At 43.7% G+C, this 72,089-nt stretch overlaps 1 protein-coding gene across 1 annotated transcript; it reads left to right on the top strand.

Moving 5' to 3' along the window:
- The first annotated feature begins 1,205 nt into the window (after positions 1-1,205).
- LOC119176074 (23 kDa integral membrane protein) lies at positions 1,206-51,153 on the top strand. Its single transcript, XM_037427193.2, has 7 exons — positions 1,206-1,602; positions 6,322-6,507; positions 8,974-9,048; positions 13,309-13,404; positions 24,609-24,716; positions 31,901-31,984; positions 50,230-51,153. Exons 1-7 carry the CDS (start codon positions 1,537-1,539, stop codon positions 50,290-50,292), a joined length of 678 nt encoding a protein of 225 aa, XP_037283090.1. The 5' UTR covers positions 1,206-1,536; the 3' UTR covers positions 50,293-51,153.
- The last annotated feature ends 20,936 nt before the right edge of the window (positions 51,154-72,089 follow it).

Here is a 72,089-nt window from a genome sequence, read left to right on the forward strand (position 1 = left end):
TGCAACCTGCTATCGCGAGCACCTGCGGCTAACATACGCCAGGCATCTGCTGCGCGGTGCTCATTGCTGTATTATCGAGCTCAACAATAGAGACAGACTCGTCGGAACGTAGGCCCTGCATGTGATTCCCCGATGAAGCATCCGTCTACTGAAAGAAAGAAAAAAATGTGAAACGTACCATTATTAACAATGATAATGAAGTTGCGCAGTTTTACGCCTACGGGTCTTTATAACATACAGTGCATTCAGTACCCTTTCAGCGACATAAATAAATAGCTAGGGTCCCATCTGTTGAAGTGTGTTTCCTCTTCTATTGTTGTGTCCTGCCTGATCCAGAGTAGTTCGAAATTTTTGAGATGAAAACAAACGCTCCTGCTCATCCAGCTGGACTCGTATTTTTTTTATCTGTACCTTGCTTGCTGCGATAAATAGTCCGCCATGGTGGAGCAGCGAAAATGGTGCTCAGACGCTGACCGGAAGGTCACGGGTTCGATTCCGGTCGCGGCGGTCGCATTTCGATAGAGGCGTAATGCTAGAGGCCAGTGTACACTGGTCTAGTGGCTTGCTGACCCGCAGGTCACGTGATCAATCCCAGTTACGACGGCTGCATTTTCGATGGAGGCGAAAATGCTGTAGGCCCGTGTGCTCAGATTTGGGTTCACGCTAAAGAACCCCAGGTGGTCAAAAAAATTTCCGGAGCCGTCCACTACGGCGTCTCATAATCGTGCGTGTGGTGGTTTGGGGACGTTAAACCCCACATATCAATCAAATCAGTGTACTGTGCGATCTCAGTTGCACGTTAAAGAGCACCAGACAGTAGGAATTTTCAGACCCCCCCCACCCCCCACCCCACCCCCCACCAAGGCGTGCCTTATAACTACGCCGTGGTTTTGGAACGTAAAGCCCCAGTATTAATTATTCTATTATGACGCAAAGAAAAGATTGAACAGGTGCTTAGCCAACGGCATCGCGAAGATTGCCTTGTCTAAAAATCTAGTTTCACTTTGAGGCCGACGTCTCGCGGAAATGCTGCTGCCTCCGTTTGACGCTTCATACCCACGTGAATGAACAGTGATAAGTCCGCCGGCGTGATTCACCTCCCGCTGGCTTGAAAACTTTTCGCGCACAAACTACGTCACACCTCGTGAGGTGGGACTGGCGAGAGCGACCAGCGTCCCGGCAAGTCTAAAGAAATAGTTCTTAGTATCGTGGCGGTTTGTATATCTCAGCACAAGAATAAAAAGTTTATATACTTTTATTTACGCGTAGACAAGGCAACGAATATTTTACACAGTTCAATAGGTAAAGCAGAGAAGGTAATTTATTTGTGATGGTTTATCGATCATTGCGCCCCATTTTCCGCCCGCTGCAGCTGCGCGCGCCGGCTGCGCCGCGCGGATGAACACTACAGGAGCACGCGCGCGCGGAGGCGAAGGCCATTAACGCTCCGTCCGCAGTAGACACCGTGTTGGGTGGCAACTTTGTTCTCCTGTTTTTTGTTTTCTCTGCAGCATAGATTAACCGCTTCTCTTCACAATGGTGAATTCGTCAAAGATGGGATTTGTGAAGTATCTGCTGTTTGCTTTTAATGCCATATTTGTTGTAAGTACTGATTTCTACTTATTTTCTGGGACTGATTCTCTGGCAGGGCGCGTCGCACGGATAGGATAGGAAAGCAGGTTTTTATCAATATGCATCGGACTGGTGACAAGAAAGCGCGTATATGCGACATTTGTACAATTAATTGTTTTCGAGTGTTTGTGATTTTCGCTAGGTGCTTAGGTTTGTTGCATCATGAGTGACTTTTCGTCGGTTTCGAGTTGGTACGCACTACGGCCTTACGTTTTGGTCAATCCGGTTTCCGCAAGACTACGTGCTTTTTGCGTCTAATCCCCTGTTTAAGCAGTGTGTCATGCAGTCGTTAATGCTTCTACGAACGTGAAGCCCGCAAACCTTGCGTAAATATTGGTGGCTGCTCCGCTAAAAGGAAAGTGACATGTTCGAAAACCTCGTTAAATGGCTTCCACTCCACACGGCTGTTGTGCACATGCAAACGACCCGTTTATCGTGTTAATGTAGAAACCTAAGTTTCGGGTGCTTTGTCGGAAAGGGCACTCAAAGGCGCCATTGTAGGGGCGTTTTTAGTGCCGGCGTTACGGTACGTCCGTCGCATGATGTGGGAAATGTCGCAATAAGTGGAAATAACGCCGGGCGCCGGCCTTGCCTTGCTTGCTACACAGATCAGATTTGCTTAGTAGTACTAAATTGAAACCGCTCTTTATCTCGAAGGTGGTGGAATTCATGCGTGCTCGTTAAACGCGTATTAATTGTTCTTTATTTGGCTGTCGTGGTTTAGTTTCGCGTTTTTATATTTCAGTCTGCAGTCAGTAAGCGTGCTCCCAACGCTAGTATACCTGCAATGCCCACGTAAATTATCATGTAGACTTCAGCTGGCCGCCGTTTAATACAATTTTTTAAGGTTAGTGTTTTCTGTACTGCGCACGTCTGAATCACGTGTGTGGTGCAACCATTCGTAACCAACGCCGGTGCCCTGCAGCTTTGAAGTGGTGCGGCTGGTCGTAATAGTCTGGCGTTACGCTGCAACCGTACCGGCTCAAAGCTAGTTGGTTGGCGTGTGTAGTATCAGTACTAACCTCTGCTGTACTAGAATCCACTCAGTGTCTGATGAAATGATCTGACTTTCCGGAACCGCATACGGGTTCCTTGTTCAAGCCTGAGTACGTGGTTCCGAAACGTCTGATCATTTCATAAGACGCGGTCAGTGATAGTGTTCCATCTCATCCAATATTTGACCAGATGAACTTCCATCATCGAACTCTTGGCTATTAAGTTACTCAATCTAAGCCCGCTGTCTAGCTTTATGCTGCAACCGCACCACCTCGCATGTAGTCTCGATGCTAATTTCTTGTGTACTGGAATCCTCACTAAGTCACTTAATCCAAGTTCGCCAACTAGCCAATGTGGAACTGACATTCGTTCCGTAACACCCTTCGTTGAAGTCCTAGCAAACGCTAAAGATTAGCGAAGCCTCCGTGCTACGCAACACCCACTTAAATAATGTGTGATTCTCTGTGTAGTGAACTTCGTGCGTTTACTGCCATGGGTTTGCATGCAACTATATACTATATATTTGCGATCTTATTCTATTCAAACACATGCTTAAACTCAATTTCTCTTTTTTTTTACGAATGGTAGTTGGTTTGCACTCATACCTTCTGAAAGTTATGAAAAGGATAGTTAACTTCCCAAGTATGGTCAAAATGTGGATTAAATTGAATGTTTCAACTATGATATTCTGAGTGTCACATTTGGTTTTTTGTTGGTTCATAGCATTGTAGTAGCCTAATTAACCTTCAGCATTGGGCTACTTTGAGTGTATGCTACCAGTTTTTTCACCTTGCCTATTTTCAGTATTGTTTGACTACAAAGGAAGGCTGTTCTAGATGTGCTTTCATCTCGCAGTAGTTATTGCATATATGTGGTGACATGTAAAGTGTCACCTTATGTGTGTTGACTGTGTTGTGTTTGTAGGCTGAAATGAAATTCACTAGTGTCACAAACCACACTGAAATTGTCTCAGTGCATTTTAAGTACTTTAAGTCCATTAACGATTGAAATTTATAAATAGCTGTATCACTTTTAGTTAACAGTTTTTGCATTCTGGACTAGAGCGAGTGAGGGACAACTTTTATTCATGGAAAGGGTGAGGGATGAGAGAGGCTAAGCCTCTCAATCACATCTTGCGCTCGTTCCAGGATCAGTGTATGAATGTCCCTGTCGGTGCTGCGAAGAATTGCATGCAAATTAAAATAGGCCTAGACTTCACTTTTCCCGTAGTGTCGATGTTGTACGCCACTTCAGTAGTAACTAAAGATGCAATTAAGTTTTTGAATCAACTTTTTTTTAAGAAGTTCTGCTCACCTGAGTAAAAGTTAGTTTGGAAAGCATTGGCATGTAGCAATTAACTGTTAATGTTTGTAATTGTTGATAGCCTTTCAGAGTGTTTTCTAGCTTTGATTCACACAGTATGCAGAGCCTGTTTAAGCATCTTGTGCTAAAACAATAGCATAATTTCTCCAGTTAATGGCATTTTTAAGCTGTGTGTGTGCTCATGTGCTTATGGCATGCCCTCTGCTGTTTTTCCACGAGTTGTCTTGTCTGGATTTTATTCAATTTATTTTTGGGAATGTCTAACACAAAGCATGCAAACAAGTTTGTGGACCCATAGCCATATAGGTTCATTTGGGAAAAAGTAAGTGATATTGTGGGGATGAAATCGCAGCAAGAATATGTACTATCCGCGTCAAACGAAACCCGAACAGCGAAGCGCGTTTCAAGCATTAGAAACAGTATAGTGTTCGCCGTCCAGCCATCACCGTTGATAAGCGTGCACATCCGGTTTGGCAGCACTGCGCGATCCACCTAGAGTGTGTTATCTCCGTTTCTGCTCTAGTTTTCGTATGGTGACAATGGTGGAAATCGTGGGCGTGCCGAGCGCTTTCGATCGTATCACTCGCAATTCCTTGATTTTACTGCAGCGTCCCAGTGCAGTCGGTGTCTTGGCACGATGAAACAAAAAGAGAAATATAATTGGTTTGCGGGTTAATTTTCAAACGATTGTCGTATCTCGTTCGCCTGCACTGCTTCACCTGCACCCCTCTTTCAGAGAACAACCCGAAAAGGCTTCATTTTAACTGGAAATGCAGAGTGTTTCCTCAGATGAAAGCGCGCAAATTGTTTTGCTTTACAGGCGCGAAGTGAAACAACGTGAAATTGCCAGCATTTTTTACTGACCTTTGTCTACTATAAATACAATTTTCCAGGCATTCCGTGATGATTGCCTCCGTCATGACAAACCGTGCTACAGTACTCGCCTTCGACTGCAGTATTTTAACCTCTGTATTTTTTTTTAAATTCTATTCCTTTCAAATACCATACCTGGAACACAAGCAGAAATATTGCACTGTAGAGGGATCGTGCAGTGCTGCCACACTGGATGTGCGGGCCTCACTGTGTCAATGACTGGTAGACGGTGCGCACTGTGCCATTGATAAGGCTTGTGCCATGCGCTCTGCTGTTTGCGTTTCATTTGATGTCGATAGTACATTAGGAAAGCCTAATTCTCGAAAACAAAAGTTATATCAAGTTGGAAAATAAATCAGCATTCAGCATATTATGCATATGGCTTCATTACAAGGCCTGGATTGTAAATCATTGATAAATATTAGAGTAAATCCAATGATTTGAGGTCTATCAATTTCGCGTTCCAAACTCTATCTACATCAGATTCGATGTGATGCTTGCGCTATGGGTGGGAGGCAAAATAAAGTTAGTGCATCTTGTGCTTTAGATTGAACAAGAGAACACTTCGCTGTTGAAAGTTTCCGACAACTTTATTCAAAGCTGTCGCTGTTTTTGATTTGCATAAAGCTTGAAGTGGTTTAATCTACCTTTTATAGATGTGCGGTGTTCACAAAGCTTATATTAATGCCATGAAAAGACGGAGGTAAACATTCTTGTCTATATCACAATTCACATTCAGCTACTGCTGTTTGTAAAACAGTGCCGCAGCACGTGCACTGCTTGTGGTGCACCATATCAGTGACTGTCACGCCAATCTGTTTGACTGCATTGAAATTGCCTGCACTTTTCAAAACAGCTTTAGAAGCTGGTGCATCCTTGCTATACAGAGTCGCCAAATGTGGTGCAATGAGACTTGCAATAGCCACAAAGTGGATCAGAGCTTGACTATTGGTCAAATTTTATTGTGTGTATTGATTTTTGGTTGTGACGTCCTAGGTGGGTTATACATTACATTATATAAAATGCAATCCACTAAAACTAGAGATGTACACTAACTTTGATGCCTGTTGTTTGCAGCTGTCCCGAAATTTTTGTCTCCTTCCCTTCTGTCTCCCTCTCTCTTCTTTACACTCCACTTTTCCATTCCCCCAGGGATCGGTAGCCAACATGGAATGTGGCTGGTTAACCTTCCTGCCTCCTCTCTTGTAGTTCTTCCTCCTCCACTCTCAAATTTTGGCATGGATCATATAAACTTCATCAGTGTTCCTTTGTACTTGTATACATTTAAATTTCACCGGTGTGTTGCTGGAGCCTGTAAGGTAAAGGGAAATGTCTTTAAAAAAAGTGGCAACCACTTTTAGTTTCAATAACTGCTTTGTATATATGTGTTACTTCAGGTGGATAGCAGTTTTTACATGAGCTTTATATGAAAGAATTTTTACTTGTTTTTTTATCCAGCCTGCTTGTTCAATGTTTTTATGCTTCTTGCTCTGGCAGCTCTGCGGGATCGCCTTGATAGCTGTTGGCGCAGTGGTGCTTACAGCGCTAAGCCCACAAAAGCCTTTCTATGAGGGCTACTTGGGTGCTCCTGTGGCCATTGTGGTCTTGGGGGTCTTCATCTTCGTGCTTGCCTTCCTGGGATGCTGTGGTGCCATCCGGGAGAACTATCACATGATCATGGCGGTATGTACTCTGCATTTGTGTAGCCTTCTTGAGGTGTAAAACTGCTTGCGCATTAGGAAGGAGGCGTGTATGAAACTGTTTAGCACAGCAGACATAAGTGCGGTCATTTCGACCTCTTATCACAAAACAGTGTTGCATTGCTTTTTCTATTCCCACAATACTTGTAGAATTTACCTATTCACACAACCCAAGAGTGTTCACAGGGAGGAGGTAATTATTATACAATTCCCTAGTTCCTTTCGTATGTTATTCTACAAATGTTTAAGATACACTTGCTGTGGTTGTTAATTGGCTATTGTATTCTGCTGCTGGACACGAGGCTGTAGATTAGATTTCTGGCCAATGTGGTTGTATTTCAGTGGGGGCAAAGCGCAAGAATTAGTATAGGAGCCCTTTAAGAACCCAGGTAATCGAAAATTAACCTGGAGCTTTCCACTATTACATCTCGCCACCCGGTGGGCAGTGTCAGGACATTATACCCTTTGATTTGTTATCTACAAAAACTGGATGGAGTGCAGCAGCTTTTCTGAATTTACTTGTGCATATTGACCAGTACAATGTTTAAATGGGTGATGGTTTATAAGTGTGTGTGGGCAGCGAAAGAATCGGAATATTGTGACAACTCTTGCTGCTGCTAAATAATGTACTTGCCTGCTTTCAAGCATTTATACTATTTTTTTCAGATCTCAGTGTGGCAGCTTATGATTGCATGCTATTTTTTGTTTTTGTGCATACATACAGCTGATAACCAAGAACCATGTGACCAGTTTTTTAGGTCGGAAGCCAGCTTGTGGCAATAAATTGTTTTTTGAGTGATGTCGTTTTTATGGGCTAATGTATGTTCCTGGTTTACTTCAATCTCAGAGTGAACACTGCTTTGTATGTGTGTCTGACAGGGTGGTGTAGTGGCCATAATGCTTGGCTGCTAACTTGAAGGTAGTGGTTTCTATTCCAGGCATGGTCTGTGCATTTCAGTCAGGTCAAGTGCTAGTAGTCCATTAACTCTGCTATGTCAATACAGGTTCATGCGCACCAGATCAATTTTCGGAGCCCTCTACTACGGCGTGCCTAATCGTATCGTGGTGTTGGCACATAAAAGCCAGCTATTATTACCGCTTTGTCTGTACATAGAGCAATGTTACATCAAACACAAGATGTCAAAAAATTACGGACAGCATGACGTGCGGACAGCATGTTGTTTGCTTTTTGCAACATCAGCGCGTCATGATTCAATAATTTTTTTTTGAATTAAAAAAATAAAGGTCAGTCTGGAGAAATCCGCAATGTATGCGAACCTTCGAGTGCAGGTTGCTCCATCAATATGTGCACTTGCACTGTTGGTGGAGTTTTTGCCTGCAATGCCTACTTTGAAAACTCATGCCGGAAGCTTCAATAGTGATGTTTCCCAGCCAAAATACATGGCGAATTTGGTCGCACTGTCCCTTTATAAAACCTTTATTTTACCAAAAAGAATCGGCCTATGGTTGCATCATGACGTGCTGATGCAGCAAGAAGCAGGCGACATGCTTCCCGCGTGTCATTACTGTATTGCAGGGAAGATGTCTCATTTTTTGCAGGCACGCATTTTAGTTGATCACGTTTTTTTTTTTTTTTTTTTTGGGGTGACAGGGGTTAGGTTTGGAATTTCCCCTCTTTTGCAGCAGAATTGTGCCAGGTATTGCTGGAAAACATAACCCTTGGTGCCACAAACTAACCGGCCCAGCAAATGACCTGCCCTGATTAATTTGAATAATTTCAAGTTCCTTGCCTCTCGCTTTTTGTATGTTCTGTTAATTTGAAAACCTGCTTAATTAGAAGATTCCTCACGGTCCCAGTAACTTCGAATAATGAGGTTTTACTGTTTTTTGTAAGTGCGTTTTGGTGTTAATTCACATCTATCGGCTTCCAGTTATGATGATTCAGACGCGGTTGTCGTTTGAACCTGTTGAAGGAGACGATATGCTGCTCTTTGTCTTTGCTGCCCCACTTAGAAGAGAACTGCAATTATTATGTCAGAGTTTGCCAAAAGTTCAAAGGCAGACAGGTGTCCTTCTGCCTTTTTTTTTATCGAGCACAGCCATTGTCAGTACACTTCTGCACAGAGGACATAATTTTAGATTCAATTTGCTTGACTGGAATAGTTTTGTGACCTAAATAGTGTGTGCCTTGAATGCATTTATTTTTGCTGCGTCATCTGTTAAAGCCAAAAAAAACTGTGTAAACTGAATTGGGCGCAGCCTGTCTATGGTGCTGTGCAAGTACTTGTTTCAACATTTATGAATACAACTAGTCATTTATAGGAGCAGCACAAATTGTGTGCGCAAGCTCGACTTGTCTACTGTAGGCAATGGTGCAGCAGAATGTTGTTTTGTATTCCATGCAGTTTTTTTACATGCATATGTACTAATATTGAACAACTACTCTTGCTTGTACCATTTGCATAATATATATTATTCCGACTTTCAGTTCAGTGTGCTGCTGACCATTATTTTGATCTGTGAACTGGGAGCTGCCATTGCTGCATATGCCTACCGATCAAAGGTACAGTAATAGTATGTCTAGCAATTTTTATGTTGATAGTCTTTACTGGCTATATTGTTCATTTTATTCCTGTACGGACTCACTTTTGAGCAATATGTATAGTACTCCTGGATTTAGGTCACTTTTTACTCCCATATTTACTCGAATCTAGGCCGACACCAAAAGTCCGAAGCTCGGGGAAAAAAACACCTACCTTGACTGTCAGCCGAACGAAAGAGTGTTCAAAAAGAAAACTTTCAGTGAACATGAAGGTGAAACAAAGCCGTTGGTTCATCATCGGTTGTCGCCGTTTTTTTTTTCACGCTGCTTCTAGTTACTTGCATTATGAAGATACCGCACTTGCCAATGCCACGCTCATTAAGAGTCGTCGTCGCTGAATTTTTTGTGGCTGTTTTCAAACAGTGCGCAATCCTCGGTGCCATCAAGGTCATTGGATATGCCGCACTTTTTAAAAAAGCACACAAAGTTCCCGGTTCGTCGTCCCACGCTGCAGCTTTTCTAGCGATGCACAGTTTTTTGGTCCACTTCAAAGTCCCGCCCGGCTTGAACGTTAGAAAACGACTCCGCGGCAACCATAACTTGCAGACACTTTGGGAGGGGAAGGGGGTGATTGTTCCTGCTGCCCCCCCTCCCCTCTGGATCCACCACTGGTATGCACTGCAGCCCTATTGGGTTACAGCAGGACTGTGAAAAAAGTGCGAAAATGCAGTGTACAAGAATGACTAAGGAACATATAGAAGGCCAGAAAAACTTGGTGAGAATGACATGGCAGCCAAATGCCTCATTTAATTACAGGAAATGTCTGATGAATCTATTAAAAGCCTTGTACACACGCGCCTGGATTACGGTGCTATAACCTATCAGTCTGTCACACCATCACCTTTAAAGATGCTTGACCCTGTCCACGTCTAGGCATTCGCCTTTCTACGAGTTCTTTTTCAACTAGCCCTGTAGAAAGCCTGTACGTAAAATCAAATGAATGGTTGCGCCACCTGCAGAGATGTTGCATGTCCTTTGTGTACTATCTCAAGGTTAACTCAGACGAGGTACATGCCACTTATTCCAAAATTAATGATTCGTTCAATTCTGCCTTGTCCTTCGCTGCGACAGCCCTACTTACTTTGTGTGAAGAGCCTAGCTGAGGAAGCAGGCGTGACACTACTAGAAAACCGTCTGATGGCTCCCACAGTATATCTGCCATCGTGGCAGTGGCAGGTTATAGACTGTGATCTATCTTTCACGGAAGTCGTTAAACACACACCTACTGCACATATCTGTACGCACTTCCTCAAACTCTAACACAAGTACACTTGCCCAGAATTTTTCACAGATGCTTCAGTCTCACACTGGTGTGTCCTATGCAGCTGTTGGCCCATCCTTTCATAATTCCGGTATTCTGCACTCCCAAACAAGCATCTTCGCAGAAACTCATGCGATATATGTGGCCGTCAAGCATAACAAGGAACTACGACATGCGGTAATATACAGATTCTCTGAGTGTAGTAACAGCTTTAAAAACTCTGAGGAAACATAAAAATCCTGCCTTTGTGTTGCTTTACTCTCCATTATGCAATATCTGCACTCTTGAATGACATGTTGTAGTGTGTTGGGTGCCAGGGCACCGTGAGATAGCTGGAAACATGTTGGCGAATCAGCTAGCTGCATCCGTTCAAGACAACGCCGCCGCCAATACATCAATAGCTGTCCATGCATTTGATCTGAAGCCCTTCGACGGGAGCTCAGGCCATGCTGGCGGCACCTATGGGATAGGCAAACGCAAAAGAAATTACATGTAATCAGACTTGAAAATTGGCCGGCAGTATTCAGATCACAGTACACACAAGTGACAATTACAAGGCTACAGATAGGACACACATGCACTGCACATTCATACCTTTCGTCTGGTGGTGACCAACTCATCCGTGAGAGATGTGGAGATCAACTTACAGTTGTCTACATCCTCGTCCAGTGTAGCAATTTAGATGCTCTAAGAAAAAAGCACTTTTCATTGTCTTATCGACAGCAGCATCCACTACATCCTGTCATGCTCATCGTTAGTGATGTGCTTTTTAATCCGCAATCACTGTTAAAATTTTTTAAAAGATGTACATAGTTGCACGCCATATTCCGAGCTAATCCGTAGCGTGACCTCTGTACAAAGATGTGGCTGCAGCTGCCCTCACCACCAACACTGTCGTTCATTTCAGCTCCATGCGTTTCACGTCACACCCATGATATAATACTTTTCAGTTTTAACCCACCTCCTGGCACGAAGTTTTAGGTCCCATTACAGCCGCGCAACAGTGTCATCGTTCATATCTTGTTCATATCACTTCAATCGCAGACCATTGCTTTCCGAGCATCATTGTTCATGGCGCTCTTTGGCCAAGCATGGTCCTTGCGCCATAAAAGCTCGCATATCATCATCATAAATGCCTAATTGACGCGGTTACACAAAAGGTAGGACACCAGTGTGCTTAGATTTGTACTCTATCTCAGAAGTTCCCTTCAGCACTGGAAGGCTGAAGGCTGTAATGAGAATAGACGCCATCCCTGGGAAAAAAAAAAAAAAAGGCTACGTTCATAGCTGCTGGTCTCCTTTGTTTGAATTTCTGAAGGTATCGTGCGCTGTGTGACCCGCAAGTTACAAATTGATGCTTGTATCTGCTTTAGTTTAATATGCTGATGCTTTGACAACAACGTATTCGTGACAATATTGCACTTCTTTCAAGAACCATTACTGAATTCTCGGCGCATTAGGCTTAGCAGACATGGCAAAACGAACAGCATATCTTGTGAGTGACCAAATGTGCAGTTGCACTCGATATGACTTGCAACACGCTGCCGTGTGGTTAAATTCATCCCAAGCCTGAACAATGACACAGACAAACCTTAATTTGGTTCAGAAAGTACTGCTGAGATAGCCTAATCTACAAGTTTTTGCCATGTAGGGGGCGATTTGCAGTGTTGGCACCGTTTTGAGCCCAGAGAGCACGGTGCAAGGCATATTGAGCGCGACTGTAGCTTATACTTTGTCCTCTAAGAGTGAGATGGCGCAGATTGATGACTCATTTCACCGTTAGTTTGGTGCTACCACTGCAGTGGCTGAATAGCAAGCGTGTCTGCATGTGCGCTGCAATGCCGATTTCTAACTGCAATTAACGGCGATTACTGATGCAGCAATTAAAGGCACACAACATAAATGTGGAGAACAAAATTATCATCCATTGATGTCATGTAACACATCCCAAACAACTGCAAATGTCTCCTCCCTCCCAATTGTAATGTTATTGAATCTGTAGCTAGGTTTTGCTGCACAAGCGTGTACTTTGTTTACACTCTGTAGCCTTGGCAATGCTGAACGGCAGTGGTGAGATAGAGTATAGAGGCATGTTGAAGAGCGCCATATGGTTAGACGTAATCCAAAGCACCCCCCCCCCCCCCCCCCACTGCAGTTTGCTTTGTCATATTGTGGTTCTAACATAGTGACCTCTAGAATGTACAGTACCATTCACTGTTAAAGGGAACACTCTAATGAGCACCTGTCATTTTGCGGGCCTCATAACTGCAAGTAGACGAAGAGACATTGTTCGTCAATGACACTAGTCTATCAAAAGGAGTAAGAACAGTCACCCAGCGGTGGTCTTATGCAAATATAAGCCACTACGTTTTTGCCAGAGAGCAAAATCTGGACATGATGCACATGAAAGTGTTCCCTTTAACTGTGAACCCACGTGCACACTGTTAAGCAAAAATGCTTATGGCCCATGCTACCTCGTCTCATCCAACAAGTGCGGTTTTACGTGAATGTCGTTATGTGGGGTTACTGGGCCAGCAGCATTCATAAGAACGAAAATCCGGCCTTGCCACTCTTGGCACTCCCTGAAGCTAGGATTGACTGGTTGTTACAAAAACCTCTCCAAATAGTTATCCACGGTTTACTCAAGCAAACAGTTTTCACCTATAAGTGGGTCATTGGCTACTTATTGCATCAGAAAAAGAAAGCTGATGCAAATTTTTTCTTAGTGCTCCTTTTAAGTAAAATAAGCTGTTAGTGTGTCATCTCAACTGAGCCGCTTGCATAACGCAACCTATTTGGGTTGTGCCCTCCTTGCAATATTTAGTAGTCTGCTTGGCATATGTCCAAAAGAAGTGTGGATATGTACTGTTACTCCTTGTGCAATTTGTCCCGATCTTTTTGTAATGTTTTCTGCTTGCTACTATTCTTGAGCAATACATAAATAACTTCTTTAATTTCAGATTGAAGGTGCCATCAGGTCGGAAGCCACAAAGTCTATCGACCGCTACAACAATGACACTGATGTGCAGCGCCTGTGGGATGACATCCAAAGCAGTGTAAGGCTGAGTTGCTTGGCGTTTCTTAGTTTATACTTTGTCCATACACTTACAGTTAAACCTGGATATGACGAAATCTATGAATTCCCGAAAAATTAGTTACAAAGAGGATTTCGTTCTATGGAGTGTCAGTACAAAAATTCAGAAAATAAGCGCACAAATAAAACATAAAGGGGACTGAAGGCAGAGCTAACCTAAAACACTTATTCAGCAGTAAAAAACTGCGTTATTATTGCGATAGCAATTGTCAGCGGGTTTCTGCTGTCGCCGCCGTGTTCTGTAACGAGTCTAAATTGATAAGATGCCCCCACGCATCGTAACTTTCTCAAGTGGGTAAAAGCGCACGAGTGCTGCTGAAGCTCGGATCAAATGAACCGGCCCGCCAATCTCTATCGCCTGGAAGGTAACATCCCCGCCGTGTTAGAACCGCCATCGAATTTTCAAACAAAGGAAACCAACAGTCTTGAATGAACATGAAAAAATGTGTGGAGGGGTAGAGGCAAGGGTCGTATGAGTAGCAACAATGAACTTGGATTTTAAAGGCGGTCGCGATCGCTGGTGCACGCGCAATCTCTGCAAGTATCGGCTGTGCACTTTCAATGCAAAGGGACTGTGAAAAAATCTCTTCTCCCTGGAGCAGCCGTATTCGCTCACATCAGCGTATTGTAGGATTTTCGCGATAGAGAATCCAAAAAAGTTGGCTGCCAGCCTTACTTATAACATTATAATTTGTTGCTATCGCGTTCATTGCATTTCATTCAACGTGCCGTCCTCTTGTTGTCGGAACTAATCGACTAATCACCAAAGCTATGAGCCTGCGAACTCGCGGCGCGGCACAAGACGGTAGCACGGGACGAGTCAACCTCCGAATACTCGTCGTCACCATGGCCTCTGAGAGTTTCCATGAGCGCCTAATCTGACATCCCCTCGGTGCTCGGTGGTGACGACATGGTTTTCTGCATTCAAAAAAGAAAAAAAAAAAAGCTGGATGTTGTCGGGGGCCACACCATGTGTGCGCAGGGGGTCACACCATGCACACGTGCACGACGTTGAAACCGAAGAGCGAACGACACAGATACCATGGAAAACTATTCGGTGAAGCACTCTCCTTATCCAGTGCAGCTCCACATATGTGACACTAACTAAAAGTGTGGCCCTGCCAACGCAAAAGTAGTTTTTTTCTTTGTTTTTGATTTGGAGAGAGAGGGTACATCCACGCATGTGCCCGCGGTGGCACCAACGCCGGCTCATGGGGCACAGGCCCGCCTCGCGCTCACCCGCACGCAATAATGAGCGCTCGCTCTCGCATTCTGTGCCGCGCACACCGCTGCCGTTTCGTGGTTTGTCGGCCACAGGACACCCGCTATAGGTGCATGCTCGTACCAAAATGACGAAATCCAGGGCGAAATTCCTGGATTGTCCATGGGGAGAATTCGTTATATCAAGGCTGTCTCCCACTGCTACTTTGTTACATGGAAGTCGCAAATACCTGTGCTTCTATAGAGCAACGACAGGAATAGAAAAACTTTGTTACATCAAGGAATTCGTTGTATGAAGCTTCGTCATAAGCAGGGTTAACTTAGTTGGCCATTGACGCCGAAGTCCTTTTGTTATACAGTCAAGTTCAGATTTTGAAATTTTCAGGATTGCAAAAAGTCTGAAAAGGGGGCAGTCTAAAACACATTTGTGTTTTTTTTTTTTTTACTTAGCAAAGCCAAGTAAGATATGATTGAAGATATGTTTGTACACTCATCAGGCATTTTTGTGCTTGCACAGGCGCTCGTGACTACATTCGGTACTTGCGGGAAACCCCTGTTTTTGGCTACGTGCTAATTGCCAATTGCAAATTTGTGGCTTGGGACTAGTGTTACCTACATCAGGAAAATGAAGAAAAAGTTAGTTTCTTGCATGATCGGGCTGTGGTTCATGTTTACATTGCTTAGGAGTGTTTCAATAGAACACGGAACACAAAGGCTCTGTGGAGGAGGGGACTCCTACTTGATGCTTGTGCATGTGTATGGTGTGCTACTGTACAAAACTCTCCACAGCGTCATTAAAATGCCACATTTTCTGCGGCACGGAGCTGATTGGTTCTAGTTCGTTTTATGCAGCACGTCGCCTACTAAGCTCGTACTACTGTCACTTAGGGGATGCTAGCTGGACTGTACGCGTGCGTTTGCAGGGCGTGTTCGTCGTGCCTACTGTGTGCTACTGTACAATGATGTTTTACCATACAAAAATCGCCGCCCAAGCACTCCTTACAAATGGTTAACCAACAAAAGCTGAAAAGTGCGGCCCTGGTATTTAGCAGTGGGTTCAACCCAACGTGACACTGAAGCCCTTCACAATTATTGGTTACTTGTTCGTGCTTATTAATGAGGTTAGACACATCCTTTGGCTTGGGTTTACCACAGCATTTATTTCGCATGCAGCACATTATGCCCCTCATGATTGCAGTAATGGGTGAGTGTAATGAGCAGTCGAATGCGTTAATCATAGTAGTTATCGAACCACAGGCTGTCACAAATGTTGCAGCCAAAGCCAATATGCTGCTGGAGAAACTCTCTCCTGCACTCATCACATTGACGCAGCAACGACGTTGCAAGCATTTGACTTCACGGGTTAACTTGGCGGCGTGGTTTAGAGGATCCGTCCACCATTGGCGCTTGTATTCCTGTTAGCGATTTAGCGTGGCTTGGAAGGCTGCTGGATCATTGGTACGCCGTTGCGGCTGGAACTTGGCCTCTTGGGCCTGTTTTTGTGCCCGGACTGCGCCATCAGCCTGGCAAATACGGGCTCTCTCATGTTTCCACTTTCCACATTTTTCTACAGTTGTCCGTGGCATACCGATGTGGAAGGTTTCGGGAAAAACTTATGCGCGCACACTCGGCGCCACGGCTGCGATGGGATGGACGACGCCACTCACAACACAGCCAAGAGCTGCATCATGCTTAGGCATGATGCAGCTAACGTTGTAATTGATAACACAGCTAATGGAGACCGCTCGTGACACCGCTGCCAAAGGGATCTTAATTTCTCCTAGCCATATACAGCTTTTGCTGTAAACTCTCCTCAGCATCATTGGAATGCCCCATTCGCTGCTGCATGGAGCCGATTGTTCCTAGTTGTTTGTATGCAGCACGTCTCCCACTAAGATCGTACTGTCACTTAAGGGAGCCCCGACGCGGTGGTCTAGTGGCTAAGGTACTCCTCGGCTGCTGACCCACAGGTCGCGGGATCGAATCCCGGCTGCGGTGGCTGCATTTCCGATGGAGGCGCAAATGTTGTAGGCCCGTGTGCTCAGATTTGGGTGCACGTTAAAGAATCCCAGGTGGTCGAAATATCTGGAGCCCTCCACTACGGCGTCTCTCATAATCAAATAGTGGTTTTCGGATGTTAAACCACACATATCAATCAATGTCACTTAAGGGACGCTGGTGGACTGTACGCAAGCATTTGGAGTGACTGTTCTTCATGCCTATTGTTTCTGTCCACACACAAGTGTAACAATGATGAGCTACTATCGTTACTGCAAGCAGCATGTCTGTGTTGAGCCCGGAGTGATTTTGCCCAAAGAGGTGGCAGTGAACGACCGTGTGGCAGGTTTGGGTTGTCACATATTGAAAGCATGTAGAATGCTTATTGTGCGAGCTTACTTGTACTACCAAGAAGTTAGCTGTAGATGCTTATCATAATATGGCTGTCAGCGGTTAAACCATACTGGCACGTTTTCCATCTGCTGCAATCACTCCTTCATGCATTCTTGGTGTGGCATTGCTCCACTCATGCTGTTCAAGGTTGCGGGATGTAATCTCTATTGCAGTGATGGCATTTCAGTGAAAGCAGATTGTCAGAAGCTTGTGATCTTGCTCTTAGGTGCATGTTTAAGAACCCCTGGTGGTTACAATTCAGAGCCTTGCACTACAGTGTCTCTCATAATCATCTCGTTGCTTTGAAACGTCACCTTTAGGTTCCTTGATGGTTCACCACATAACATCAACGTATTGTGGCAAGGCTGACTTTTGGGAAACCTCTGCAGCTATAAAGAGATACTCGCGACAACGCTGGTTCAAGCTTGCAGGATGAAGTAATGCAATTTCTAACCTGTAATGTGAAAAGGAAGTCCAAAAAGTTAGATGCTAATGAGTTTTGAAATCAGATTACTAATTTCGGACATTCTTGTACATTGACCCTATGGGTGGTGATAGTGCTATTGAAACCTCTTAATCTTCAAGCATACACAAAATACTGGCAGCTGGTTATGACACTCATTATATCGTATTTACACGATTGTAAGTAGACTTGAATGTGGGTCAACCCCATTAAAAATCTTTAAAAAAATCAAGAGCATGAGCACACTTTATGAAAAAAATTTATTTCCATTGTTTCGGAACGAAACAATCGAATGCCAGTGTCCGAAGGTGGCTTCACGACAGTGGTTGAAAGCTGTGCAGGATAGCTCGCTTTATTGCAAACGAGTTCTGCGGAAACCTGCAAGGTGGCGGAAGGGAGTTATCAATGAATTCACCCTCATGCTGTCAATTGCTAGCTTGCTGGTTAGCTCAATTAGAACAACTCCCCTGGGAAGGCGTGTGTCCTGGGTTCAAACACCGGACCAGGATGCATTTTTCGGCAACTAAGAAGCTTTTCTTTCCGAGAAATCTGTACAGATTTCTTTATGGCGTCGTGCTACAAGGAAATCTTCCCCTTTGTTATCCCTTCTGCCACCTTGCAGGTTTCTGGAGAACTTATTTGTAGTACTTGTGTCCCTATGCTTTGAGTTCTCAATAGATTCGCCCTCACACAGTCAATTGCTGGCTTCCTGGTTAGCTCAGTCGGTAGAGCGATCGTCCCAGAAATGCGTTGATTCCTGGTTCGAACCCTCGACCATGACGAATTTTTCGGCAACTAAGAAGCTTTTCTTTCTGAGAAATCTGTAGGAGATTCCTTGTGGGTTTGTGCTACAAATGGGTGGGTGTCTTCTTCCCCTTTCTTAAAGCTAGCCTTGTGGGAATACGCAGGGTTTATTTCAAAGCGATAGTGTTGAAGAGCGCATTTCGCAGAAATTCCGGTGTCTGTGTGGGCACCATTGGTTGCAAGTGAAAAATTATTTCGTGCGTGACTGAAAAATCGAAAGATGCAAATAAAATAAATATTTGGGTCTGAGAGAGGATCGAATCCAGGCCGTTTGCTTGGAAAGCTGATGTTCTACCACACATTTACGTGTCAACTTCGAATTAGGGAAAATAACTTGCTCTGCTTGAAAATGCAGTGAAAATAACTTTCGTACTATACAAGCACACGCCTCCTGTGTACAGCCTTCACATCACAACCACTAATATCTCGATAATATTGCGTGGTACCAGGGAGCAATGCCATCCGGAATCGGAACATGGGGTTATCATAATGACTTCATGGTTTAAAGCTGGCTACTCATTACTAAAGGCAAACAGGTTACTGCACGTATTTCCTTTAAAGGGCCCATAAACCACCTCAGATATTTTTTCAAATTTCAAGTAAACACGCGCATTGTGTGCAGAATGCCGGCGCGATTGATTCTACACATGGCAGCGCTACGAGCCACTGGCACGCCACGATTTCAGTGAAACAATTCCTCATCCTTTCGGGGCCTTTTGGGACGTGCCATATCTCTAAAGCACAGAGCCAAATGTGCTGATTGGTCGAGCCTACGACTTCCGGTCAGTCTGCAAGCAGCTGTCTGCACTGCTTGTTGTTCGTCCTGTTGCCCGCGTGCGTGCACCCGCTCATGAGTCAGTTACTGCGGCCGGCATGTCTTTGTATGGGTCCATCGCGTTGGCAATCCTTTGGAGGCGTGCGCGCAACGCAGGTTCCATACCGGTACGATTACGGCAGCCACGGTTCGCCAACAAACATGCAGCTGCAACGCAACTGACGGAGTCGACGGCTGGAGTCGCGACAACCGGAAGTAGACAAGTGTTTCAAGCAGTGTGTCAGCGATGACGTATGCCACGGGAGATTGGAAGGGGAGCTCCGTGAGAGAGCAAAGCGGCTTAGGAGAGGATACCAGAGGAGGGAAGCACGGGAGAGAGTGAAATGAGTGATCGTCATGCATGGTTTTCATAATCAAACACGTCTGGCTCCGCTATTACTGCACCGTTTTAAAAAATTTTCAGTTTTGTGCTCGTCGTACACTCGTGCACAATTTCCTCACCACAATTTAATTTCGACGTCTGGGTGGTTTATGGGCTCTAAAAGATTCCCCATAGATTTCACACGCGTTATTGCTTGTCGTTAAAAGCATGCTACTCATTACACAGTATGCAGCCATATGCAAAAGCTTCACAGATTCAAGCCACATTCAACTTCATCTATTACATTGTAGTAATCCACAACTTAAACTATTCGAGGAACATCATTCATTAAATAGTACACACTAAATGGTTGAAGTGTGCACTACAGACAGGATATTTCTATCGCGTTCAACTCTTAATGGTGAAACTTAAGAGTCCCCCAGTTTTTTAGAAAGATTTTACTACTGAATCTAGTTTTCTGTTCTAGGTCGACCCCCGCCTACTTCGGATTTCGATCAAGCCATAATGGGTTGACCTATAATCATGTAAATACAGTAAATGGCCATAGTGATATCAATGAAACCATTTTGCAGTCGGGCCTATGCAAAATAACTGTGTGCTTGCTGGCCCCTTGGCAGATCGATAGGCGACACTTGGGTGTGCCATTAGAGGTTTGTGGTTCCGTGATATAATCAGTGAAAAAGGCTAAGACGTGCTTTGTGCTGCCAGATGGCACAATGCAATAGTGTTGCAAGTTATATCAGATTTATATGGTGACACACATCTTCCGTTTCATGATACCTGATAAAATATAAGTGTCTACTATCAATAGGAAAAGTTAGCGGGAAGCGAAATATTTGATAAAGCTCAATTCCCGCTTTGTCTGGCAATATAGTTTCGAAATAAATGTTCCATACTGCTCTCTGCATTTCGACCTATACAGTCACCAGCTTGATTACAAGCATTGAGCACTTATATAGCAGAAATTCACATTTGTTATGGATCCAACGTCCCGCAAACTTTTGCTGTTGATAGTACATCTAGAGTGTACTCTAATACATGCGATATCAGTAAATTATAGGATCTACTTTTATTACTCTAGCTTCTATAATATGTTATTTTGGTGGGGGTAAAATACAAACACACTGTGTACAAACTAAAAATGTCAGCTAATGTACCCATATGAAAAAAAGGGCTTTTGCTACTCTCGTACACAAGCTATTTCTGGGGAGCTATTCTCGATGTGTCCATCTTGTGACTGTCCACTTCTGCCACCTCTGCTTGGCTCGAGCTCGGTGAGCAGCGGGCCATACTTTTCATCTTATAATCTTCGGTATTGTCATTTTGATGTCATGAAGCTTTCACAATGATAAAAAAATATCTGGTGTTACATCTCAAAACCACGAGACGATTGAGACACCGTAGTGGAGGGCTCCCGAAGTTTCGACGATCTGGTGTTTTTTAACGTGCACCGACATTGCACAGTACATGAGCCTCTACCATTTCGCCTGCATTGAAGTGAGACTGCTGCGGCCGGGATCGAACTTTTTACCTTTGGGTCAGCAGCCGAGCACCGTATCCATGTTCTATGGAGGTGGACCGAAGCTTTCACAACTTTCCACACAAATGTGAGAAATACAATGCGATTCACCATAAAGAATGCAGCCCCCACAGATATGCTTTTTTGGTGCACATCTCCGAGTGCATGCATAAACTCTGATCACGTTAACCTTAGAATTAGGTTTAATACGGCTGCCCGCCTAATCCACCTTTAAAGTCGCTACACATTCCTTGCAATGTTATCAAACATCTGAACATGTTCATATGCAGGTTCACGCTTATGCTAGTTTTAACTCTCCTGTTCAAGTGACCATTTTGTCCACTTTATATCATTTTATGTTGGCAGTGTGCTGGTGTGTCAAGTGCGTCGACGTGCTCAAGAGCACTTCGTTGCCATGGCTCGCTGCTTTTTCTAGTGAAAATGTGCTCCGCCGAAGTAGACCTGTCTACAAGGTGGCAACATGGAGAACAGCTCCCGTGCAAGGGATACGGTGTAAAATTTTGAGAAATGTATAAATGCCAATCTCTAAAATGACTAAAACCTGGATTGCCATTCTGAAATAGTGTTTTTCTTCCACAATTATGTTTATATGCATGGTGACAATATGGTGATGAAGACTAACAAGTAAAGGCAGAGTCATTAGGGAAAAATTTGAGAGGCGGCATGTTTTAGACCCCTTTTTATGTAATTGGTACAAATTGCTCTAGGAGAGGTTGAAACATGGGAATGAGAGATAGCCATCTGTCATCTGCTTTTTCGGAATTTCAAATACAGGATAAAAGTTCGGCGTGCAGCTTTATAATACTGTGATGGCAGTTAACACATTAGATGAGGGTGTATAAAGATATCTCCTTATTTCTCTCTAACTTCAGTGGTTTTAATTAATGAACAATGATTGGGAAAATGTAATGAATGATAGGGCGACATGCACCCCAACCCAATTTTAGTCTTGGGCAAAGTTTTATTACCTGATTAGCGTACCTTGTCGCTAACTGGCTAGAAATCATAAATGTCGCAAAATCTCGAGCAAGTGCGTCCTCCCCCATTTTCAGTATACAGTATAATCCCGATGATACGATTACGGTTTATGCAAATTTTGCGATGATACAAATTTTAAGGTTGTTTTGGATGGACTACATTATATAAAATACGCTGGGATTCAGCACTATATGAATGGTTTTTCCAGTCACCCCAGATAATAAGAATTTGCGATTGACCGGTGCACGCAAGCAAAACAACGCGGCTTGTTTGTGGGAGAAAGGCCCGTGCACTCTTGGCACCCCTCAAAAAGAGTAAATGTGGCAAAACTCAGCAGAATGGTCCCCGCTTTTTTTTTTTTTTAATAGAAGCATGCCGCGAGACAGACAGGAAAAAAAAATCGGTGTGATCGTTTTTGGCTTTGGCTACACCGTCTGCTTTAGTTCTCTAACCGCATGATGTAAACAGCCAGCTGCAAATTCAACACGGCGGCAAAGGCGGCGGTGGCAGATCGCTTGGGTGCAATCGCGAACTACTCCTGCCGTATGTCAAAGCTCACGGCCTTGACTGGGACGCTTTTTCATAGCCAGCTTTGGATTACGGTTGCCAAGAACACTGGAAGTAGAAGGTTTTGAAGGCTTCACTTACAGGCTTGGAAGACTTCTTTTGGAGCTGTTCTCCCTGTCAGGGACTAAAACTTGTTCCATGGCGTCAGGTGTGTTACACTCTATGAAAAGGCAGAGTGAAAAAGAAAAGGCTTATTTTTATCCCACAACAATCGTCAGGCTTGCTTGCGATTGCTTTTCGGAAAACTCTGCGCTTCCCACTTTCCTGTCAAGAATGCTATGTTTTGCTGATAATGCACATGCCGTTTGTGACTTGCAAGTGCCGGGAACATAGCGATAATGCAAGAAAAGGTATATAGAATAGCTGACCATCAATGTTGTAAAGCAAAAAAAAAACCTTGTTACTTGCTGTTTTTGTTTGTGTGTGTGTGTGTGTGTGTGTGTGTGTGTGTGTGTGTGTGTGTGTGTGTGTGTGTGTGTGTGTGTGTGTGTGTGTGTGTGTGTGTGTGTGTGTGTGTGTGTGTGTGTGTGTGTGTGTGTGTGTGTGTGTGTGTGTGTGTGTGTGTGTGTGTGTGTGTGTGTGTGTGTGTGTGTGTGTGTGTGTGTGTGTGTGTGTGTGTGTGTGTGTGTGTGTTATATACACTGAATGCACTTCCATAAAAAGCTGCATCTGATAATACTCTACTAAAAGCTTGTTTGTGAGTAAGGTCTTGGTTACATATAGCTTATTACAAGAAAAATGTATATTAAAGTTGCTGTGGACCAAAACTGGCTAAGCACAATAGCTACATGGGCCATCTGTAATTTTGTTGTGTATTTGACTACTGTACCCCTATGAATTCTGCTCGGTATAAGAAACTCTGTTAGTGGAACATATTCTCCCAGTTCTTGCTGGTTACATTTAACAAGATTCTTGTCGAATTGAATTAGTGAGCAATATATAGTCTAAAAATAATTCATTATGCACACATCTGTTTTTATTTCTTGCATGTTAATCTTCAGACCTATTGTTACTTTCTCTGTTGGTAATCAGTTGTTTCAATTCATACCTAGCATTGCCGAACATGCGTCCAAACAAATGTAATACAGATTGCCTCAAGATTATTCATCTGTTGTGGTAAGATGGTGTTGATATGGATTGCAGGCATTGGGATCTGCAGGCTAGAGATCAAAGGGGTTTGAGTGCTGTTATTGTTTTTTGTTAAAGGTGCCTGTTGCACAAGTCTGTTATGTTTGTCTCTGAAATATTTTTAATGCATTACTCTAAATTTTATTATTTGTCCTTCTTAGCATGCATTCTTATTGTCTTGGCTCTCTATAGCTATTGTAGTCTTTGAATCGTTGAAGGGGTCATGAACCACCCCTTGGGCTTGGTGAGAAAACACATCCTGCAGGCAGTAGGTGCTGCTATGAAAATGTCGGCCAAATCTTGCTGCAATGTGCAGCTGAGTGATTTTGGATGAGGAGCCAAAGTTACCCTTTTCTCAAGCACGTTCTCTTCATATAGAGGCCTGTGCTATCTGTGGAGCCGATTGTGCTGTCTGTTTGGTGTTGAACAGCAGATAGTATGTTTACATTGGTTAAAATCCAGCATAAATCAAGAGCGGCATTAGAATGAGGTGCGCTTCTTGGCACTGTGCCGCCACATGCTGGCACCTAGCTCCATTGTCTGCAGACATTACGCAGTGAGCCTCACTCACCCACAGCAGTCACAATAGGAGAGAGCAATAGAGCAAACGCTGATTTAACTTTTCCATTCCTCCTCGCGTAACTTCATGTGTGCTCATCAGTACGAGAGAAAGGAGGAAGTGCTCTAAGTGCACGACAAAACCCATGTAACTCTACATTCTTCATTGATTAAAAAAATTTTTGCAGATTGGTTTGTAAGGCAATGGCTGAGAAATTGAGGTTATCTAATGATTACATGGCCCCTTTTTATACTACTAGTACTAGCACTAATCATCAATTAGTATTTCCTCCGCTGTACAGGTCCAAAATGTTCTGTCTGCTATAAATATTTTAAAATGTATCACTCTGTTTTTACAGCTGCATTGCTGTGGAGCCAACAGCACTGCTGACTATGGAGGCAAGATTCCATCATCCTGCTGCCAAGATAAGCCAGATAACTGCACACCAGAGAAGGCCTACACAAAGGTACAGTAAATGTTTTGATGCCAACAGTAGGCCAATTGTTAAATGCCGAGGTGTGTACTGTCAAACCTGCCGATCTTACTCGGTGCAAATCAAATTATCCTTTATATTCAACTATTTTCGAGCATGACAATGCTTTAATGTCAAATGCATAGGTAAATCTGCAGCTAAATTGAAGAAGAGCAGTGAGAACACTTGATACGGGGAACATCACGCTGTGCGAAATGCCCCAAGAATTTAGTTTCCCATCGTAGGAAGTTGGATTTTCGGCACACAATAGGGAGAGTAAGTGGTGTGTTAGAATGGTGCCAGATGGAGCAAGACTTGAGTATAAATAGGGCTCTGTGTTTTTGGACAAATTAAAAAAAAAATCTGATGAACTCTCACCTGTGGTTTTTTTTACAACTTAGGTTCCTCTGATAGTCGGATTGTGAAAGAGCATTGTTCAAGCTTTATAGAGATGTTAAAGGCTAGCAAAAAAATTATGCAAGAGTGAAAGGTTAGCGATTGAGAATGTCGAAAATGTGAATATGTGCAGTAGCACTTTAGTAATTTAGGAATTGAAGGAGCACTGACATCAAATTTACTCGTGCCAAGATTTTTGCGTCAGCGAGTAGCTATAGACCTCGTAGCAGCGATTCGTGACCTAAAACGCTACTGAGGGATGAACAACTATCACTTTTATTGATTTATATTACTGGGATCCAACACTATTTAAAAACGGCCGGCAATCCCGCCATTTTTAGCACTGGAAGCAGCAGCAGTGGTGATACCTCGCGATCACCTCCAGACCACGCCACAGCTGACCACTTCTCCACAGAAAATAGTGACGTCAGGCTCAGCTGCTCCGCAAACATTTCGTCTGCTAGGCGGACACATTCAGTCATGCCTTGTCACCTGCATTGCTGTCGTCGCCGTACAAAGTGCGAACTCGGGTTCAATACTATAGTCTGGAGCTTGGAATCCCCACGATTCACAATGTCGCGAATTATTTTTGCATCGATCGACCTTTTCCTGAACAGTGATTCCGAAATAGACTCCGTTTCAAGCAGCACTGCAGAGGTGCCCGAGGATGCACGCTTCAGCCATGTTCGCTTGTTTGTCTCAGTTAGCTATATTGGTGTGTTTTGGCGTGCAAGGCATTCAGGTATACGCAGAGGGGTCAATGCAATATAGCTATCGTGAATGAGAATAAGCAGAAAAATAGAATACGTTTCCTACTTGCTAAGTTCTTTTTTGCTCCTCCAGATGGCTTCACCTATCCAGCTTCTTGCGGTTGACACCGTATTACTACTTTTACGTGGACTCAGTCTACAAATGAACTAAAATTCAACGATACCTGCATGTTACTTGTTAGCGATGATATCCGACTACACGCTCTTTCACTTTTGATAGCTTGCGGTGTGTTGATCTGTAATACATACGTGATATGAAAGGACACCTTCATTGTGCTTTTTCCGTGCTTCGAACTAGAAGACTGCAGCTCACCTGCAACTCACAACGATCCCCGACATGCTGACCGACAAGCACACGTTTAATCATGCTCTTTTCTTTCGCCATTTTTTTAAAGGTGGTTTTTATCTTGATAACTTCAAGAAATCATTCAAACTGGTACGATGGAGATCAGACGCGACGAGCCATGGCCGAGCTGCACCTGCGCGCGCTAGCCAGGCCCTAGCCCGGCCGTAGACGAGCGAGTGCGTTTCTGCACTTCGGTGCCAATCGGCGCCACAATAAGAACACTCCGATCGTATACGTCATCGCTACTAGGGCATCGTCACTCAGGATGGTATTTGTGGCATGTATCACACCGAAGACGTAGCACTTGTGTCGATGTCGCAGGGCAGTCTATTTTTCGTTTTTCTCCTTTGCTTTTTTACGCTGTTTGACATCGAATTAAAATAACTTCCACGCGATCGATGCCATTCAGATTTGGCCAAGAAGACCTATGCATACCAAGCGATCGAATGATGGGCACATTTCCATCTTGAAATTTGATGTCAGTGCTCCTTTAAGGTACCGCATTTACTCGCATAATCCTCCGACTTTTTTTTGCCGGAAAACCGATGAAAAGTTGGAGGGTGCGAGAATTACGCAGGGAAAACTTTTTACGAAAACGTACACAGCGAAAAAGAAAACGAAGTGGCCGCAAATCAGGATTCTCACACCAGCAACTAACAGCAAGCTTTAAGAAGTACTAATTAAAACTTACCTCAACAATAAAAGCAGAGATTCAACACAAGACAAGTCGAGAATTGGAATACCATACGCAAGCTTGCGGACGCGTCGGGCGTAGCGGTAGCGTTCGTCGCTCAACAGGAGCCCTCAAAAGACAAGCGTGGGATGTCAGTATTAGGCTGATGGCTATTTAACAGAATCGTCTGCAGTTTCCTTCTGAAGAAATAAAGTTTATCATCAATCCCAGTTTTAGGCACACGGCAGGCCCAACGCGCCTTGGTGGCTTTAAGCTACTGTCACCAGTAGTGAACACAAAACTCGTAGACTCTGAAGGGCCTACCGGCAGCCCTGCTGCTGTTGTTTAGTGCATGATTTATCACTTGCAACTTGAAAGCAGCCGTACAGCTTCAGTATCGCCCTATAATGTGACAAGATTATCGACACAACATACAAAACATGCCGCAACGCGCACTAGCTACTTCGGCTTGGCTTGGATTGGATTGAATCTCTGTGCAATACTACTCTTGATGCTTAAGAGGTGGCGTGCGCTATCATCATCAGTGGCTATAAAGAGCAGACAACATTATTGCAGCAGTTTTCGGGGGTGCGCTAATTACACGAAGAAAAAAAAGAAATCGTATTTTTGTTGAGCGATGTGGGGGGTGCAAGAATTATGCGAGTGCGAGGATTAGGCGAGTAAATACGGTAAATGTAAAACGGTTTGCTCGACCAATGGGAATTCTAGTGCTAACCTGATAAGGTACAGTAGGTCTTTGGTATGTAATCACTAATACTGCTATAAAAAAAAATTCAGTGAATTAGACGATGGTATAACATGCTACTTGTGCATTACTGTTCGATTCATAGATAAAGAACTTCCTGGCATTACCCTTGACAACGTAGGTACTCAGGTTTTCGCCGAGATATGCTTGACTGGTTTAGTGGTGCCTTGAGAGTTGTTTCCTTATATCTGATTGCCATCAGTAAGTCCTAGATGTGCACTTCTTTGAAAGAATATCGAAGAAGAAGATGCAGAGACGAACAGAGCAAACGAGATGGAGTGTAACGATTCATGGGCGTAGCTGGCTGGCATAACTTGCTCTAACCACAATTTAAGGAAAATGCTGCTGCCATGTACTATCTATGGATGTCCCGATAAAGCACGTAGCTTGGCCAAGACTAGCTGCAGCAATCAAATACTCTTCAGTGGATGCGTTGAAGGGAACTCCTACGCTCAAGGTCTATGCCACACTTCTGTAGACTGTGGGATGAACAACAAAAATGTCTACTCGAGTGCTCGCTCCATGAAAATTCAGTGAGCACACAAGTAGTGACTACATGCGCAGCGAGCACACGATTACAAAACTGACCGCAACGTGAGCAAGTTGTGCAATAGGCATTGTTGCCCTGCTGTTTTGCTGGTTTTGTCAGCATGTTTCATACCAATGCAAGGGAAAAGGAAGAATAAAGAAATAGTTTTAAAGGTTTCAAAAAGTAAGACTAATAATAGGGTTACATGCCATTTTCATTGCTGCTTTCGTGGACACTCCTTCGTGTGTCGAAGCCAACTAAGTTTACATGTGTCGTTCACACGACTCCTTGAAGAAGAGATGAACATTAGTCCAATGTGGATCACACGAGTTGAGCTTGAGTTCACTGTATACATGGCTTGACCATGTTGCATTTTGGTTTAAAGATTTCAAGCTATTGTCCAGATGTGAAAGAAAACATTTCAGATCTGTGGAATTTTTCATGCTCTTAGCTTTGGCCTACTTTAGATACTTCATTTCTTTTTTTCTTGTGTGTGCTCCTGGCTGCAGCAACAATTCAATAGAGGCTCAAATGCAAGAGGCCAGTGTTCTCAGGTGCACCTTGAAGAACCGCTGAAGGTCGAAATTTCAGGGGCTTCCCTCTGCAGTGTCTCATAATCATATCGTGGTTTTCATATGTAAAACTCGAATAAATATAATAGGGCTTGTAGCAGCGAGGGTGGTTTGGTTTTCTTAGAAACTCTTAAATAATTTCAAGTAGTAAATGAGAAATATCGAGAAACCAAAACAGGTAGCTGATTACTTATATGCTAATTATCACATCACAATGTGCTTCACTGTAATATAAACCAGTACATATGGTGTACTCAGATTTGTACTCATATGGTGTACTCAGATTTGGATGCTCGTTAAATAACCCCAGGTGGTCGAAATTGCCGGAGCCTTCCACTACGTCGTCTCTCATAATCATATGGTGGTTTTGAGACGTTAAACCCTACAAATCAATCAAATCAATCAATATGGTGTTGTCAGAAAAGAGACTGGCGATGTCGTTCAACTATGCATTTAACTTTAAAAACATCTCCAGTTTTCAACTGTATTAGCCATCATGGTTGTCTTGTTCAAAAGACTGCTTTGTCATATCTTCAGGATGCTAGCAAGGTAGGATACGTTTTTGCAAGCACATTATGGCCTGTAGTCATCAGGGTTGCCACTGGTGGCTACTTTTCGCCAAATTGGCAAATTTGAGAGGCCCGTGGCAACAGAAAATGACGAATGGCGACATGGAGAGTTTTTGGCGATTTTCGACTTAGGTCTAGACTGAGTCATGCATTCTATACTCAGTGTCTTTAAAACGAATCGGCAACATATTTTTCTATTTTGTTTGTAGTTTTTGACCCACCGGGAAAAGGCACACTTTTTGCGCAATTAAGTCTGTCCTGTCTATAGTTCGTATCTCCTGAGTTCACCTAAATCCTTGACGCACTGGCGCACTGGTGCATTTACCAGCAACCTCCTACGAAACTTACGTAAGCGGACTGTTTTACATGCCATGCCGCGAGGCGGTGGTGTTATACTAAGTTTTTTTTATGTCCTTTAAACATTTCAAGCTTCTTTAGTTTTGATTCTGAAATGGCTATATGTAGGTGACAATTAGGAAACATGTTTTAACTAGCCTCACTTGTCCTGAATAGCTTGTTGACTTGTTCAGTGTTGTAGTTCCCTCTTATTTAGTATGTACTAAAGTCTAAATTTATTGTTAACATACTTTTTGGGCCTGTCAAGAAGTCGGCTTCTTGGACAGCTTTCAGAAACTGCGCTGAGGTGACTGTAGCATATGCATGTCCGCCTTGAAAGCATGGTGTGGGCATTGGGATGGTAATGCAGCACTTTCGAATTTATATTCGTTGTTTCGTAATTAAGTTGTTTTATTATTGGACACATGATTCCACTGCAATGAAATTCTCCAAGTTTGCAATAAGGCTATGCACGCAACCTCTCTTGTCGTTGCGACTGGTTCGTCCTGTATTCATACAACTGAAACCATTACAACCTTTTGTTATGAGGCGCGAGCATTCGGGGACGCTGCTGGTGTATGCGTGCTTTTTTTCAGTGGTTCCATGGTGAAGCAGGTGATGACTCCTACTCCACCAAACCCACCCGAGGTAAAGTGGGCGATGCGACTGGCATTGAAAAACACCAGTATAATTTAATGGTTAAGGAGGGTACTGTACTTTAGGAGGCTATACACAATTAGCAATTTTAACGTGATAGCGTTACAGAGCTAGTGTCGCAGGAATTCTGCCGTTGGCGTCTGCTCCGTTGGTTGTGAGCGAAAAATAGTCCGTGAGCGAAAAAGCTCGTTACAGAGATCGCCACGGGAGGCCGCTACTTCTCCACGTATGCACGCGTGATCAGACTGAAAAAGCCGCGCATTTGGATAAAAAAAGAAAAAAAAAGTGCTCAAAGTCATGAGGCACGAGGGATGTAGTTTCTTAGCCCCTGCCACCCCTGCCTGCTTAGCTTCTAGCGCTTTCGTCGGGACGAGAGAAGAGAGAATACAACTGCAGCATGCAACAAACCTTTGTAACTTTACTCGCACTGGACGAATTCTTAAATATTTTGCGGCGTTGAATTCGTGAGGCAATAAGCTCTTTTAGTGAACTCATTCCATGGTTACTTGAAAAAGTGTTTCAGGGCCCTATTAAAGCATTTTGTTCGGCAGGTGTCACGATGAAAACGAGCTCATTCGGCGATTTGTAGGCATATTTGGGAGGCCTCAAACTACGTCTAAAAAGACCAGGATAGTTCAGTCATCGCCACTAAAAACACACAGGAACTTTCAAACAGCTCTGAAAATGGACAACTATGTCCATCTAGCAGAAAACAAATCATGCCTTTCCAGGGGCGTTGATCAAGCAAACAGCGAATGCTAGATAATGTAATGCCATCTGTGAGGCATTGTCACTCTTTATGGCCTCTGAGATCAGCTCTTGAAGGGGAAGCTTAAGGGTCCCCCAATTTTTTGTTACTAGACATGTCGCTCATGTAGAGTTGTGATATTTTTGGCGAAATTTGAAGAAAAATGGTGACTTTTGGCGACCTTTCACCCGTAGTTTGGTGAATTCACTCGAAAGTCAGTAGCAACCCAGGCAGTCATACTTACCTATTATTTGGGAACTTGCGATCAATCTTCAAAGTTTTCAGGAAAACTAGTTTACTTGCAGTTATTTAGTTTCGCATAGAGTACCGAAGTGAGCTTATTTTGATTATGATCATGAACGTCAATATAACTTGAAGTTACTCTAAGTACATGGTTGCACCAACTTATCATTGCTAAAGCACAGCTGAAGTTTGGCCGTTACAGTAGCAGGAATTTAAGTGAAATTGTGGTTTACAGAAAAAGCCTACTAGATATAAGCCTCCATAGGATATGTTGAAATTAGAGTGTAAGTATTGCAAGAAGCTTGAAAAATAGTTTTTGATACCAGAGCTCTAATAGAAAGTCATTGCTCCTCATCCAAAGTGGCTGATTACTTGGAATGCTCAGCTTTCTAGCTGCTCTTGGTCAGCTGAAAGGTGAGGTGTCACTATCGTGGCATTAGTCATTACCAGCCTGCAATTTCGTTAAGATTGCTTCACTAGTATGCACTGTTATTTGTTAACCATTTCATTGCATTTAGCCTAGATGTACTGTAACTAAACCTTGTTTCTTATTTTGTTTTGCTGCTTTTTTAGAACTGTATCGATGTGCTTCTGGAAAAGTTCAATGAGAAGATTGTGTACGTTGGAGTGACTGGTATCATCATCTGCTTCATTGAGGTAAGAACTATTACACCGTAGCCAGTTAATCTCCCTGCCTTTCCGCATCACCTCTTTCTCTATTACACTATATCAATTAGAAAGCATGCTAAGAGTGTGCTAGGAGACCTCAGTAAAGCATCAGTGTATGTATCAGTATTCTATTTACTCACGTAATGAACACACTTGCATACTAAACGCACCCCCGACTTCAGTCATGAAATTTTTTCGCATCCTTTACATTCATCTCCTGCAGTTATGCAAACAGACACCTGGCGCCTCCTTGCCCGTTGGATTTTTACCGCTTTTTATTATGCCGACCCCACTCAGCCACCTCTGCTCGCACCCTCCCCCTCTTCGGCCACTGCCGCGTGCAGTTACGTTTTTCTTTCTGTCTGTGCACGGCCCATGCCATCTATTGTCTTTTTTAGTTATCCGTGCGCCATAGCGGGGTTCACGAACGGTGTGAATGTAGAGACATTGCACCTGACAAGCACACAGCAAAGAAGGTCTCGAAATTGCTCATGCCACCCAACGGTCACTTCCTCCAAATACAAAACGTAAAGGCCCAACCACATGCACACAATTTTGGAGCGACTACGACAGGATTTGTGGTCACCATGGCTGTTGCAAAAGGCCATTGATCGCCATCACGTGTCAGGTTTTTGGAAAACTAGAAAAAAATGCTTGTCTCCCAGAAAAGAGCGTGATAATATGCGCAATATGGTAGCACCCCTGATTCAAGCTTCGGTTGCAGTTAGCTCTGCATGCTTGTTATCCGCACATATTTCAAGTAATTGTAGTAAGAAGTCAGTGTAGATCTACTGTTATTTTTTGTGTGGACAGTGAGGTGGCAGCTCTATTTTGTCGTGAATCTTGTTATCGACGGTTAGTTGATGCTTCGGTGGTGGCTTGCAACAATGGGAGTTGCTTGCTACAATGCCAACAGCGTGGTTGCAGTCGTCATACGAGGTTGTCGCGGAGTGGGCAAAGGGCATCATAGCGTTGTAGCGCATGCTCTGGGCACCCATTTTAGATCACAGAAGTACCGCTTTTGTGGTTAAAAGATTTGCTTGTGTATAACACGCGGCTGCATTAAAATGGCACTTCAGACTGCAAACCGCGGGAGAGAAAAAAAAAGTACTCGCGTCTCATCGCTAGGCAGCCTTCCTTGCATTACGGTCAAGGTGTGCCGTGAAGCCAACTCGTGCACTGAAATTCTTGTATAAACTTGCATAGAGAGTTTAGCTACATATTTTCTAGATATTTCACGCATTTTATTTCCAAGAATATACATTCACTTGGTGTGCAACCAAGTACCTCCAAGTTAGTGACAGTTCAATGCATGCGGTCGATAGGTCCTAATAATCTAATTCATCTAATTTTACCGAATCTAGTTATTCAGGAAATCTAGTTTACATTTATGGGTGACTTCCGCGAATACTTTTTGTTTGTTCACATGGCTTTGCAGGCTGTCACTGTACAGGAGATTAAAATAAGTGTGGCGGCACTTGTTGGAGTAGATATCAACCACTCTGCTAGTGTCTCTGGTGGTCGCACTTATGAGTGCACTCGATGGAGCTCAACCCATTGAGTGCACTGCGATCACCAGCAATGTTGGGGGTTTTTCATGAGTTGAGGAGGCATTGAATCGGTGAGGAGAGTGTAGATAGCAATTCCTATTGCTGCCTTCGTACGCACTGTATTACTTAATGTGTGGTGGGAGTGGTTTGTTGATGTTCTAGCTTAAACGCTGACAAAATTTTGGAACACCGTTTTAGGGTCTCTTTAAGCCACTTTCGTCTCGGTTAAATAGTTTCGGACGAAAAAGCACTAATATTGGCAAGTGTGTACTCGCTGTACGAGACAGCCGATCATGCGCTTGAATCACGCATGCATGCAAGTGCTGTAACATTGAGTACCAGTATGATCGCTGACATTTGCAAACTTTGCTGGCAATCGTCTGTTGATGACATTGTTAGCAGCCCTGAGAAAGCACAAATTGCTACTTACGCTAGCCTTCTGTCACATATTGCAGCCCGCTGCATTACAAGTCTCTCAAATTTCGAGGTATGCTGAATTCAGTGCTTATAAATGTTCCTTTTTTGCTGCTATATATATTTAAACTTTTTTTTTACTGCACGCCATAAGTTGACCCACCTCACATTTTCACTCAATGTTATCTTGATTTTAGGAGAGCTCTCTCTCTCTCGGGATTTCATGCTATCGACAATATTTTAACTTTGGGCGTGACTAATCTCTTGCTTTATTTGTCTTTGAAAAAGGGAAACAGAGTGATGCAAACTACTTCATACATCACTAATACAGTGGTGGGAAACCTGTGCCAATTGTGCCAACCTGCGCTAGCTAGAAATTTTTGCGCCATACTGCTCCAAAAGGGTCTTTTTTGTCTGATTTGCACCATTGGCATGTCACAAGGTGGTTTTGCAAACGAAAGTAATGTTGACAGCAGGTGTGTGAGCAGGTATTACGTGATAGTCGCCATCTTGTACACTTGCGCTGCTGCATTTTCACACAGTTGCGCAGCTGCAAAAGCACAGAATCGGCCGCTCAATTATCAATTTTTTTTTCTGAAATTTGGCAAATAAAGAAATGGCTTTGTGGTGAACACTTTGGGCAATATTTACTGTAGCCCTGTATTTATTCCTTTTTTTGCGGCGATGGCATACGTCCAGAGATGCAAATTGGTTCTTGGTATTTAACGCATACTACGTTTAGTGAGCAGTTAGCCACGCTCTCTGCGCATATGTACGTATTAAGGAGGTTTTACTATAAAAAGCTTTGAATGTGAGGAGGGGGGGGGGGTGCATAGGCGTGCTCAGGGTTCCCCTTCAGGGAGGGGGGGAGCAAAGGTTAGCTGCATGCCCCCCTCCCTATCATGTCAATGCATTGGACTGACTTTGCCCCCCACCCCACTCGCCCCATTTTGTATTATGTCAATCAATGTATGGGGCTGGCTTTGCATCCCCCCCTTGCCTCCCTGTGCACACGCCAATGTGAGTGAGCGAGCGCGCGCTTCAAGGACATCATGTTACAGGTAGCTTAGTTGGTGCAATATCCTTTACTGTTTTATGTCACCACTTCTTTATATGATCCTGCTTTTGTTTGTTTTTTGCTTATTTATTAGGTTTGCTGCTTCTGCATAAGGGCTCATTTACTGAGGGAACATTAAACTAAATTAAAGCTAAATTTTATTCCTCTGTGTGTATCATGAAAAGGCCATGCATGTTCCAAACAGAGATGGCTGATTCAAAAGCAGATTTTGCCTGCTGCAATTGCTGCTTCAAAATGTTGCAAGGCATCCCCATCACTGCTAATTAGTATTACAAAATGGGCACCTCCATTCTATTCCAATTCCATTCAGGGGAATCAGGACTTGCTACAATTCCATTCCATTTAATTCCCTGGAATGAAAAAAACGTGGCCCATTCCCACTCCAGGAAGATTAATTCCATTCCTGCAATTCCTCAATGTAGAAAATGCATCTTCATAGTTTTATTAAGTTTATAAACACCCCCATAAAGATGGTGTCATGAGATGAATTGAGAACTGCAAAAGTATGTAAAACACATTAATTACCAAGGTCAAGCATTAGTAGCTTACTGGCATATCTCGTGCAGTAAAACCACCCTACAAATTTCCATAAGAGCAGTTCTCTCACTACATATAGTATTGCATGGTCAGCATGCTTGAATGATTGATGTTTCAATTGTATAAGCTGAAATTTGTAAATGATAAACTGAGGACATAGTGTATTTTTATTCCGACAAAAGTAATGTTCAAGAAGACTAAGCAATTCGGCTATGTGTCTGGAGTCGTAAATGTGGAGAAAACTAGGATTTGGTTAATGGGGAACAAAACTTTTTAAATCTGATGGTACTACAGTGGACTCCCAATAAGCGAAACTCCCTTAAGTGAAAATGCCTCATTAACAGAACTAAACGGGCTCATATGGCTGTATTTCTGTGTTGTGCAGTAAAATTCATCGGTCAATCGAAACAGTGCTTATTGGTCACCTATGGTTTAACGACACACTCTAAACACAGCATAGAATCGCTCATGCCAAAGGTAGTCTCACAACCATGGCAACACCTTAAGATCGAGATAAGCCAATCCAGTAGTCATTCTCATTTGTGGCTGTGGGAGCCAACTGTGCGTTAGGCCTATTTGTGCGGCGAAATGCGGTGGATCATGGTGTTGTTTCAGCCTGATGGAAAGGAAGCGGCCGCACCATACACTCTCGCTTGAAAAAAAAGCTGCAAATTCTTCAGGAGCTCGATTGAAGTGGCCTGCCCAAGATGGAAGGGGCGAAAAAATACATCCCGAAATCGATGCTGTGGCGGATCTGGAAAGACAGAGAAAAGATTGAAGGCACTGTTAAGAACGGGACCTTTACATCTAAATGGATGCAGACGACGCCTTATGAACAGCTATAAAAGATCTTTTTCTGTGGTTGAAGTGTCCATAAGCGGACCGATTCCCGAGCAGAAAGCTCGAGAGATCGCCATGCAAATGGGTGATAAGAACTTTGTCCTAAGCGACAGATGGCTCAGCCGCTTCAAAACACGCCATGGCCTAGTCTTCAAAGCAATCTCAGGTGAGAGTGGTGCAGTCAACAGGGTTATTTGCACCGACTGGCAACAGGGGCAGCTTAAGAAAATTTTGATGAGCTTTGAGCCACGAGACGTCTTTATCGTCGACGAGATGGGTCTTTTTTATAAGGCGCTTCCATCAAAGTATCTCACCTTCAAAGGCGAAGCTTGTAGTGGAGGAAAACGAAGCAAAGATCGCATCACTGCGCTGGTGGGTGCAAATATGGCAGGAGATGAGAAATTGAAGGTGTTGGTAATAGGAAAATCGAGGCTTGTTTCAAAGGTGTTCGATAAGTTAGTTGTAAAGGTTGTACTTTGGGGAGAGTGGCTAGGTTAGTTTTAAAGGTTGTAGTTCGAGGTGTGTAGTTAGGTCAGTTTTCAAGAGTTGTAGCTTTAGGAGTGTGGTTAGGTTAGGTTGGTTGGGTTAGGTTGGGTTCGACACTTTCCCATTGCGTACCATGGAAATGGAAGAGCGTAGATGGCCATGGCCATTTTCGAAAACTGGGAAGACTCAAGATTTACTAGGCAAGACAGGAAGGTTTGTTCATCGTGGATGATTGCCCAGCCCTCGGTCAGGTTCAAGTACTCCAAGCCATCACTCTGGAGTTCTCGCCAGCCAATGCCGCGGTAGTGATCTAGCCAATGAATGGATCAAGGGGCTATTCAGAACATTAAAGTTCATTACTGCAGACCATTGCTACATAAAATGCTGCGTACAGCAGGCAGGGGGAAATGCTACAGGATAGATTTATTGGCAGCCATCCACATTTTGCCACCAGGCCGGTCAGCTAAAGAGACTGTTCATCTTTTGCAGCGCTATTTTGAGCATGAGGCTTGTCCAGAATTTCTAGCTAGTTTGTCAGGCATCGGTGTGTACTTTGTGAAAAAAACAACTCATGCTTGCTAAACAAACCACTCTTCACTCCTTTTTTTTTTTCCTGCTCATCATCATGAGTAAGGTGAGGTTTTTTCAATTTGAATAAGGGTCTTGGTTCACTAAATAAGTGTGCTTGAATGAAACTTTCGATAAATGGAACAGTTTTATGGATCCCTTTTGAGTTCCGCTTAAGAGGAGTCGACTGTATATGGAACAGCGCACTGCTGCTCAGGCACCTTGTGCCTTGGCATCGAATACGGAACACTGGGCCGTGCTGCTTGTCAGCACTCACACTTGTCAAGTGCGCCTTGCAAGCATAGATGGGGGAGAAGAACTCTGTGTTCGCTTGTGCGCTGGTATGCAATGTCTTTGTCGCAAAGGTTATTTACATGTGTCAGGTACTAAACTGCTCGTGAGATAAAAATCAGACTGTGCATAGAGTATTCGCCACTTTTGTGTGGGAGTATATATGGGAACCAACGTGCAGGTATATGTTTCTACCGTAAGTATCTTTCGGGATAATTCGTTTGTTCTTAAGCTAATTTATGCCACGATTTCTATTTTGGAAATTGGCAGATTTTTCACACTTTTACACCACGCCTACCCTTGGCTATGGCTAAATAAAGATGGACCTAGAAAATGCATTGTGGCCTCAGACTTCGATAGAACATGTACTCAGGCCTACATGACTAGTTTGAGCGTGATATTACAGTAGTAGCTATTAATAGTGCAGCAAAGTATGTCCCTCCCCAATATCCTCTTTACTTGATGATGCGAATACAGATATGTGCAGAGTTGTAGGAACCAAGTAAATTTACAAAAATAACGATGGTTTCCCACCCTGGAGCACGAGACTCCGGGATGACCAGCTCTCACCTTGAAATTCAGGAACGCCTTATCTCCTGGGCTTGATCTCCTGAAGGCCTTATCATTCGAAGAAGTTCGGCAATTGCCCGCTATTGTTCTTCGGTAACTAGGCTGAAGTGATAAAAGCGCTTAAGCGTCCTCGTGATTTATAAACGCTACATTAAAGGTCGCAAGCAGTACAAGGTGCAAAAAGAAGCTTCTTTATTTTGATTTTATTCAACCAAATTCTGCAACTAAATGTTAAGAGCTAAATGGGCGTTTCGCCGTTTAGCGTTGAAACCCGAATCGTGAATTGCGGCTCTTTGAACGGTTAGTTCGAAAAAGTGAGAGAAAACTATTGCCCTATATTCGTGTTGCGCTTCACAAACATAAGCTGCTCGAGCGTGGACCACTGAATGCAATAGCCTGTGTTGTGGGGTAGTGCATTATGGTTGTGCTTCTCTAGTCTCCAACAGGTGCGGCAGCGGCGGAGGCGCCCAGGCCTCTAACAACCCTAGAACACACCGAACGTGGGTTTTCTTCGGCGTGCTGCCGTGGCCGTATAGTTACGTGGGCTTTCCTGCTTCAGGTGGCTTCCGCAATCAATGCTTTCGAAAGTTTCTTTCTCTTTGTCTGTACGGAGGGGGAGCCCACACAGTTGTGTACAACTCTCTGCTACGCTGACCTACAGACCTTCAACAGAGCTTCGGGTATTGCACTAAGTGGGAGGGGAGGGGGGGATTCTGAGGTGAACAGGAGTATCGCGCCAGTGTTAATACACATCACAACTCAAAGAATCGTTTTTTTTTTTTTTTTCCCCCCAAGTATTAGTTCGAGTCACCGGCGGTGACAGAACCTAGCTCAAAGAAGTGAAGAGTGGCGCAACAGCACGTGGATGGGGTCTGTAGTCGGGGTGCCAGTGAGGAAAAAAAAAAAATCTCAAGGCATAAAGGCGGAGGGGGGGAGAGACACTGCTGCCGTAGTTTTGCTCAAATGCGGTTAAGCGAAGAATAGACAAACCTCACAGGAACACAGCCAATATATGGACAGACTTATAGTAAGTGCATTAGTTATAAATGTACTGTGATGGTAATCGGCAAGCCATCTAAATAATGCTGCTTATTATTAAATTCCAGGCTCTAATTTTGTATGTTTGAAGTTCGAAACAAAGCAGGCAGACGAACACATGCTCTATTTTAGAAATACGTAATTCTATTCTCATTAAGAATAGACAAACCTCACAGGAACACAGCCGATATATGGACAGACTTGTAGTAAGTGCATTAGTTATAAATGTACTGTGATGGTAATCAGCCAAGCCATCTAAATAATGCTGCTTATTATTAAATTCCAGGCTCTAATTTTGTATGTTTGAAGTTCGAAACAAAGCAGGCAGACGAACACGTGCTCTATTTTAGAAATACGTAATTCTATTCTCATTACAGTGCGGGCGAAAGGTGATAAATTCTATTCCCATTACATTCCTCCAAATATTGTCCCCATTCCATTCAAGGGGTGCCCCGTCGCGGTGGTCTAGTGGCTAAGGTACTCGGCTGCTGACCCGCAGGTCGCGGGTTCGAATCCCGGCTGCGGCGGCTGCATTTTCGATAGAGGCAGAAATGTTGTAGGCCCGTGTGCTCAGATTTGGGTGCACGTTAAAGAACCCCAGGTGGTCGAAATTTCCGGAGCCCTTCACTACGGCGTCTCTCATAATCATATGGTGGTTTTGGGACGTTAAACCCCACATATCAATCAATCATTCAATGGGTCTCGAAAATGTGGAATGATTCCAGAATCGTTTTGATTTCGTTGTGGTAACTCCGCAACACTGCTGCTAATATCATCTGAAATGAAAGTTATTCATATCAACCTAAAAATTCGGCATCTAAAAAAGAAGTAGTCTCTCACGAAACAACTATGGCTTGCTATTGTCCATGTTAGTGATTAAGAGCCTGGCAAGTACATGACATCGCCATAAATTGCATGACTAACTGGCTATTTTGCAAACTGAATGCTTGTAGCTAACACATCCTCAAACTTTTTGGTCAGATGTGGCTAAATTCAAAGTGCAGCCAAACAATACTAATAATGAAAAATGTGGGGCATTTTTCAAGACATTCATCACTTGTGGGACGATGGTCAATAACCCCCAATGCAGGACAGTACAGGAGTCACTGTAAGGGTGGTTGTGCTTCCCTAAGAAAGAGCTTATGAACTTTGGAACGTAAGAAATTGCACGGAATTGATAATCTTATATATGTAATTGATAATCTTCTATATGTAATTGATAATCTTGTATATGTAATTGATAATCTTGTATATGTAAATGAAAATCAAGTATATACACGAGAGCTCTGCAAGTATTGGCTGATTTGTTGATTTCAAGGTCATTCTTGATAACATGCACTTTATAATTTTTTGAGTGATCAGCAGTCTTCAGCTTAATGTTACTTTCTACAGCACTTACGGAAAAGGGCACTGGGCCTACTGCATGAGTGCTCATTGAAGTGCCATGTGCCATAAATCCTGAAAAATCGCGACGGGACACACATATTGCGATAGCAGCCATTTTGTTTTTATGAAACTGTTTTAATATATCAAAATTAATATTGTACCTTAGACGAAATTTTTATAAAACATCATTTTCTAAGCGTAACTCTAGCATACGCATACTTCAAGCTGTCTCTTTCTCTCTACCTCTAATTTTGAACCTTCCCCCTCCCCAGTGTAGGGTAGCATACCAGTTTTCCTAATTTGGTCAACATCCATGCCTTTCCTCCCTCTCCTGTTCTTTCCTTCCCTCCTGCCGTGTCACTCAGGTTAAACCATAACAGACAAATGTGAGCATTTTTTTAGTGATAATATACAACTTTCCTTTCTCCATTCTTCATACTATAAACCTTTTAGAAACAACCTCCCACGATTTATCCCTCGAAACTTCTCTGTAAAGCAATCTACCGTATTTACTTGCGAAACAAACGCACTCGGATAAAAGCACTCCCAGCTCATTAATCAAAATCTGAAACTTTTTCCCTGCATAATAAACGCACTCCCTACATTCATCCACTGCACTCCCGCTAACCAACACCTGGCACCTCCTTGCCCATTGTGTCTTTGGTTTATTATTATACCGATCCACCTCTGCTCGCTCCCTCCCCCTTTTCGCCCGGTGCTCCGCACTGTATTGTTCTATCTGCGCACAGCACATCCCCTGTCTTTTTTTATTATCCCTGAGACATAGTGCAAGTGTAGAGACATCGCAGCAAATAAGCAAATGGAGAGTGAAGGTTTGGATCCAGCCTGCACCAACCGACAGTCGCTTCCTGCAAGCACAAAAAGGCCCAACCTTTGAGCGATGACAACAGGGTTTGTTGTCGCTATGGCTGTTGCGAAGGGCCATTCATTGCCATTGCGTCCCAGGTTTCTGGAAAACCAGATAAAATTGCTTGTCACCCAGAAAAGAAGGATACAATTTTTGTAACATGATAGCACCCCCGATTCTTGCTTCGGTGGCAATTTGGTTTTCATGTTTTTCTTTTCGATGGAGGTGAAAGTGATGTAGGCTCTTTTGCTCAGATTTGTGTGCACGTTAAAGAACCCCAGGTGGTCTAAATTTCCGGAGTCCTCCACTACGGCGTCTCTCATAATCGTATGGTGGTTTTGGGCTCTTAAACCCCACATATCAATCATCAAGCTTTTCATGTTTGTTATCTGCATGTTCTTTAAGGATTGCAAAATATAGGCTACCTATTCTACAGTAACTTCCCACGTGAACAGCAACATGGCAGCCGTATTTTGTTGTCAGTTTTGTTATCAACGGTTTGTTTGGGGGATGCTTCGGGGGTAGCTTGGTGCGATGTCAATGGCACACACATCTGGGCACCACTCGAGATCACAGCAGATACCACTGTTGAGGTTAAGCAATTGCGAGAAAAGAAAGTCTCGAAACGCTTTTATGGAGTGCGCGGGCGGCGCAGGGACAGCTTGCAGAAGATAGTACCTTCAACAACCGAAGATGAGTGAAGTGTCACAAAGAAGCCGTTTCCAAACAGTGTGCGCGTAACTTTTTTTTTTGCATTACATTTTTTGCTCATCCCGGCAAAGTTTTTATAAAATTTGCCCTGTATAATAATACATTCACCTCCAACTTTCCTCAAATTTTTGTGGGAAAAAAGTGCATTTATTACGTGAGTACATATGGTAATGTTTACTGGTATGCCAGAGGGGAGTTACTGGTTTAGTTCGCAGAATGTAATAATTTATGGCTCTTGAATACCTTCTACAGAAAACAGGCTAACTGTAAGTGTACATGGAGGAGTGTTAATGGCGAAACTAAAAATGAAGTGGACCTCATTCTGTATGCTTACCCGGGTATTGTACAGGATGAGAAAGTAGTTGGAAAGATCTGCCTAGACTTGAGAAAGGAATGGCAGAAACTGATATGCAAGAAGACAGTTAATGAGCTAGCATTAAGAGGGAAAGTACAGGAATTTGGAGTTTCACTTCGCAATAGATTTGCGGCTCTAACCGAGGAAACCGATCTTAGCGTTGATGCAATGAACGGCAATCTAACTAGTATCGTTAAGGAATGTGCAGTTGAAGTCAATGGTACAGTCATTAGAAAGGACACTGGCAAGCTATCCCAGGAGACGAAAAATATCGTTAAGACTTCAAAGCTTGAAAGCCTCAAATGCAACTGACAAAATAAAGCTGGCGGATCTTTTGAAGTTAATGGATAGGCGTAAAGTAGCCGACATAAGGTATAACATGAAGAGAATTTAGAATGCTGTGAAGAGCAGAAGCCTAAAATCTGTGAAGCTGTGCATTGGCGAAAATCGGATGTATACACTAAGGGACAGGGAAGGCAAAGTCACAACGAATATGGATAGGATAGTTGAAGTAGTGGAGGGTTTCTACAGAGTAGTGGAGGGTTTCTACGGAGATCCGCATGGCAGCTGAGTGAACTAAAATGATATTGTAAGAAGCAGTAATAGCCCAGAAAAATCTGGCATCCCACCACTAACGACAGGGTTAGTAAAGAAAGCCCTAGAGGGAATGCAAAGAGGCAAAGCTGCTGATTAGGATAAGGTAACATTAGACCTGTTGAGAGATGGAAAGATTGTATTAGAAAAGCTGGCCTCCCTGTATACGAGGTTTCTCTTAATGGTACGGTTTCAGAATCTTGGAAAATGCGATCATTTTAATCCATACTAAAGCGGATGTCGAGGGCCTGAAAAATTACAGGTTGATCCTCTTACTGTCCATTGTCTACAAGGTATTCACAAAAATAGGTAATAGAATTAAGACATTAGAGTTCCATCAATCAAAGGACCTAGCAGGATTTTGTTCAGGCTACTCGACAATAGACCATATTCAAACTACCAATCAGGTGATGAAGAAATGTGTGGAATACAATCAATTCCTGTAGATACCTTACGTATATTCCGAAAAGGCATTTGATTCGGTCGAGATATTAGTAGTCATGCAGGCACTGTAGTCTGGGTATTGACAAAGCCTATACTGTATAAACATACAAGAACAAATCTACAGCGGATCTACAGCCATTATAGTTCTCCATAAAGGAAGCGACTCAATCCCAATAAAGAAGGGTGTAAGGCAGGGACACACTATCTCTCCGATGCTATTCACCACGTGTTTGCAGGAGGATTTAGGGCTCTAGATTAGGAAGAGTTGGGGAAGAGTCAATGCAAAGTATCTTGGCAACATGCAGTTAACTGATGAGATTGCATTGATTATTAACTCGTGAGATGATTACTGAGCTTGACACTGAAAGCAGGAAAGTAGGTTTGAAAATTAAAATGCATAAAACTAAAGTAAAGTGTGACAGTCGCGACAGAGAGCAGCACTCTGCAATAAGTGGCAAGACATTGGAAGTTGTAAAGGAACAGGTCGATTTAGAACAGGTAATAACTGTGGAGCCAAATCATGAGAGTGAAATAACTAAAGTAAGAATGGGGTGGAGTACGTTCGGCAAGCATTCTCAGATCATGAAGAGTGGTCTACCACCATCCCTCAAGAGGAAGGTGTATAACAGCTGCGTCTTACCAGTACTTATGTACGGAGCAGAAACCTGGAAGCTTACAAAGAGAGTTCAACATAAATTGTGGATGCATGGCGTCTGGCTACGGAGACTAAGATCGCAAAAAGGTTCATATCTGCTCCGACAGGGGCTGCCACCCTACCAGCTGATCTTGCTTCCGCGCATTCTACAGCCTATGACCGCCACTCAGATCAGCAGTCTCAGTGTCGTGGCTGCTGGCGTGCTCTGGCTTATTCAAGTGGCCGGAGCATGTCGCTCGGAGAACGCGGTCAGAGCTCAAATCGGTGTCTAAACCCTTGGGAGTTGGTCTACTGGCCCAATGTGTTTGTACAAAATCTCCAAAACTGTTTCAGGGTCCATTTAAGAGACTGGAAGAAAGCGAGTGGGTCAGGGAACAAATGGGGGCTAAGGATATCATAGTTGAAAACAAGAAGAGGAAATGGACATGGGCTGGGCAGGTATCATATAGGCAGTACAACGGATTTTTTGAAATTTATTCGAAATTCGAAATTGTTTCGAAATTGAAGTACAAGTGATAAATTGCACGTGTTCATTACAAATACAGGAGGAGGTCTCAAAGTCGCAAGACTTCGAGACCTCCTTCGGTATTTGTAATCATTAAGAGTTTAAGGATTACGAATAAATTAAGGATTTGTAATCATTTAGTCATAAGGGTTACTTACTAGATTCTAAGAGAAAGCAAACACGTAAGAGGGAGAGAGAAAATTAGGTAGGCAGATGAGGTTTAGAAGTCTGCAGATATTTGCATTGCTCACGAACTATGAGTGGTGCGCTGTACAATTCATGGTAACTCCTGAAGAAGGGACTGTTTGCATAGGAACAGATAGGACGTGCGAACGTATGGCCCGTGCCACTTTCATTGGGTAAAGCCATGAGAAGCACGGACTGCTGGGCGAGTTAGTAATTCATCTTAACTGATGTGTAAAAAAAATTTTAAGTACAAAAGGAAGACACCTGGAATCAATTGAGAAGGTAGTCATGAGCTGCACTGAAATGTGTGAGACCAAAACACTTTCCAAAACCATGGAAGCTCGCCACCTACTTATTTACCATGGAGTGCAAGGTTATATTGCACCTCTGTTATCATGCATGAACAATGCTTTACGAAATCCAGCGCGTGCTACTGAAAACTGCATGAAATATAATTGGCATATGATATCAACAGCAACAGAGGTATGTACCGACTATGATTTGTCACAGTAGGTCACTGGCAAGTAGTGTTATCGCACCTGCATGGGACAGAATGTTCAATGTAGTGATGACTTGCAAACATACACAGTCGTCATTACTCGTGCAATCGGGAACAGGGAGTTACTTCAACAGAACACAAGTCTTTAACATCCCATCCTGTAGCAGTTGTAGCAGCCATGCCTGGACTCTAGCCATGCGCACTTCACTGCGCTCGCATGTTGCAGGTTCGATCAGCACGATCAAATCGTGAATATTGACGACAATACACATATATGCTTTTTGCAATGTCAAATTTTTCGGCGAACATTCTTTGACAAAATTTGTCGAATAACGTATAATGCTGTTTCAAGGGTACCAGTGAAGGGCAGGAGAAGATAGCAGATCAAGAGTTGTGGATTGTGGCCGTGACCGCGTTTCATCACTAACTTTTTCGCTCTGCTGTTCAAGCTCGAGCGTGTTCGTGGCATGCAGCATTCCATCCACAATATTAGTGCTACATGCAATGGGAAAAAGAAAACTGTGCTTGATTTTGATTAAGGATATTATACAGTAAATAACAAAGTGACTTAAGAGAGTGAAAAAAAAAATCATCTCATTAGAGTACATGAAGTGCAATTCTCTCCTCGCGAGTTAGCAGCTGATTGTTCATCGTTGCTGTCATTTTTGGCACTTTCACACAGCCTTCTACATTCAGTGAAACATCCTCGTCGTCAAGATGGTTTCTTTCAACATCTCTGATGAAAGCAATCAGAACAATTTCCTCTGCTGAATGACTTCGGGCACTTCACGTCACTACGTTAACTGGGTGCCAAGAACATTTTAGTTCTCAAGCCGGTCAATTAGCAAATTGCTTGCAGTGTGCTGCCACCTATCGACAAACGTACAATAACTAGTGGCACAGCACTGGCCAATTTGAGATTGCTCGGGAGCATGCTAAACTTCCCACAAACAATGTTATGGGATTCATGCACTACTAAAGCACTGACGAATGCTATATGCAAATAAAGAGAGGAGTGTTTAAACTGTAAAGGTCGATTGACAAAATTTAACTAACCTGCATGGCTACAAAAAACCTCGCAAAGCTGATATGTGTATGTTGTAGGCGATCATTGAAGGTGCAAGTTGCCACGTATTTACTTTGCGCCTCACCAGAACGAATCAGGTTAATCGTGTCACGGAAGGCCGTGTTTGTTCACTGCTGGAGGAAACATGCAAAGTCGTGTTCTTGCTAACACGTTAATGCCGAGGCTAGCATAGCCAAACAAGGGAGCTACTGCATAGAGCTGCCATTGTGTCGTCTATTAACCATCCTTGAGAGGACGCTCCTGAATTCTGCTTGGTTGAACGACGATCTATGGGCATCGTGAATAGCATGGCACCAGAAAGCGCAGAATTGGGTTGATTGGTGAAACATGGAAGAGGTCTTTGCCCTGCTGCGAGAGTAGTTGGGCCCACTGCAGGGCAATGGGATGATGATGGTAATATTTATGAAAAGGACACATAGTTGAGCAATCGCATTTATGCTTCATTGTGAACCGATTCTAATAGGTTTTTGACATGAATAAAGGTTGTTTATCGAGTATTATTTGATTGGTATTTAAAAGCTCAGGGTAATAAACATTTGCGGCCTGTCGGAAGTAACCCGTAGCCTTCCCAAAATCTCGTGCTCTACAGTACTTTATGAAGCGACGAGGTTTTACTTTTTTGTACTTCATTTCTGTTCATTGGAAGGCTTTCAGAGTCTGTGCTATGGAGCATGCACTATTATTATTTGTCAAAAAATTCAAATATGGCTTGAAATATAAATCTCTGGAGGGTTACACTTTCAAGGGGTGCCCCCCTCACAGCCTGAACACAACAGAAGTCAGGACCACCCATGGTCACTTGTATGGCAAAAGTTTTTTTTTTTTGTTAATTCAGATTTTTCTTGCCAATACTTCATAAATTTGATAGACAGTTATTGCCTTCACAAACTGTGTGTGGAGGCAGAAAGACCTCACCACAATGAAACTGGCATGAAATGGGTAATTCGTAGGGTGAGATAAATTATGGTGTGCCCATATTTCAAAAATGAAAAAAAAATTGCACAATACTTTGGATATTGACGGAATTTCGTTGATGATATTCAATCTAAACACACAGTGCGCAGGAAGTATAACTGCTCAGTTACGTCATCCAGGAGCTCTCTGTAGAAACCGAAGGTGCATCTCTGTACAATTCTGTAAAAAAAAAGTATATTAAAATACACCGGTGGACTGCTTATTTTTTGTGACATGTGCGGTGCTTATGTTTCTTTTGTAAAATGTAAATAGGTACTAAACACTCTTTTGCTTGTCGCTCTGTATGCAAGAATCACCTTAGTGACTGCCCCCAGGTTTTACACTGTACAGTGGTAGAAAAATATGGATTGAAGTAGATTGCCAGCTGCCTGCCCTAGCCCACCGCACTGTTGACCGAACTGCTAGAAATGTATTGCTTTGCGGAACATGCATGACTGGTATTGCAAAGGCACACTGGATACCAGCTGATGCAATATACAAACAGTGTGCGGTGTGGATGTATGCTCCTCTCACTTGATATATTTTTACCTGGCACCTGGTATGGAAGCTGCATATCCACACCTCATAGTAGTCTACTATGTCAGTTTTTCTGCGTGTTACTCTTACTGTTGAAGTGCCCTTTTCACTAGTTGGCACTTCCTTTTCTGTACTGAAATTCAGTGGACCAGCATCGCATAGTTCCAAACAAACGCCAACGCCCATTTTCTGGACAGACATAGTCGGCCTTAAGTAATTTTTCTTGCGGGTCATTCCAAAACAAATGTCCCGGCCACTTTGGCGACCATCTGAAATGCCTTTGGAAAAATCGTGTTCACGTATTGCATTGAGAACTGTGAATTCTTAGAATACTATAAAGAGAAAAGTTGTCTCATTGGAACTTTCCAAATTTCACATAATGTCATCAGAGTGCTGTTTTTGTTGGCAAATTTATTCTGAGCATATAGATTTTTATTTCAATGTCAAACTTGCTTTACATGTTAAGCCAAGGCATTTGTGCAATGTTCAAATCTAAAAAATATTAATGCAATTTTTATGCTGTATGCACCTTCAGAAATCACCAGAGGAAAAAAAAAATGCTAGGATAAAACATGCCACATGAGAACTGTTTGATTTTGATTGAGCTAAAGAGCTAATTTTTAATTAGAACACTACTGGTGTAAACTGCATTTCAACGTGAATCAGAATGACTATTTTCTTAAGTTCCCAATTTTCCTGGTACTATTTGCGTGCTTCAGTGATCTGAAAATATTTTCAATGCAAAACGTGCAGTTGGCCAAATCTTCAAACTGTCTGCATGAACGGCAGTTTTTGCTGTGTATCTTCCCCATACAACTGTGTATCTTTGCCATACGGCTGCAAAAAGGGTGTGGACTAGTGCTTGCCCACAAAAGACTTCAAAACAAGTTTTGAAGCTTCGTTTTAGCATATGGCGCTGAGAGACGAAAAATGGCCGCTGCACACAATAGTTAGTTTTGGTCAGCTGTACCTTCCTAGAATATTTTGCAGTGCAATGGGCGGCAATGGTTGCTTGTTGCACTGTAAAATATTCTACGACTAGCATTCACCAACTAGCTCAATTAACAATTCTGACAGAGCTGTACCATCAATAGATTAAGTATTCATTACTCATCTATTCATACATAGCGAACTATTACAATGAAAAAAAATTCAAGCAGAAAATTTAGCCGAAATTTTTTTTAGGTGTATACAGCAAAAGTTGCAGTAATATTATTCAGCTTCAAACACCTTACACAAATGTATTTGCTTAATGCGTAAACCAAGTTTGATATTGAAGTGAGAAGCGATACTTTTGGAATAAATTTTTGTATGGACATCACTCACATAGTGTTATGTGAGCAATGGAAGGCTCCCACATGTCCAAATTTTTTTGTCATCTGTGAATTATTCTACCAAGATTTTTATACAGTAAATCAGCTTCATTTTTTTCAAACACATTTGCAATGGTCGCCAAAATGGCTGGGACGTTTGGCCTAGAATGACCCTTGTGGAAATGAAGTACTAGCAAGGATGTTGGGTGCAAGTCTGGCTCCAATAAAATGAAGCAAGGCTGACCTGACTAATTAGCTGGACCTGGGCTATCTAAATGTTGGCCAGGCTGCTTAAACTGGACCTGGGCTTATCTCTAATAGGAAGTGCTGAGCTCACCACAAAGGGGAAAATGTACAGTGTGTTGTTGATGTACACGCAGATGCATTCATGCATGTTGGCTTCAATACAGCAAACATGAGAACATGAATTGACTGCATGTGCAGCAGCAGATGCCCAGTAGCTGAGCTGGGGAAGATGAAGCTGGAATTGCAGTGCCACTAAAGCAAACTAGTGTGCATTTTATTTGAAGCTGTGAGATTTGAGGCGAAGGGAATAGCTCTCGCTTCATCCTGCCGCGGTAGGAATGCACTTTGGTTGCCATTCCGCAAGACATGCAGTCACTCAAACTAAAGACAAGTAGGCAAAAAAAGCATAGCTTAAAATTATTTCATGCTTCCTATGGATGTGCCTTACTCATCATTCATACTTGCCTCGCTTGCTGTTGGTAAACTACTTGACACTAATGGATAATGTTTCTTATTTTGCAGGTTGTTGGCATTGTTTTCGGATGCTGCTTGGCCAAAGCAATCAGAAAATACGAGGTGGTGTAGGGCGACATTCGATAACTGTTCTGGAAATGTTTTATTCTGCCTCTCTGTCATCAGGTTCAGTGCTTTCCTTGTTATGCCAATCTGCACACTTCGAGGTGTAAAATGTGCTCTGTGTAGCTGGTGCCAAAACAAAACGGAGTTGTCCATTAATGCTGTAAAGATGAATTTCTCGACACTAAAAAAAAATCACTTGGATACATTCCGTGCCTTACAATCCTAGGACAAATTTTTAAAACTGCCATGTGCAGAGAGTGTACATAAGATCACGGTTAAAATATGGCTTGAATATAGGCACCAGTGGCTAAGATTAGCCTCATAGGTGCCTGTTCATCGCGATCAATGTTCATTGCCCAAACTTTAGGCAGCCACACTTACTTGGCAGGTATGATCTTAGCATTTCCTTACTAGGCTAAACGTAGCTGTTTGGCATCTTCTCCTTAGTTACAGTGTGATGCTTCTCTATGGACATTTATGCTTTCTACCTGGGATTTGAAATGCCACACCAGTGTTGTGTTCCACCACTATATTTGTGGCTGGATAGTTAGATGGCATTGTAGTTCCACTTACCGTTGTGTGCAAATGCTGTGTACTTATGACATGTAACCCAATCTGTACAGAAAATACTTTAGTAGGCTACTTCTCATGTTGTGTTAGTGTTGTTTAAGGTAGTTAGTTTTTTTTTTGTTTTTAGTATCATGCTAGGGTGTGTAGCAGTTTGTCTGTGCAGTTACCTTTTATTTCACAATGGTAGTTGAAAGTAGCATGGATTGTTACTATACTATACGTTATTTAACTGTGTCTAATAAAACGATGTAATGACGGATGTTTGCGCTTTCAAGTGGAATAAAGCCATTGAATGTTTCTGTTTGTTTTGCAACTTTTCTTGTAGATAATGGCCCCGCCGCGGTGATCTAGTGTTTAAGGTGCTCGACTGCTGACCCGCAGGTCGCGGGATCGAATCCCGGCTGCGGCGGCTCCATTTCCGATGGAGGCGGAAATGCTGTAGCCCCGTGTGCTCAGATTTGGGTGCGCGTTAAAGAACCCCAGGTGGTCGAAACTTCCGGAGCCCTCCACTACGGCGTCTCTCATAATCATATGGTGGTTTCGGGACGTTAAACCCCACATATCGATCTTGTAGATAACGCTAGAAATTGTGAAAACTTGTGTGTGCTTGGTTTTCAGTACGTAATGCGTTATTACTTGGACTAGATGTCGCGCGTTCTGGCTCGTCGAGATGACATGGGCTCCGGCGCTTGCAAGGTGCTGTTCGGCATTGTGCACCTCGGCGGATTTCCATAAATCATTTCGGCTCCACAGACGCACACGTGGACCGCTGGCAGCGAGTGACGAGCGTACAGCAGCTCCGTTTGAGTAACAATGCTGGATTGTGGTCGTTCCCGTGAGCTTCGCCGCTTGTCAACTGCGCAGTCGCGGAAATACAAAGGGTCGCAGGTGCGCCTCGCAGCTCCAAGGGCACGCTGGTCACCCGGGCGGCGGCCGTTGCATGCGTGCCGCTTGACGGCGTGATGGATGATGCCTAGCGCGGGAATCTGCCCCGTGGCCAGCTGCGCCCAGCCGGCTTGGCGCGCGTTGCAACCAAGCCGGCCGCCGTCTCGCGCTGCACCAGACTTCCGCCGTCCGAAAGCCGAAAAGCGTTTCAGTGCTTTGTGCCCTCGGGATCAGTTTACAAACCGTTGTCCACGTGGAACTAGCGCTGACTATATGCTACGCAAATGGGAATAGATCGCAGAAAGTGCGGAGCTAGCTTGGTATACCTGCATTTCGCACATCCACTGCGTCATCGTGGACTTCAGGCGCTATAAAAAATACCCGTGTTTGTGATTACCGTTATGTGGCGAACAACTCGTCTCCTTCTAGTCTTTGTCGTCGTTCTGTTCTCGCGCTATAGCTATCGTCGTGCCATACCAACTAGCCCAAACCGCCACAATGCTAAGGACGACTAACGCTGCGATAAGCTGCGCCTTGACTCAAAGTGGGCGTTCGCTTTGCATGGAAGCGCGAGTGAAGCTGGGTGACCGAATAGTTCTGGACGCTCATCTTGGGGGTAGAGGCGCAGCTTTTCAAAGACCACATTCAGATCGCGACCTCCTCTAAAAGGTCGTGATTCATATGGATGGCGTCATTTGCAACCCGGCAGTGGACGTGCTTTCTCAGTGCCCCCAGCCTTTTGCTGATACTTGGGTGAATAATCGTGGAATATTGATTTCGGGGGAGATAGGATCGAGGTACGCGCGTTTCGAAGGCGATAAGATATAGGCGTAGCACTGTTTACGGTTTCCGCGCGACGCCGTCATTCGAAATATCGTCACACAACACCGTGTTCCACCTAACCTGCAAGCCTACAATGCCCCCCATACCCCGCAATATAGATCCACGATTCCATGGTAGACGGGAGGCCCGAGTAAAGACTCTGCGGAAAAAGCACTCAATAAAACGAGCCCAAGGTATTTTAGATGCAGCGCTGTACATTGGTATAGTCGCACGGTTGTAGTCATGGTGGTGACCATCGTCTTCGCGAAATCACCAGTGCATCAATCCGCTGCTCTTCCGTTACGAAGGCTGAAGAAACGGCCATCGCTAGGTAAGTGCTGCCAGCAACTACCAAAGACTCACAGACACCCTTGCGGACTCTCCAGCAGCCTGCAGAAGTTTATTGAATGGGCCCGTAGTTCGAGCGGCGATTTGTTATCCTCGGCGCACCAAATCCAAACGTCCCCTTGACACACGAAATCTATCGTCCTGCGCAATACGGACGCCGGGTCGCATATGGGAATTTAGGCGAACCAGGAAACAGACATGGTGGTTCGATGGTACACAGCACACCGGGCAGCACGTGACACTGGCTCCGGGGAGCTTATCCCGGTGCCGTGCGAGTATGCGGCCATCCTAATTTATCGCAAGGGGCTCAGGCGCGTCTACTCCCACCCTCACAAGAAAACTCGAGGGAAGCTGTCAGCTGGCGCTTAATCCAGACTGTGACATATCCAAGCTTCAATTTTCTCATTAAAATGCACACAACAGAATACTCGTCGTCCTGCCCATAGTGCTCCGAGAAACAATCGCCAATGCACACCTGCTCCTGCCGGGCCATTCCCGGCCGGTCCTTCATTGAACAGGCGAGTGTGTGGAGGAGCCTTGACGATCAGATCGGTTTGGTCGACAGGGCGCCAAGTGCTTTTGGCGTCCTGAACTAAGGACAGCCAGCACTGCTGGATGTAGACCAAGTTGGTCCCGCACCACAAACACCTTGTTAATATTTTCCTTCCTTCGGCGGATCCATTGGAGCGATTTGTCGTTTCAATGCTTATTTAAATACGCTCGTAATAGGTATGGATCTAATTTATTCACTGGAAATATGTGGCCTAATTGAACTCGTACCCTGTCCACAGTATGGTGTGTGGATAGAGGCTGAATGGGGGAATGCCTTCATGCTTGAAGAATAATTCCGAAAGCAAAAGTTTGGCAAAACCGCTTTTTCGTTTGGTAGTTTTAGTTGTAGAGATTATGACTAACTGCCCTCGCCGACGAACGCTTACCTGAGGCACCCACGTTTCCTTACGTTCGTTACACGATCTAGATTGTAGGAACTGGACGGCTGCGCGAATTATTGGTACTAAAATTATTTCATTTTAACAGTAAAGGCTTGTGTTGCAAGTTCATCTCAATATTCACACATGGGATGACTTATTCGTTCGTAATACAGCGCATGTCTTGCAGCATGCTATGAATTGAACATTTTCATCCCTTGCCCACGCTCTTGAGCGAATCAAGGCTTGTTTCCGCGAGTGGCATAAACGACCTAACGTGGCCTATGACACCTGCTCATTTGATTTATGTAAATATACTGCGCCAGCTCATTAAAGGGCAGCGATATGCGAAGATTCGATCAAACGTGTTTTTTTTGTGTGTGTGTGTGTGGTCACCTCGCGCTTACTCTTACAGTTGCCAACACTGGGTTAAGTATAGTGAAAACTGACTAAGCAGTTAATTATCTGCATGATTGCCAAAATATTGATATTACATTCGGCGCCGCGTTTGAAAACATCGGGCGAAGAAATGTGCTGTTCGCAACATACAGCCTAGTTGTTTTATATAATACATGGCAAGCCTCGAGAATAGCAGCCATACCATAAAACAACTATAGGCTGTATGTTGCGAACAGCACACTTGTTCGCCCGATGTTTTCGAACGCGGTGCCGAATGTAATATTGATACTTTGGCACTTATGCAGATGATTAACTGTGCGCTAATTTGTATGGCGTGAGACGCAACAACTGATGGGTGAGATAACGAGTACACAGAGAGAAAGAACTACAAAGAAAGGAAAAACACAATGAAAGATAGAAACACACAAGAAGGCAAGCATGTGGTTATGTGCAGTAATGCAATCGTATGCTTATAGCGCATATCTGTTTAAGCGTAAAGAAAAGATTGATTGATATGTGCCAAAACCACTACATGATTATGAGAGACGCCGTAGTGGAGGGCTCCGGAAATTTAGACCACCTGGGGTTCTTTAACGTGCACCCAAATCTGAGCACACGGGCCTACAACATTTCCGCCTCCATCGGAAATGCAGCCGCCGCAGCCGGGATTCGAACCCGCGCCCTGCGGGTCAGCAGCCGAGTACCTTAGCCACTAGACCACCGCGGCGGGGCAAGCGTAAAGAAAAGAAGCCAGTGAAGAAGGGAAATACGGACGACAGCATAAGCGCTAAAAAGAGTTACGTCTGTGGCACCTGGACAGAGATGTCTCGGCAAGGGGTGGGGGCATTTGGGTAATGTGCGTCCCCCAGCCCTCTAGCACATGCCAAGTATGCAGCCGTGTACTTCAGGGGCATAACCAGACTTTTTTTTTTGGGGGGGGGGGGGGGGGGTCACGCTGACCCGACTGAGGCGGGGGGCGCAGGCACCAGCTTTCCTCTGTGACGTGATTATCGGTGGTAGTTTAAGTAGATTGTGTACACGTATATAAAAGTCATGAGACTCCCTCATCTTCATGCGTATATGCTTGTGAAGAGATTAAGCAGAAGTAAAGTAATAGCTGTAAAAAATAGAGTAAACGACCGGTAGAGAGGTCGTTTGGAGCAACGGCCTCTCGTCGCACATGTGAATGGAATAGTCTTCGAAAACGCAACAATGCGACGACCAGCCCGATCGGAGAAGACAACTTTAATCTCTGTTAAGCGTAGATGGCGCAGTCCTCGTTCTATCGTACAATCGTCGATGGCAAGCTAATCATTGTTGAGAAATATTCACTTGGTCTCAATCGAAAATGCACCTGGGACCAGACTATACCTACACGCTACGTGCGCTAGAAAACCAAACTAAGCCCCAAAACGCGAAATATTCTCTTTTTTTTTTTCGTAACAATTGTCGCTCTTCTCTCTGAAACGATAGCGTTGCGGCAAGGTGTCTTCCGTCGCTTGCAAGCGTGCAGCCGTTATTTCTCTTTACGTAAACAGATTGAGAACCGTACAGAACATTTCACCGCCCAGCGTCGATATGCCATGTATGGACTGACCTAACTTGTTCGTGCATTGCAGCACTTACGCCGGCGCGAACAGAAGCAGCCTCGTACCACACAAAATCTCGAGTGACCAGTTCACTAGTGATGAAGGAATGATCCCCGGTCTTCTTAATAGCATAGTACACCATAATCAGTTTCTCAGTACGCGTGAACTCCGACGATAGCTGACAGCGCATGCAACACGAGTTTACTTACGCTGTACTGTGCACCATCCGAGCTTGTCGGTTGTGTGTTTGGGGCATTCTGATGCGAGTCGCTGGAACTTCACAGCTGGCATCAACTTTTTTCACGTTCATTCACGTTTGTGGTATGGCATCACAATGCAACAGAAACTGCCAGCCTTCCGTAGGGATGCAATCACAAACGCGAGGCGTTTCGCGCGCAGAGTAATATACTGGGTGCGCACGACCTTACCGGCACCTGAAAAGAAGCGGAGGAAATGTAAACCTGCGAATCTTTCCACCAGGGGAGAAACGAGCGCTAGTGTTTAAGGTGGAACTTTACCAGCCGACATGTATCGTCGGTAAAGTTCTCGTTCCTCGCATTCAGTGTCGCAGTGCCCGAACTTTGCTGAGCAGGGCGCAAGACAAGTGTGCTTTTTGGAAAAGAAAGTTCAGGCAAAGGGACTCACCAAGTTCTCGGTGCAAGCTTGATCCCTTCTCTGTTCACACATTGGAAGAACGAGCTCGAAAATTTCAAAAGCCACAGCGAGTGTCACTATGACAAGACCGCTGCTCTATACGTGACAAATTTTCTAGAAGCACTCAAAGGTGAGTCAATCGCCGAAAAGATGGAGTCATTAGCGCAAGCACGAAATGAATTAAACAGAAAAAGAAACTGATCTCCATCATAGACACTGTGATCTTCTGTAGGCAACAAGGTGCTTATGAGAGACGATTATGAAAACCACAATATTATTATGAAAGACGCTGTAGTGGGGCGCTCCGGGAATTTTACCACTTTGGGTCTTTAACATGCACCTAAATCAAACTGCACGGGCCTCGACCATTCATGGAAAATCCGATAGGTATTTTATTCCGCGACCTGCAGGTCAGCAATGGAGTACCATAACCACTGAACCATCGTGGTGGGTAGCCTTATGTTCCTTATTCTTTCGTTGTTTGCCACGCTGCTGAACAATGAAACTTGTGATCACTACAACTGCCCACACTACATTTCTCATTATGCTGCTTTATGTTTACGACCAATACCTTTTTATTTATCAGCATAAGTTACATGGAGGGGATTGCCCCACCGTGGTGGTCTAGTGGCTAAGGTACTCGGCTGCTGACCCGCTGGTCGCGGGTTCGAATCCCGGCTGCGGCTGCTGCATTTCCGATGGAGGCGGAAATGTTGTAGGCCCGTGTGCTCAGATTTGGGTGCACGTTAAAGAACCCCAGGTGGTCGAAATTTCCGGAGCCCTCCACTACGGCGTCTCTCATAATCATATGGTGGTTTTGGGACGTTAAACCCCACATATCAATCAAATTACATGGAGGGGATTTTAGTCGACCTTTCTAAGGTTGTGATTGGCCTGAACGTTTGCCCTTGTTGCACCTTCGCACTAGAAAACACTTCAGAGTGCCTTTAGTAGTTAGGGCTTAGTAAAAATATGTATCAATATATTGTACACTCGCATACAAGCAAAGTTCTCTGGATATGCAAAATATATGGCGCGCGCGCGCGTTTGTGTGTGTGTGCGTGTGTGTGTGCGTGTGTGCGTGCGTGTGTGTGTGTGTGTGTGTGTGTGTGTGTGTGTGTGTGTGTGTGTGTGTGTGTGTGTGTGTGTGTGTGTGTGTGTTCAGGTGTTACCTGAACGTGCGATGGTTCAACAGAAATGTCAGTCTCTGGGCTGAGTATATGTTATAGCACACGCTTGAAGAGTCCAAATTTAATGTGCTTAAACGTGGCCTATCAGACCTTGGAACTGCGCATGTATTCTACCATTAATACGAACGTCTGCCAAATTATCACAATGATCGTCTCCGGCGAGATCAGTTCTGGGGGTACAAGTATGACCACCGTTCCAGCATTAATGCCGTCACCGAGCCAACTTACAACGCTCGCGACCGAGATTCCTGCTGAAGATCTCACAGAGTGTCAAAACTTTGACTAACTCCGCGACACGTTTTTCCTTATGCAGACATTATTGAGCGTAAAAGCACCCAGAAGAAATGATATTGTGATAGTAGCACCGCTTAGTTTCTAAATCATGTCAGCGCGAAGCGACGAAAGCAAAAAAAAGGTGGGTAAATGGCGGGGGGGATGCCTCAAAATAGTCGGGGGGAGGGGGGGTTGAATGCCCTCTGTTGGCTACGCCACTGGTGTACTTGGAAGGGATTCCACTTCGGCGGACGGCCGATGATGACCCAAGAGAAATGGGTACAGTTGGGGGCTCAATGCCCTTGCCTGGGAATGTGCCCGGCTCTGCTTTGACCGTGTATAACTGAAGGGAATCTGACGGGCCATAACTTTTTTTTAGTGCTCATCCTGTCGTCTGTATTTCTCTTATAACCATACGATTTCATTATGCCCCGATTCGCCCAATCTACAGCAGCAGTGCAAATGTTGGGGAAGAGAGGTGAGAAGTAAAAGCCTAGCCAAGCCAGTTCAGGACCGGCCGGATGCCCACCAGGTCCGCTGTGACCCAACTTTGCACGACTTAGTACATAGTAGTTCGTAAGTTATGTCCGACCCTAAAATCACCGGGCTTTATCAGTAATAATACAGCTCGCTGCAGTGGACTGTAGCATTTTGCTGCCCCAGCATTCCGGTATATAGGTTCTGTTTCTGAACCCCAGCAATAGTTCGTATTTGAAAACTTGCCAAAGTTGATTACAAAGTCTCGCAATGCCACGAATTTCATGAAGCACGAAGGACCGTATTTTATCAATTGTCCATTAATATTATCAAGATTCTCTCCATTAAGGGCATCCACAGTCGCATCACGACGCAGTAAAGCTTTAAATTGTTCTGAAAGATCAAACATAATCGCATTGGTCTTTCGGTATAGTAAGTAGACTGGATGGAAATTTTTCACAGATTGTGCTTGCATTACATTGCGTAGGACACCTGGGCAAATATGTTCCAATCACCCGTGTGAGGTTGGTTTTGGAAAAATACTGGGTGACCCGAGGTCACGGCTCCAAAGAAACTTAGGGTCGCCTGCAGAAAAACGATCAGCAGTAACATCATTTCATATTTTGGGATATTCTAAGTAAATATACATGTGTTTGTGGATATATCGTTTTTTTTCATATGTAGTACAAATGGTCAAGCTTAGAGACATATATGTGCATTAGAAAAATGCTCGCTTGGCAACTGCCTTAAAAGCTTGTTATACTGACGAAAGGCGAAATTTTAGCATCTCAAAAAGCGGCGCCGAAGTGGCTTCAATCGATCGCATCACTGGATTTGCACTGCTTCATAGGCGTTTTTTTTTTTCTTTCCATCAGGAGGTCTCCAACTCCAATAATGCTAGTAATTTTAACACATTCGTTCACGAAATGTGTTTAGGAAATACCGATGCCCGAAATGCCTTTAATTAAAAAGAGTGTTCTGAAATGTTGCTCTGAGTTCAAGGTAATTTCTATGACGGTTTAGATATGTTTTCAGATAAAATAAATAAATAAAGGCTTCAGAAAAATTCGACCAAACATTTGTTCCTAAAGAGGGATATGGGAGCATTCGATTGTGAATTGTACGCATTAGGACCATGTGGTAAGTTTCAGCCGCCGGGGTGTTACATGGCGACTTGAACAGACAAGGACGAGGAACCCATGAATAGTGCTGACTTTCAAATGAAGTTTATTAACACGAATATGGAAAACGAAATAGCACATGAAATAATCACTCATTCAACTGCACATGATGGCAGACATGAAAAGGAATCTGATAGATACAAAGAAAAAATTGAGCAGTAATCAACAAGAAAAAGTGAAAAGACCTCAAGCAAACAAACCGCAGTAAATCTAGGTTATTTGACCAGAACTTTTATTTGCATCTATTTGCTTGTCAGTAAAGTTCATTAAAGGCTTGCTGATGCACTTCCCTTTAGCGATAGCTGCAGCATCAGAGATGATGATGCGCGTGCTATTTTTACGATGCCTAGCTAGAATCTCTGTTATCAAATGTTGGAACACAACCGCCTTGTGAACAGTTAATTCCAAGAAAAACCTTGGAAAGGGGGGGGGGGGTGGTGCAGAAGACTGAGGCGCAAAAAACATAACGTGAAGCAGGAAGAGCAGGAGAGAAGACAGAACAGCGCCAACTACCAACTGTTTAATGACCGTCTAGGAAACGCACTGGAAAGTAGACAAAACCGCGCATGCGTGCACAACCAACAAACATCGCACAGCGTCATGAACAAGGCACTAAGTTATCCAAAAAATGCATTTCTGTTGCGTACAATACAATAGATGTATCATTGATACAATCGGGCCCTTTCTTTTTGATGTAATTGGCTTCCAAGAGCTCTCTAGCTGTTAGTTTTTTGCTCCTACCAAGCATCACCATCCTTTCCAACAATGGCACACATCCGCAGGCTTTACAGTGCGCTTTAAGATGCGCATGCTCACTTTTGCCTAAACTATTGGCATGCTCCCTCAGTCTGTCATTAATGCAACGCCCCGTTTGACCGATATAGAACTTGCCACAGCCTAGGGGAGTCCCATATACCACGCCTTGTGCACAACGCACAAAAAGTCTTGTGTGCTGCTTCTGGCAGCCCCTTTGCTCATCGCATGTGATACGTGGGCACAATTGAGCAAGTTTGTTGGGAGCTGTTGGGAGCAAGTTTGTTGGGGGGGGGGGGGGGCTTTTCGTACTTTTGTTTATGCTCCTGCAAGCTTAAAGCACCTGCCTGTCTGACCGATATAAAACTATCCGCATGAAAGTGCTTTGCTGTACACAAAGCTGCTGCAGCACTCGACGAATTTTTTCTTGGTTTATTTTGCATGAGCTTCGATTACGTTTTATAGGATTAGTCTCGACACACGGCCCAGACAGTTTGTGCGGTGCCGAAAATAGGACTGAGATACCTGCCTTCTCGCCAATCTTTTTCAGCTTCTGAGAAACAGCGTATAGCGTGGTTTTGCAGGCGTCACGGTACTCGTCTGCTGGCCCGAAGGTCGCTGGTTGGATCCCGGTAGCATTTTCGGTGGAAGTGAAACCAGATGTCCGTGTACCGAGATTTCATTCCACGTCAAAGAACCCCATGAGGTGGCCAAAATTTCCGGATTCCTCCACTAAGGCGTTCCTCATATATATATCGTGGTTTTGGCAGGTAAATTCCCAGCAGTTATAATTATTGCGGTACAAGTCAGTGGCCGCTTTAAAAAAAAACTTACCCCAGTGCCAGCAAGCGGTATGAATGGTCGGCGGTTACGTACTCGTTTGATATCTGTGAGATTTTTGCAGGATCGACTGCTGACCCACAGGTCGCGGGTTCAAATCCTGGCCATGTCGACACCATTTTTGATAGAGGCGAAAATGCTACAGAAACGTGTACTTATATTTAGGTGCACGTTAAAGAACCCCAGGGGGTCAAAATTCCTAGCCCCCCACTCTTATAAGACGGGGGGGGGGGGGGCTCTTATGATGCATGCATAAGAGCATGGATACTAGTTACCTGGACGATTTGATGCCAAGGGAACCACAGTGGCGTGGCTTAAATCATACGTGGCCTTCTTCTTCTTTTTTTTCATCTGTGCTCGTTCGGTGATTGTGCGAGCGGACTCTGTGCTTTTCGCTGCTCATTGTTTGAAGGTTTATGTTAGGCGCGTGATTTGAGCCCATCAGTTCGATCCCGGCGCGCTGTGGAATGCTATAGTCCCGCTTGAGATATGGTTGACGGATGAGGCGAGCCTTGATCGATTCCCGTTGCGTCAAGCTTTTAGCGCCTGCGGCAGTGCTGAAAGGTCACTAGGCGCGCCGCTGTCCCCGCGTGCGTCGGCGTCGCCGATAATTCTCGAACCGAGCTGCAATTCAAACTTGCGCATCGTGAAAAAAAAAAAAAAAACGGCATGCGGTAGGCGCTGCTGCAGTGAGCATGTCGGCGCGGAAAGGTCACTGATGGAGTGTGTGTACGTCGGCGGTCGCTTGGCTGAATACGACACTGCCCCGTGGAGCCGTCCGTCGGAGGAGAACGAGGTGCTCGACGGCTTCGTCATTAAGCTTCATGCATGGCTGATCGGTCGGAAAATCCTGCGCCGCCCGGTGGGGTCGTGAACACGACTCGTACCAAAAGTGTCGTCACGCTAAACACACCTGATGGTGCCAAATGAATGATTGCATAACACAATTAAGTCAACTTAACGAACGTACTATAAAGTGAACTAATTGGAAATTTAGAGCGAGTCAAGTGGCTAGTGTGAATGAAGAGCAGGATTGAGCCAGAATTTTCGGGGGTGGGGTGGGGTGGGGGGTTAATCATTTTTCATGTATGTTTGTGCGTTGGTTGTGTCCGTTCCCTAAAAATGATGCCATATAACCAATTTTTTTTTTTCAAAAAGCCCAATGCAGAAACCCAAACTAAGCTAAATTTCACGTGAGTGTAAAGCGAGAAGTATTTTTAACTTCCAGAAGAGTTGTAATTAAAGTGAGGCAATTCCTTATTGTAATCCTTATTGTGAAGTCAAAAAGACAGCTTATGATCAAAAATGAGCCGAATGCTCTGTTTCAATCAAACTGAGCCACATTAATTAATCCAGCAGAGCGTCAACAATTGTGACCAAAACAACCAACCTGGCGTGATCCAAAATGTTTCATTTGTGTCCCAGTTGCTTTGCTATTGTGTTTACGTTTCACAGTTAGTTTTTTCTGGGGCGCGTTGGCACTTAATGAAGGACATCCCGTTCTATGACAAAACTTGAATATGAAGAGTAAGAGGCCGACTTTGCTGCCTCTTTATGCCCATTAAGCGTTTCTCATCGAGGCAGTGCCATGTCCTTTGTTCGCTCCAACACAGTATATTTGAAATAAAATAGGGATGCAATGAAGATACTGGGCGCCTATTTATTCTCTGAAGAAGATGTGGTCCGAAACCGCATGTGATAAAACGAACTGGAGTACTTTTCAAGGCCTCCAGTATATGCGAAGAAGACAAAAAAAAAAAAACACTGCTTAAAGTCCAGATAGTGCGCCTTTAACCAGAAATGACCACTCGCTCCTCAAGTCTAGTAATCGACATTACGTCCATGCGACGAATCACGACACTGACGGAAGCACAAGAATGATGATAATTTTATCGCAAAATATTGGTAATGCGTTCATTCTAATCGTTTCGGACTTATTTTATGACCTAATTCCGCCCAAATCAAATGTTCTAATTTATATGCGCCAAATACAAACTTAGCTTTTCAATACCGACGTGTTGGGTTATGTAGATTTTAGCCACACTATATATTTGAGGTATTTAGGGGAGAGGAACACACTGGCAAAAAATATTTTGAGCAGGCCCGACCATATTGTCAGTAGCAAAAAAAAGTGTTTTTTTTTTTAAGTTTCAGTCAAGTGCATTGGCTCTTTAAAAAATGCTTCAAATGACGACATCATGTGCCCAAATCATGGGCTGATTTGAGCATCGTGAGCTGATTAGTTGCCGGGGCCACCATGTGGCCATGCGTGATCACACTGAAGTGAAGTTGCTGCATATGCTGCTTGAAGGTAGCACATACAATAACTGTGCCCCGAAAGTAAGCCGCGCGTTCGAAAAAAAAAACAAAAAAAAAACTGAACAAGTGTTCAAGGACGTTACGTATGTGTGACGTAACTTCTTTCTCCAGGGTCATCTATAGATTTCAGCGTGCTCGTCGGGATTAGAGTAGAGACAGCAATTACAGCGTGCGACAAAATTTTGACTGCGCAAGTAGTTCATAGATTCTTTTTTTTAATTTTATTTATTTCACTTTACTTTTATTTATTTATTTATTTATTTATTTATTTATTTATTTATTTATTTATTTATTTATTTATTTATTTATTTATTTATTTATTTATTGCGGTGATCTATTCGTGAGACAATACACTCCTTCAATGATGCCATTCGATGGTTACATGGAAAAGTCTTTCAGGGCCCCTTTAAGTGAGAATTAGTGTACACCAAAGGAAATCAATGTGTAGCAGATCGAATAAAGAAACTCAAATGAAATAAGAGGGCTTTGCAAAGCATGAAGTTTCGCCTATGATCGCCTTAGTGTTAGCTAACAGCACGTGGTCAGTTTTTCCGATCTCAATGCTGGAATTCTTCTGTCCATAACGAAGTTTGGTTTTGCTGTCTCGCAAGTAAGTTCTCAAGCTTGCATATTAGGCGGCTTTTTATGACGGGGATTTTTTTAGTTTTTAAATCTCGCACCACGAGTTAAAGTTGCTTATACATTTGGCAATCCAAACATTTCGTTTCGGTATTCTCCAGGAACGGGAAGAGGCACTCGAGCAATTAGCTATTGAAATAATATACAAATTTGCGTCTAATTTGTAGCCTGCCCTTGTGAAGTCGAATCAACGTTCGTCGGCAGTATTTTTGTAGCAATTGAGACTCTTCACTCCGAGGTGGAAATGTATACGGAGAAGCACATGGCTAGCGAAAATGGTGACCACAATGCTCCCACCAGTGTCTTTGAAACGAAACAGATGACGTGCGTGTTCTTTTGGATACGGCGTTTCGGTCAAGAGCTCCCCCACGCCCGACAGCTTAAACAGTGAATTCTACAGATGCATGTGTTAAAACGACCTTCTGATCACGAACCGTTGTCTTTTATGGTTCTCTCTTGGCGAGAGTTTTCGCATTTCAAACCACCGAGCTATAGCCCCAATGGAAGGTATTAAACCGGGGCCTCGAGCTGAGCAGCACCACGCCATACTCTCTAAACTACCGCAGTTCATTTCCGAGAGTTTTGTTATTTCTGGGTAGAAAAATAAACGCGTCGGGAAACACACTCGGGGTTGTATGGCGTTGCGGAAGCTGAAATGCCGTCTTTTCTTTTTTTGCGCTGTTTATACGCAATGTTTTGTCTACGTAGTGGATATTTCTCTCGAGCACAAGCACATCTTCGCGAGCACAAGCGCTACATATCAGCCCGCTGTTTCTGGTGTTGCTAATGCCCACGTTGTTCTTGTCATTGTTACGCAACTGTGAACTACTAATTAAGGCTATATACAGCATAAGCGATATAATAATATCTGGAGCTTTAATGTCCCTAAACCATGATATGGGAGATGTGGTAGTGGAGGGCTTCGGAAATTTTGACCCTCGAGGGCTCTTTAACGTGCACCTAAATGTAAATACATGGGCCTCAAAAATTTTTGTTTCCATCCGAAATGCAGCCGCCGCAATTTCGGGTTACCAGTCCAGTGTGCCATAACCATAGACTACTACAGAGGGGCAGAGAAATTGCGTATGTGACTGTACCATATATATATATATATATATATATATATATATATATATATATATATATATATATATATATATATATATACAGCATGTGCGTCCGACATTTGTACATAATACTTAGTATCACTTCCTAACGTTTCGATCAATAAAACATTGCAGCAGGGTCACTTTCCCTCAACATACTTCGCATAAAAATCAATTTTAAGGCACGTAATATCTGCTATTTTTTTATGTCCGTTTAAAGGGACACTAAAGTAAAATAACAATTTACGTCAGATTGAAAGCTTAATGTATGACAACATGTAAAACGAGAAAATTATCAACAGTACCCTACTTACCGAGAACTTATGGTAAATGCACAGGAACACAAGCGCCGCAGTAGGACATTTCAAAATGATCCCGATGACATCAGACAGACCACCTACAAATAATCACTAGTGATCAATCTAACTGCACTAAAATAGATCTAACTGCACTAAAGAAATAGGCGCAATGAAATTCTGCTTGTTCGTTTCTGTTTGATTCATGAAAAAAAAAAACGCCAGGACGTTAGTATGGAGAATGCGCGAGTGGTCCGAAAATTCAATTTTCGCGTGGTTACACGGGACAGGTGGTGCTTATACTAGCGGGGCGCAGTTGAAACATAAACGTCTGTAATCTCGAAGCCAATGGCGGGAAATTGATCGATGGTCGTTGTTGCTGCTGTGGCTCCCGCTGCTTTCGGTCTGCTGCTACTAGCGCAGTAAAGCCGGGCAACGCTGTGCACGGCAACAGTGACGTGAGCCGGTCCGGTCGGTCCGCTTATAGAGGCGCGTGATTTCAAGTGCGCTAACCCGATGTGGACCACTAAAACGTGATTTTATTTCAAAAGAGGCCCTTCCTTGGCACAAAAGTAACACTACGAAGTTTCTGGACCACCATTTCAACAATCAACGTTGACTTAATAGTTGCCTTTAGTGTACCTTTAAATACCTGTGAGTGTTAGTCAGTGCCACTCAGAGCAAATGAGGTGAGGGTGCAACACTTTGTACGTGGCGCATACGGTTTTGTCCGTGACAATAATATGTTTGAACGAAATCCGTCTTGTGGTCTTGAAATAAAAGCATAGGACGCCAACAAACATAATCTGCGTTGTCTTCTGCACCTATTTCGACAGTCCCATGAGTTAGAATGGTTGAACATGGCTGCGCTAGCGCCAGGCAAGCGACAGCGGATCATTCTTAATGCGAGCAGCATTTATGACCTTGAGAAAGGCGATTATTTCCTGAACTTGCTCGTCTTTTCGTCAGTACGCAATGATGGCACCTGTGTGGCCACGTCAAGGCTGATGACATGATAGGAACGTGGCTTGGAGCGGGGATTCGCTTGAACTGGACAGCACAATGCCGAGGAGAAGCAAAGGCTCCGGCACAGCAGGTACAGCGGAAGCAACGATGAAAGACTGTGCTGCAGTCGATAACTGCGCGAGTTCTTAAGTTTGTTTGTTTGTTTTTTGCCATAGAAAACTGAGTACGAAATCACAAAGAAGAACCCACAGCCGGCCGGCCGGCCGTTGGTCGGTCCGTCCGTCTACGACATTGGCATTTGGTGGCTGATTCGTTGATGGGATGTATAACACAATTGGTATGGCGCAGCATTACTGTATCATGAATATAAACGACTCTATTATAAACATAAATGACTGATAAAAGCATGGAATAGACCGGTAAAAACATGGAAATTAAGATATGCGTGTCATGAACGTCATGATTTAAACGTGCCATAGACTTGGCGCTCTTGCGACCGTTTCGTTAACTTGATACATGCCAAAATTGGTATAGCGTGACAACAGTGTATAACGAACATTAGCGGCAGCACCCAACGTGCAGATCGCGACATGCATGTCACGTATGACATCATTTACCTGGCACGGTCTCTAGGCACTGGGGGCCACCTAATTTAATAGATATTCGCTGAAATTGGTGTCGCAGGACATAACTGTACGTGACAAACGTAGCTGATAGACGATATTACGAAAATTATGATGTGCATATCAGGTACGGGATGTCAGGTACGTACCACGCTTATGGTGAACTATCGGTGGATTTGTTAACAGGGTTCTGGTACGCGAAAATAACAAACATAAATGACAGGCAATGCACTGCGTACTACACCAAAATATACGTTTCAGTAGCATCGTACATACCATATGGGACATGCATACATGTAGGCATGATAAAATGCGATAGTCAACTACAGCTCACGACACCAATGACTTAATTTGGCCCGAAGAGAAATAAGTCGGTGTATGCAGCTCCTTGCTGGCTGCTTCGTAATACATGGATTCCCACAATGTGTGGGATCTGCCGAATTTCGGAATGGGCAGACCTAATTTTGTTATCAGCAAGGTAGTCAATGTTGATGACAGAAGGACCCGGCTACCGTCGAAAAATTCGTCATATTAGTTACAGACATTTCAGTGGATAGCTGGGAACGTTGCCTTACGTTGCGCATTTGGAAATGGTGGTGAATACTTGCCTGTTGGTATAAAAAATGCATTATCTCTTCATAGGTCTCGTTAGATATAACAGTGTCATTTCTAGTCGAGCCACTGGTGAATGTTGAGTGACTTGGTTTTTCTCGCAGAAAGCTACAGCTGTCGAAGATACAGCTATAGGACGATGAAGGTCTTGCTTCTATGTATTAGTATTTGTCTTACGTAATGTGTTGAGCGATAATGTCATGAAAAGTGCTTAAACACGTGTGAAAAAGATTATGGCAGACCATACAGAGCCGCAGTACTGGGTACGCCGGGCCGTTGGGACTTCAAGCTCTTGCCTTTTGTACTCTCCCTGCTTTCTTCTAATCGGGAGCCGTGGTGTAAAAAAATGCTCACTCTAGAAAGCCCAACGCCTTGGGGCTCTCTTTTGACTTATGAATATTGCGGTCGTCTGAAAAATTCGTAAACATGGTGTGTGTGTGTGTTGGAGCACACATCCCGAGTTTACTTTTTTTTAATCGCAAGCTGCCATTCTCTTCTTCGTGATGTTTTTTTTAAAGAGCGTAATTAGGCATTTAGCTGTGTATGTTGCTAATTCTATGGCAAATTAATTAACCGTTGCTTTGTTTATTGCACCGCATTTTCGTACTTATTAACGGCTGCGTACGAACTCATCCGTGAAGAAATGCGCGGAGCGTTCAACGTGGCTCTGCAGCTGACGTCATACGTCAGTGATACTGACAAACTCACCGGTTCTGTATGCCTCTACACAATAGCAGATGTCGCAGTTTGAGCTGCCATTGGCAGCAGATTAAAAAGGAAAAACGTAGCGTGTAATTATTACAAGCTATGCTTACTTTCTCTGCCGTTAATGGAAACATTTTATTCAGCTAATAAAAGGGTACAGGTGAGACTACAATAGATTCTCGAGCAACATACTTCTTATTTAAGATTTTTCTTAAAACTTTCTTTCGTGGAATAACCGTACTTGTTTTCCTTTCAAGGATGACAAAGTGAGGAACTGTGCTTCCATTTTTCAGGTTGTTGAAACATTCAGAGCTATTGAACACTCAAGTTTTTAAATAACAATTAAGCCAAATCGGCATGCTGCATCAGTATATTATTTTTTATATCTCATTTTTGAGAAAACCAACTCAGTTAAACGTTATTGATGGGTTGTAAGATCATTACTGAGTGTCACGAACGAAATATGCGCCAAACTTATTGTAAGGGGTATAGGCAAAGAAGTGGAGAGAATATGTAGCAGCCCCGCTCTCTTTATCTCTCTATCTCCACTCCACAAGGCCAGTTTGACCTCTGGATTGAGCGCGACTGTCGTATGACAAGATAGAATTTCATTCGCGCGCTTTCCGTGGAAGTTATTTTTAGCCTCTTGAAACGGAGATCGACGAACAGAGGGATCAGTACAGAACTTCATTGTGGGTGTATATGGCAAAGGTGGTGCAGAAATTCATTCAAAGTTGTAAAACGTCTACATAAAAGGTACTCTAAAAGAAAAAAAAAACATTGCGTTGGAGTTTGTCCAGGGGCTTACTTGAAGTCCACAAACTTCTCAAGAAAGATGAAATATCTGGACGCTCTTCCACCCCTTTATGACGATGAGAACGTCGAGTGTGCCTCGTTCTAAACACCGAATGTCTTTTGGAACATATATCAGAAGCATTTTGCATGTAGCAATGCCCTTTTCTGCAATATATCCCTCCTGCGTTGGTTACGTGTCTTGTGTATTTCATTTATCTTTGACTAACAAACTATGGGAACAAGTATTACTAAGTCGTCCGTTGTCCACTTTGCAATAAAAAAATTTGAAATGAAAACAAAAAGAGCGAGAGAAAAGACAAATTTGCGCCATTATGTTGTCGTAATGGTTGACTCCTGGGTGCATCGAATCGAAAATGGTGCATCGAATTTGAGAAAAGTGAAATGTAGAAGGTCGACACCAGCGACGAAACTCATGGTTACATATGTTACATCGAGTCAAAGGACGAGGGACTTGGGGGGAGGGAATGTGCCTTATAAAAACAGACACAAAATAAGCAAGGCGGCGAGCTCGCCTCGGGTTAAGTATCGTGTTACGATTGATAGAAGGAATTCAGCAGCAGAGCAGACCTTTGCGTTACCGCAATAAAAGTTCAATCGCTTAAAAAAAAAACAAATCACAATCGGCTCTGCTCCATTCTGTCAACAGTATTCCTATGATACATGCGCCGTTATGGGAGTGGGGTGGAGAGCTCATTTTTATACTTTATACACCTATATTTCTAAAACGAATTGACGGTATAAACAGTGAACAGAAATAGTAACCGAAACTACACAAAAAATTGAGGAGCACGAAACGTTAAAGTCATTATGCACCGAACTGGAACGTTGTATGTCTTTATCTGACAATGACTCTATATGTGGAATAGTGTGTGCCTTTAGAGAGTGTATTACAAAGCCCACACAGTTTAATAATAATAATAATAACAACAACAACAACAACAACAATAATAATAATAATAATAATAATAATAATAATAATAATAATAATAATAATAATAATAATAATAATAATAATAATAATAATAATAATAATAATAATAATAATAATAACTGCTGTTGTGCGTCCCAAAATAACGATATTATTATGAGGCGTGCCGCAGTGGAGCACTGAGAGAAGTTCGACAGCCCCTGGGCTTCTTTAACATGCACCTCAACGTACGCACACGTGCCTCTAGCATTTTCGCCGCCATCGCAAAGGCGACCGCCAAAATCGAACACGCAGGTCGGCAGCTGAACCAGCTGAATTGCAGCTGAACTGCAGCGCCGCGGTGGCTGCGCACGCAGTTTCGCTCTGTTCGTATGCCTTTGAAGAATTCTGCTTGTGTTCTTTCATAGTTTGTACGGATCGCCTCTGTGCTGTGCATCCATGACGAAGATGCATTACCGTTCAACGTCACTCAGTCTCGCTTTAATGTTGGTATTTTTCTAAAAAAAACGTACGAAGGCCTGACAAAACTCAGACAGATTGGAAGAAGCAACATGACTTTAATTTCTGATTCATCGCGCCTGCATTTCTGCGCTCACACACGCTATGAATGAATTTCCCCGCGACTTGACACGAAAAGTTCACAGATATGATATACCTCACCTTTTTCCGAAATTGGCTACTTCATTTCTACCTCAGTATATATGCGGGGCTCTACCTACGAAAGTAAATAGGGAGCCTGCAGCACATCGATCACTTACCGCTCTGAACGTTCCTGTTCCAATCGCTGTATTGTTGCTTCTATATCGCGTGGCAGCATTTGTCGAGTCGTGCACAGAACACTTCCGGTCATTTTGTGCGGACTGCAGGATGCAGCTGTAAATGCGTCTGAGTTCTCATTCATCTTGCGAAATACTGCCAAGCGCCTTCCGGCATGTTTTTATTTCCGCCTCTACGTATATACAGTTCGTGTAATGAACAGGCACCTGAATGTGGGACGATCTTTATCAAAGATTTGTATACGTAGAACGAATCTCCATGGACACCTGATAACGCCCATACCACGTTAATATGTCCCAAGTAGTCCGCGAAACAGCCTCAGTGCTCATTTGCCGAATGGCTCGGGCGGAGTGATTGCATGGCCCAGTCGTAGCAGCCCAACCAAAATGAAGTTCGTGTAGACAATCTCGACATTAAAACGGACAGCAATCTGACCCCCTTTTGCAAGAACCCGCTTCTTATGCAGGATGCAAATTGAGCTAAGCACATTATACGTGACCATAAAGTGGTCGACCCGTCGCGTGTAAAAATGGCGCTCGATTAAAAAAAAAGAATGGAAATCTGGAAAAATGAATCGGTGCGCTTCAACAAGTGCGACCGTTTCCGAGAGCGGGGGCGAAAAAAAGTAACGAGCGTCGGATGCGCGTGGATTTCCTAGACGACAGGCGCCGCGCGCGCCCTCTTTGGTGGCAACCGTGCGAGCCGCTCGCGTCACTCGCACGTCACGCTTCCCAACTTACGGCGCGAGATTTTTTTTTTATCCCCATCTCACGAACGCCCACCGGCCCACCTCGATCAACGGATATGCAGATCCGCGCCTTCACGCGTTGTCTGTTTGTCGAGCGCGCGGACGGTGTGTGGAAGGATTCGACGATCGAAATGGCGCGGCCGCAAGCACTCGGCGCGCCTTGCTATTTTCAGGTGGAAGGAGCGGTGGACGGGCCTCGCGGCATCGATGACGCAGTGCATGCGTATATACGCGCCCGTTTTACCCACAAAGCCTCCCCCGTCTCTTGTTTCTATGGTGTGGAGCTGAGCACGCCAACCTAAGGCGATAAAGACGTGGCGTTTGTTGTTCTCTTCTCTACTGCCCGCGTCTGCACGCC

This window comes from Rhipicephalus microplus, chromosome X (assembly GCF_043290135.1).
Source record: "Rhipicephalus microplus isolate Deutch F79 chromosome X, USDA_Rmic, whole genome shotgun sequence".
Classification (NCBI taxonomy): Eukaryota; Metazoa; Arthropoda; class Arachnida; order Ixodida; family Ixodidae; genus Rhipicephalus; species Rhipicephalus microplus.

Excerpts from the sequence above, each read along its gene's own strand:
- LOC119176074 (XM_037427193.2), top strand. The coding sequence starts at position 1,537 with ATGGTGAATTCGTCAAAGATGGGATTTGTGAAGTATCTGCTGTTTGCT. Across the intron at positions 1,603-6,321 it reads CTTTTAATGCCATATTTGTT|CTCTGCGGGATCGCCTTGAT; the intron begins GTAAGTACTGAT and ends TTGCTCTGGCAG. Across the intron at positions 24,717-31,900 it reads CAGAGAAGGCCTACACAAAG|AACTGTATCGATGTGCTTCT; the intron begins GTACAGTAAATG and ends CTGCTTTTTTAG.